This window comes from Martes martes (genome assembly GCF_963455335.1).
Source record: "Martes martes genome assembly, chromosome: 10".
NCBI classification, from domain to species: Eukaryota; Metazoa; Chordata; class Mammalia; order Carnivora; family Mustelidae; genus Martes; species Martes martes.
Genome location: NC_137898.1, coordinates 1639190 through 1706629, shown reverse-complemented (window position 1 = coordinate 1706629; position 67440 = coordinate 1639190). Strand labels below are relative to the sequence as shown.

General features: G+C 64.8%; 3 protein-coding genes across 5 annotated transcripts; all 3 read left to right on the top strand.

The window, feature by feature from the left end:
• Positions 1-12058: 12058 nt before the first annotated feature.
• TH (tyrosine hydroxylase) lies at positions 12059-19237 on the top strand (the record flags this gene model as incomplete). Of its 2 annotated transcripts, none has more annotated exons than XM_080817623.1 (13): positions 12059-12148; positions 13561-13776; positions 14786-14960; positions 15236-15324; positions 15645-15712; positions 15927-15977; positions 16266-16411; positions 16491-16626; positions 16793-16862; positions 17491-17547; positions 17780-17875; positions 18106-18239; positions 19078-19237. In XM_080817623.1, the coding sequence occupies 13 exons, from the start codon at positions 12059-12061 to the stop codon at positions 19235-19237; spliced, it is 1488 nt and encodes a 495-aa protein (XP_080673749.1). The 2 variants fall into 2 exon arrangements, with proteins under 2 accessions (XP_080673749.1, XP_080673748.1); XM_080817622.1 differs by having other exon boundaries at positions 13498-13776.
• Positions 19238-21454: 2217 nt separating this feature from the next.
• On the top strand, positions 21455-22015 carry INS (insulin; the record flags this gene model as incomplete). Its single annotated transcript, XM_080815666.1, has 2 exons — positions 21455-21641; positions 21873-22015. 2 exons carry the CDS (start codon positions 21455-21457, stop codon positions 22013-22015), a joined length of 330 nt encoding a protein of 109 aa, XP_080671792.1.
• Positions 22016-23186: 1171 nt separating this feature from the next.
• IGF2 (insulin like growth factor 2) lies at positions 23187-51013 on the top strand. 2 transcript variants are annotated; one of them, XM_080815665.1, is made up of 6 exons: positions 23187-23433; positions 31361-31580; positions 32956-33210; positions 45234-45396; positions 47280-47431; positions 47591-51013. In XM_080815665.1, the coding sequence occupies exons 4-6, from the start codon at positions 45234-45236 to the stop codon at positions 47828-47830; spliced, it is 555 nt and encodes a 184-aa protein (XP_080671791.1). In that variant the 5' UTR covers positions 23187-23433; positions 31361-31580; positions 32956-33210; the 3' UTR covers positions 47831-51013. The 2 variants fall into 2 exon arrangements, with proteins under 2 accessions (XP_080671791.1, XP_080671790.1); XM_080815664.1 differs by lacking the exons at positions 23187-23433; positions 31361-31580 and having other exon boundaries at positions 33073-33210; positions 45234-45397; positions 47272-47431.
• The last annotated feature ends 16427 nt before the right edge of the window (positions 51014-67440 follow it).

Genomic DNA, 67440 nt, shown 5'->3' with positions numbered 1-67440 from the left:
GTGCAGGTCCCGTGTGAGCCATGGAGCCACCGCCCACCACCGGTCCTCTGCGCGGCAGCAGGGTGAGGGGGGTTAGATCTCTAGGGCCACAGAGACCATCACGGCGACACCAGCGTCCCAGAGCCCTGTGCAGGGCCACGCGGGACACATCACGACCCCATTCGCCTCCTGCCTGGAAGAACAAGAGGTCGGAAGAGCTGAGTCCCTCCCGGGCACAGCGACCGCCCTGAGCTGGGGTCTCACGCCGGGAAGGGTTTCCTACCGCGGCCGCACACGGGGGAGTCCGTACAGGGCGCCCCAGTGTGCCTGGGCTCCTGGAGGGGCCTGCTTTCTGTTTTAGGGGCACTGGAGGGGTGACCTGTCCTTTTCTCCTCCCTGTACTTCTGCATCTGTGCGGTTTTCCAAATGAGCATGGATTACTCTGATAATCAATTAAAACTGGTTCTTCGGTAACAAACATAAAGCCACAAACATCCCATCGGCCCGACTCCCGAAGGGTTCCCAGTGCCCAGAGAAAATCTCGGCAACCGAGGGACCTGGTGGGAAATTCAGTTTCTTTCTGCTGTGCCCCCCCCCCAGCCCCCAGGGCGCCTTTCCGGGGCCAGCCTGGTGTCCAGTAGCTGGGAGTCTGGAGGCCACCGTGCAGACGCCTGGGGCAGGCACCTGCTTCTCTCCCCTGCCAGCCGAGCCCCGCCCCCGTTACGCGTCCCCCCAACAAGGCCCGTCAGATGAGCGCAGCCTCGGGGGCCTCTAGATTTCCATGTCCCCGCAATTACTCTCCGGTGTGCGTGCGAGGAGTCAGTGTGCTGTGCCACCCGCCGCCCCAGGCTCGATGGTGGACAGATAAGAGAAGCAGTGACGTTCTCCTCTGCTATTACAGGGATCTGTTTCCGCAGATACGGGCTGGGCTGGGGGCGCGTTCCCAAAGGCTTCCAGGGCCGCTCTGGGATGTCAGCAGTGCACCTCCGCTCGACCACACCCCGGGCCACGCTCCCTCGCCCCCCGGCCACCCCGCACCCTTTAAAGCAGGGCTGGCACGGGCAGACCCTGTGGCCTACCGATTCGGGGAGGGGGAGAGCTGGAGGGAACAGTTGCAGAGGAGGGGAGGAGCGGCCAGAGATGCTCGGAGACGCCCCGGTGCGGGGAGCGCGGAAGGGCGGGCGCCCGCGCCCCGTGCCCTTCACCCCTCGCTGCTTGCTTTCTCTTGTTCTATTCACTCTGCCGTGTAACAGCCATTATCGCAAAATCAATACACGGTCTCGACGCTCTCCGTGCAGAGGAAATGAAACGGAGCCTGGCCATCTGGAGGGACGGGGCTTTCTGCCTCCCCCGTGGGGCCCCCAGGCTGTGCCCGTCCTGGCCTGGGTTTGAAGTCCGTAATCCGATCAGAAGGCACCGCCGGTTCCCGGAGGCCGGGCGGCCACCTCTGCCCTCTGTGCCGGGCAGGAGCACCCCTGGGCTGACGGGGAAGGACTCTTCTTCCCTCTCTGCCTCCATCTGAGACCAGGGCGGAGAGGATCTCTGCCACTTTGTCCCTGGGCTGGGCTGGGCAGTGTGACTGGCGCCCTCCGCCCCAGGCGTCTCCCCACTGTCTGGGAGGGAGGGTCTAGGCTGGGAGACAAGGTTCCCTGGGGACGGGCCTCTTGGCTTGGCACCCTTGGGGACCACAGCGATCGGCCCACAGGGATGGAGGGAGGGCCCCAGGGCGTGTGTCTCTGTGTGCCCAGTGCCCACCTGGCTCCTGGAGAGGGGCTGCTGGCTCTGCCGAGGTGGCCAAGAGGGACAGCCCTGACCCCAGCTCAGCCCTCCCCTGCCTCCGGGGGACGCTGGCCAGACGGGACAGAGGAGCGTGAAGTGGAAGGCAGCCCCTCCCTCTGTGCCGGGGCACCCTTTCCGCTCCGAGCCGTGCGTGTCCACGCACACGCTCACGAGAGCCGGAACCAGGCCCCCGGTGGAGGGACCTCCCCGGCAGCCTGTGCGGAGGACTCCCAGGCGCGTGCATGTGTGTGCACACGTGCGTGTGCGTGCATGAACATCGTCGACGCTGACCTGTTTGAGGAGCTGATCCCGGAGAGCGGTGCCCGCCGAGCCTGGCCCCGGGGCGGTCTCCAGCGGCACCGGCTGCAGCAGGCTCTCCGCGGAGCCCCTCCAGCGCGACCCCCTCTGCGGGCAGCCCCCCGGGGCACTCAGGCAGGTTCAGTCTTTTGCCCTCCGGCTCCCTCTGCAGTGGTTGTTCCTGGGGGACGCGTGCAGGTGGCACTGATGGGCGGTTTGTAATTTGGAGAAGGACTGCCAGGGTGCTCGTGGGCTCGGGGCACCCACAGACACCCCTAGCAGCGGCGTCGGGCGCCCCTTAGAGAACTAGCTCCCCTGGGGGATCGGAACGGGGGTGGAGGTCATTGTCCGTTCTAACTGACGTCCAAAAAGATCAGGGGATCTGTTCATGGGGTCCAGGGAGGCCCTTCCTCTGGGATTGCAGGATGCAGGGGTGGAGGCAGAGGGAACGGGGAGCTCCAGAGACAGGGGCAGGGCATCAGTCTGGGGTTGCATGCCAACGAGGTCACGCTGTCGCTGCCTACAGGTCCCGGGAGCCCCAGGTGGCACTTGAGTGAGAGTGTGACGGGGCAGTGAACTTGGTGGGATCCCTGGGGTACCAGTGTCAGAGGACGTTGGCAGGGAGAAGGGGGGGAGGGGCTGGCAGGAGGGAAGAGGCCTCCAGATGCATCTCGGGGTTCCTGGCCCACCTAGTGCGTCTCAGGGTTCGGGGGTATAAGCCATGTAGACCGCAGCATCCCAAATGCCTGTGGGGCTGTGGAGGAGAATGACGGCCAGGCCAAGGGGCCAATGCGGGCCCGGGGAGAAGGAGGCTGATCAGGCGGGGCGCACGAGGCCCAGCCACAGGGATCCCCACCTGGGTATGGGTGAGGCCAGGGAAGGGGGGCCAGGATGCTGGGCGCAGAAGAAGGGCAGACCCAGGTTGTGGGGAGCCGGACCCCCAGGACCCAGGTGATAGTGGGGCAGGCCTGGAAGGGGTCCTCCCTCCAGAGGAGGTCATCCGGGGTTCCCGGGTCCCCTCAGCTCGAACCCGTGAGATCCGATCCCACAGGCCCGCCAGCTCTGGTCCTAATCCCTGGCTTCCGCGGGCGTCTGCGAAGGTGGATCGAGTTTCTGCAGCCCCTTCTCTGGAACAAAGGCCTTGGGCTCTGATGTCCTCGGAAAGGTAATTGCTGGGCCTGGAGGCTGGCCCCCCAGACCGAGCCCCCAGACAGTCTGAGCTCTGGGAGTCCCGGGCGCAGCCCCAGGCAGTCTGGACAGAGTCAAGCCTCTCACGTTACCGAGGGGACGGGAATGGCTGCCCCCCCCCCCCCCCGCAGAGAGAGGGACATGAGGCTCCGTCCGCTGCGTCTTGGGGGACGCGTCTGGTCTATCTCAACGCTTGTCACCCTGATGGAGTTTCTCTGCCTTTCGTAACCCCTGACCCTCTTGATAAACATCAAAACCTCGGCATCCGCCCCAGGAGGTCGTGCCCCCCGTGACGTGCCCCGCCGCGTCCATGGGGACTCGGGACTGCTCTCCCAAATCCGGAAGATCCTGCCAAGGCTCCGGCCTGCAGCCGCTGGCTGTGGTGGCGGCGTTCTCGTCCGAGCGCAAAATCACGGGGTGATGGTGATTCGGGAACACGGGGTCCCCAGAGCTGCCACGGGGAGGGGGGCAGGCTGCATTTCCCTTGAGGGGGGCGCTTCTCCCTTTGGGCCGGGTCTCCTAGACACGGCCCAGGCGGCCAAGACTGCGGCGAGAAGGGCTGACAGCCTGACCACAAAGAAGCCGACGGGCCGGGCGCGGGGAAGCGTTCTGGCAGGACAGGGAGGGTGTCCCGGTCAGACGCGGAGGTCCTCCGTCTCCCCATCTCGGCACGGAAGGCACGAGCACCCACTGGGATGAGAGAGATGGAGGAAGCGGTCTTGCAACAGGTGGACGTGACCAGGGAGCTCGAGAAGGATGGCCCGGCATGTCCCCCCGCACGCCCATGACTTGAGCGAGACACCAAGTCGTTCACGTGGGCTGCCGGGCAGGACGTGGCCCTCAGGCCCTCCTGGCGACGATGGTGTGCGGGGCGGACGCCAGGCAGGTTTCCGGGCTCCTAGGAAAGCCTGAGGTCCATCCCGCCCTGCACGCTCGGGCACTAGGAGGTCCGTGCCCAGGGGACCCTGGGTTTCCGTGTGTGTGTGTGTGTGTGTGCGCGCACACACACACACACACTTGTGTGGATGAGCCCAAAGGACAGTCTGTTATTGCTTCTGTAACTGAAACACAATAATGCAGACGTACTGAAACTAAAACCCTCCTGCACCACGGGCCCCCGAGGTAAAACACGGAGGTTCCGTGTGTCCCGCCACCGAGGCTGCCCCAGAGCACGGGAAGCAGGGACGCGTGTGGACGCTCGCACACCCGTGTTCACAGCGGCTGACACACGGGAGCAGCCCCCGCGTCCATCGACGGACGCACGGATACACGTGGTCCATTCACACCGCAGACTGTCCCTCGGCCGGAACGCGGAGGGACACGCTGACGCCTGCCACGGTTGGATGGAGCTGGGGGAGTGACGCGGAGTGAAACAGGCCAGACACAGAGGGACAAATACTGCAGGATCCCACCCAGATGGGGTCCCTAGAGTCTCCAGATTCGCAGGGACAGAGAGTGGACGGTGGGCACCGGGGCCAAGGGAGGGATGTGGGTCGGTGTCTCAGGGGGACGGAGAGTGGACAGTGGGCCCCGGGGCCAGGAGAGGGATGGGGGCCGGTGTCTCAGGAGGACAGAGTGTCTATCTGGAACTTGGGTAGTTCCGGGGATGAACAGTGGAGACAGCTGCACCACAGTGTGAACGTGCCTAGTGCCCGGGGCTGTGGGCTTAGAGATGGTTAAATGGTCGTTTTTATGCTACATGTATTTTACCATGATTTAAAAAAATAAATAATTATTTTTTCAAAACCAATATTTGGAAGAGCATTTGGGCTGGAGAACAGCTGCGGGGTGGGGGGCGGGCAGGAAGCCACACCGGGCCTCCCGCGGGGCCTCTGGGCACCCTGCCTGGCGCAGACTGCGAGGGTGGTGCGCCTGGGGCATGGGGAGGGAGAACGGCTGGCAGGTGTGAGGGCAGTCCCCGGGGCAGCCTCCAGGTGATGCCCTGGAGGGGTCAGGAGTGAGGGCCCAGCAGTCTCCCCAGCCACCGGGACACCAGCACCCCGCCTCGCCACCAGCTGCCCTGCTGTCCCCTGAACCTCTCTCTTCGGTCATGTAACAGACACCTGGGGCCCACTGTGTCGGGGCCGGGACATGGGACGGCGGTGCCCACAAGGACACACGAAGAGACAGAGTGCTGGAGGCTCGCTCCGACGGCGAAACCTGCAAGGCAGGGCCCTGCTGTTTTCAAAGAGCACCCACACAAGGGCTGCAGGGTGACCCACAGCCCCTGCTCCCCGCGGCGCCCTTTCCCGGAGCCAGGCCTCGGCTCTGCTGGCTCTGCGGTCCCCGCGCTGGGGTGGGAGCCGGGGTCCCGCGTGGCCCCCACAGGAAAGCTGTTGCAAGCTCTTGGTCTGGGGCGGGGGCCGCACCGGGTGGCCGGAGGGAGCCGGCTCCGCCAGGACGAGTTTATTGGAAACCGGAGATCGAGGCGGCCACGGCTGCCGGCGGAGCTCATCCTGGGCCCCAGAGTCATCACGAATAAGAAAGCGCAGATAAGCCGTGTCTAAATATCACGGCAAGCGGGGTCAGCGGCGCGCAGCCTGCAAATGTCAGTTGTGGGGGGGGAGATCGCGCACCCCGGATTAGCGGGAGGCACGGACTGGTTGAGCCACGCCTGCTGCCCGAGGGAGCCCGGAGCGCTGAGGGTTACTGCGGCCAGCGATGGGGGTGGGGAGGGGCTCTGTTTCAGCTCTGCTGCCCCTGCCCCCCAGGGAGAGGGTGCCTGCTGCCGGGGAAGCCGGGGGAGGAAGCTGAGCTTGGCCCAGGAGGGGGACACATCCGGGTCCCGACCCGGAGTGGGAGCCGGAGCCGGGCTGCCCACGGAAGACCCCGGCCGGGGGAGGTGGTGGGGTTTAGGGAAGCCGCAGGACGTCTGGTGGCCTCTGACGGGGCTCCTCTCCCTGCATTATGGTGGCCGCCAGGCCCGCTGAGCCTGCTTCCTATGGGGGGGGGGACAGCCAGTGCAGGCCACTCTCTCTGTGCCTCACATGTAGCTGGCGCTCTGGTCCCCCGTTCTGCACTTCCAGAACCAGAGGGAGGACAACAGGTCTCCTGCGGGCAGACAGGGAGGGCAGATGTGTGCCTCGGGCGCCGCGCTCCTGAGCCTCCCTCGGGACCAGCGTGCTCCCCAGGGGTGGGGGTGGTCCGCACAGCTCCATCCCCAAAACGTCAGTGCAGGGGGCCAAGACCCCCCTCAGAACAGCTCCCCACGCCTCACTCACCGAAAGAAGACAGAGAGCAGGCAGGGGCAGCAGCCCTCCCCAGCTGGGAAGGCAGGTGGTGAGCCGCGTGGGGCCGCGGGTGGGTGGTGTCAGGAGCCGGTGGAGGGTGCGGGAAGCACGGCAGGGGTGCCTGGGGCCCAGGCGTGCAGGCGCATGGGCCCCTTGGGCGCTTCCAGCCGGTAGGCCGGAAGAGGGCCGAGGAGGCGCTGGGCGCCTTGAGTAAGCGGAGGCGAGCAGAGCCCGGGGACCCCCAGGGACCCTCACCGGCCACCCTGATGTTCAGTGGAGACGTTCAGCGGCTGTGCTCTGGGCACATCAAGCCGAGCACTCTGTCACCTCCCGAGTTTTGGCCCCTCTACCTCTATTAATGCAGCCCGGGCCGGGCAGGCATGTAGCCGGAAGCCGGCTCCCCCCACCAACCCCCGTAGGATGGGTGGGGTCAAGGGAGGAGCAGCCCCTCACCACCCAGAGCAGCAGGCCCCGGACAGGTGACTAGGACCCTAGGGCTGGTGGATGTGCAGCACGCGCATGATGTCAAAACCCAGCTGTGGGCACCCCCCCCACTCCCCCCCGCCGACTAATGAGAACTGCACGTTGCTCTTGTCTCCAGAGGGTGGGCTCTGCTGTCAGCTGACTGGGAACCGGTGGGAGGGGGCAGCGGACCGGCTGAGTCACTGCGGGGGACCAGGCGGAGTCGAAGGGGGGGGACCCCGAGACACCCAGAGCTCCTGGCATGAGGCTGAGGCCCCGACCATGGTGTGGAGCTGGGATCCGCCCCCTGGGTCAGCGGCCGTGGCCGGTCAGGCCTTCTGAGGCCCCGTGGCCTGCCGCATGGACGCACCGGCTCCCGCAGGACCCGAGCGCGGGTGCTCCCGCGGGCACACGCATGCACAGACCGCCGAAGTCACCGGCTGAGCTCCTGGGCATGGGGTCCTGAGCCCAGGAAGGCGTGTGGCCGGGGGCGCTCACGGCCGTGCGGCACCTGCAGGGCACTGAGTGGCGGCTTTGGCCGGAGCCGGGCGTGCGGTCAGCATCCGCCCCTCGAAGGCACCCGGGCAGGGAGGAGTCAGGGTGCTCTGTGGGCTGGCAGTCCCCGAGCCCTCAGACACCTCTCGCTGGCTGGGGCCGCCTGACTCTGGGGCCTCTGGGACCTGCCCCTCGATCCCCACCCCCCTTCCTCCAGCCCTTCCCCACCTCGGTCCTGGGACCTTCCGGGCACCGGATTCCCCTGGCCTGGAAGCCAGCCGGCCCCGCCCCCGGGCCTGGCACGTCCTGCGGTTCCTTCCTCCTTCCTTCATGCGGGGTCTGGGTCTGGCCACACTCGGTCCTGCCCTCCCTTCCATGTCAGCACGGGGGGCGCCCAGCCTGCCTGCCCTGCTCCCGGCCCTGGCTGGAAGGACCCTAGGACAGGCACTCTTAGGGAAGGTGTGGAGCGCTTTTCCAGAGTCCTGAAAGCACTAACCCCAGCGGTCAGTGGGACCTGGTGCCCCTCCTCCCCATGGGGATGGGACGGGGGCAGAGCCAGGTTCCCATTTCCCCCAAATACACCCCCCAAAGGTGTATTGCCAGCCCTGAGCCAGGAGCCCGGCCTTCTGTCAGGCATGGCCTTACCCCAACCCCCCCCCCACCACCCCTGTGCTCAGAGAAGAGGCAGGAGGGAGGTCTGCCTGGAGGAGGGGGCAGCCATTGGGCCCTGGGACCTGGAGGGAGTGTCTGGGATAGGGAGCCAGGAGGGTCACTGCAGGGGGCCGGCATGGTGGGGGAGGGGGCAGGGGAGACAGGGCAGACTCCCCCTCTGTCTCTTCGTGCAGGTCTGACTTCCAAATGCCCAATTATCCTGAGTGCATCAGATCGACCGGTGGGACAGCGGCTCCGGGTTCGACCTGCTGTGCGGCGCCCCCACCCCCCACCCCCGCGCGCCGGCTCGCCCAGCCACTCCGTTCCATCCGATGGCCTCGTTAGAGCTAATTGCTCTGACATTTCAGCTCTGACAGGGCTGGTGTGACAGGCGTCTTGGGTCTTCTTCCAGCTTGGGGGAAAGTGGGCCACTGCTCCCCCGTCTGTCCCCAAACACGAGGCAAGGCCCCAGAGCCCCCCGCGCTGGGCGAGGCTGGAGGTGGGTGGCCCGGGCAGGAAGGATGGGACACAGCCCCCGAGGTCCACGGGGGTCCAGGGGTGGCCCAGTGCAGCATGACGTCCTGAGTGCCCTGCAAGGCCTCAGAGGGGTGTGGTGTGGCCCCTGCAGGCCTGTCTCCCCGTGAGCAGGGACCCCGGTCCCAGGCTCTGGGATCTGGGAGGGGGGCTGCCCTGGGCCACAGGTGTGTACCTCTCCCAGGACACGAACGAGGCCCACTGGCAAAGACCTTCACCCCGCTCACACCGTGGAAGCACCCCTTGGCCCCGGACTGCTGGGGAGCACGGACCTCAGACACTGGGCGGGTGGTTTTTGATGGTGGTGCCCTGCAGAGCTCCAGCGTGAGGACCCCCAGAGAGCTGCCCCCCCTCGGTTCCCCTCTGCAGCTCAGACTCAGCCCTCCTCCTGGGGTGGAGAGGAAGGGTGGGGGTCCGGCTGTGGAGGAGGCAGCGTGCCTGCGGGTGGGGGGAGCAGCCCTGCCTCGCGACAGGCCCCACAACCCCGAAGCCCCGCCCCTGCCCCACGCCCAGTGCCTGGTCGATGCCAGGGAGACGCTCGCTGTCTCACGGGCCGTCACGTCCTCTGGAGGCCCGGGCGCAGAGACCAGTTCAGCACCTGTCCCGAGGGCCCGGCCTGATGGCTCTGATCATTCAGGGTGACGGGGGGGCGGGCGGCTGCACAGGGGCTGGCCCCTCCTCCTGATGAGGCCCCAGAGCACACCTGCACCGCCCTTGGCCCCAACCCCTCCACTCCTCACCCCTTCCGCACCCCGAGACCAGCTCACGGCCCAGGGCTGTCTGGGCTGCAGGGACCCCGGGTCCTCCTCTGGTGCCCGCCTCGTCTGCAGTGGTGTGGGGCAGGGGCCGCTGGTCTCCGTCTGCCCCTTAGGTCCCTCCCCTTGTGGCCCAAGGCCCTGGGTCCCCAGAAGGACCAGGTCTGGGAGCTGGGTGTCCTGGGCTTGAGAGAATGCAGGACCCAGAGAAACCACCCGCCGGGGGCCTCAGTGTCCCGTCTGCAGAATGGGTCTATGGAGGCCTCAGCTATCTGCAGGTAGGCACTGCAGATCTCCCTCTGGGCTTGAGCCCGGGAGACCCTGGCTGCAGGGGGGCCCGCGGACAGGTGAGAGGACGAGATAGTGTCTAGCCGGGAAAGAAGATGCTGGCTGGGGTGACCTGAGGGTGTGGAGGAGGGGTCCGGACGGGGCCCAGTGTGGTCGGACAGCCCTGCAGGGAGGGTGTGTGGGGGAAAGGCTTCCCAGGATGGACCCCTGAGTGCGTGGACAGACAGACACCGGGTGAGGGGAACCCGGAGGCCAGCAGGGGCGGTGTGCCCATCCGGAGGGTGTCCGTGGCTTCTGCCCCCCTGCCCACTGCCACCCGGTCCCAGGGAAGGAAGCTTAGCTCCCACGGAGCTTCCGTGCACGCCCACGCCGGCTCAGGTAGGCAAAGGAATTAAAAAACAATATTCGTGTCAGCAGAAGACATTTGCCGAAAGGTTAAATCCACACTCAGCCGCTCGTCCGTCCTGGGCGGCACTGACCCCCCTGCCCAGAGCCCCCTGGGCAAGCTGGGGGGCCTGCGTCTGCATCCCTAAGGGGTCTCTGGCAGCCCACACTGGAGGGGGCAGAGAAGAGCGTGCTCAGAGTTCTAGGGGGCCTGCGTGCTGGCTGGGGGCCCCAGGGGCTCGGGGGGTGCAGCTGGGGCAGTGGGAGTGAACAGGCCTCTGGGTTAGTACCCTGGGGCAGAGCCTGGCCCTGGCCTGCACCCTGGGGGTCTCGGAGCAAATTCTTCCAGTGCCTTCAGGGTATACAGACGTCCCACGGAAGAGCTGCTGGGGCCTGGTCCCCAGCAGCAGCGGCTGCCGAGACGTACTCTTGAGCCCAGCGCCTAGGTGATGAGTCAGGCCGGCGCCCGTACAAGGCACCGAGAGACACAGGGGGCCCGGCAGCCGGGGTCCTGGCCTCCGGGTGTTTGCAGAGGAGGAGGAATGAGCCAGGGGAGCAGAGGAGGGGGTTAACATCAGCAACAAGAAAGGGTAGACTTCACAGGATGAACGTGGCTGAGCTGGGTTTTGTGGACCCCCAGGCCCTCCTGGAGCAGGAAGCGGGGACAGCCGAGGGTGAGAAGAGCAGTGGGGGAGCTGGGAGGAGGCGCGTCCCCCCCGCCCCCGCACTGACGGAGCTCCCCGGCTGTTTCCAGAGGACCGTGGGGAGCCATAGAGGGTGGGGAAGTAAGAAAGTACCGTGGTCAGACCAGTTTGGGGGAAGGTCCTGGAGGAGAGGGGTGGCCGGCCAGGAGCGGACGTGTGGGGGTGAGGAGCGGGAGTCCGGGAGCTGTCGCCCTGGTCTGCCCGACGGCAGAAGGCACACTTCCAGCGGCAGCCCCGTCAGGCGGGGTGGTGCCCCGGTGAGGGGGGGTCCTCCCCTCTCTCTACACCACACCCTCCAGGTAGGCTCTGGCTAGACTGTCCCTGCTGACCCCACAGTGCCCAGGGCACCAAGGAGATGCGCCTTCAGAGAGCGCCTTTCTCAAGAGGAACTCGTCTCCAAATCGCCTGGGAGCTACCGGAGGTCTCGGCCAAAATGTCCCCGCCCTGCGGCCCACAGCTGTCCCTGGCAGGTTGACGCAGAGGCTCCCCTCCTGGCCCCCCATCTCCGGGACCAGGCCCCTTGGTACTCGGGGATGGGTATGTTCCTGGAATGAGAAATGGTCAGACGGCCTTGGGAGGACCCGGGGGACGGGGGGCCCTGGGTGGGCCATAAGAGCGTGGGCTGCTGGCCAGAGGAGAGGGGACACAGAGACCAGGGGACAGTTGTTACAGACGTCCCTCCCTCTGCTTCCCGGGCTCCTCACACGGGAGGGATGGGCCCTTCTGGAACATTCCAGGTCTCACTGGCTGAGCCTGGGGATCCAGGCCCAGGGAAACGGGACGAGGGACCCGTGACGCTCCTGTGGGTGGCATCTAACGGAAGCAGGCCGGGCGCCTTGCTGGGAAGTCCGGTGAAGAGCCTTCTGGAAAAGCAGACGCGCTCCCAGCATCTGAGGTTCGAGTCGGTTTCTCCTCTCGGGGGTCTCTGGGCCACCTGCCACATGCACTCTCGGGGCACCCAGAGAGCACCTCCCCCGTGGACCCCCTGTCTCCCCACAGGGCGTGGAGCTAAGGGGACCCATCTGTCCCCAGCCCGGCAGAGCCCGTCCTCTGGAGCCGAGATGATTCAGAGCGAGGGCCGCTGCCCCTGCTGGGTGCCTCCGGCGGGGCTGCAATTAGATTTAATGGGACAGAGCCCTTTCTCCAGCTCGTCTTCCCGTCTTCGCTCCCGCCCACCACCTCCCTCAGGCGGCAGGGAGGATGCGGGGAGGTGGGAGGTGGGGGACCCACTGGGGCCTTGACGTCAGCTCAGCCTATAAGAGGCCGCCCGGCAGAGGGCTGTGGAGGCAAGCCCCGGACGGACGCCGGCGCCATGCCCACTCCCAACGCCGCCTCGCCGCAGGTCAAGGGCTTCCGCAGGGCTGTCTCCGAGCTGGACGCCAAGCAGGCTGAAGCCATCATGGTAAGGCGGCCGCCGGGGCCCGATGGCCAGCACGGGCCAAAAGCACGGGGGTGTCCCCCAAAGGCTGGCAGAGGACCCGGACTCGGGGTCCACATGACGCCCCAGACCTGGCCATGGGGTGGGGTCCTGGCCCTGAGCACCTGCTCTGCCCAGGCTGGGAGGCGCCCCCTGACCGCCCCACTGTGGGGTGGTCAAAGCTCTGCGGGGAGCTCCTCCCTGGTGTGTGTGTGACAGTGTCCCGGGCCCTGGCGGCGGCTCCTGGGGGCAGGTGCTGGCCACACAGAGGGTCAGACCCCAATCCCGAGCCCGAGGGTAATCGGGGCTCCTGGGTGATTGCCATCGTCATCCACCTGTCCACCGGCCACCCGTTCATGCCCACCTGTGACCTCCTGTCTTGAACCCCACCTCCCCCACCTAGCCACCCCGGGACCCCTGACCCCCAGGACGGTCCCCAAGGCGTCACCCAGCACTTGGGCACCCCCGAGGGCAGGAGGTCTGTGCCCAGCATCCCCGGCTCCAGGAGACTGGGGGATTGGAGGACACTCGGGCCGGAAGAGCGGTCTTGTGCATCCTCAGGGTTGTGCCGGAAAACTCAGCTCCCACGCATTTCGAACGGGCTTTGTTTCTACGTCTTGAACGCAAACACGGTTTGGGTTCTGCAAACGGGATTTGCCGGCAACTGCTCAGGGACCTGCAGCGCCCCCCCCGCCCCCCCCCCCCCCCGCCCAGCTCCCAGGGCCCACCCAGCCTCGCAGGCACTCCCCGACCTGGAGCCGGAGCCCTGTTCTGCCCACATCCCCGGGGCCAAGCGGGGGCTTGAGGGGTCCCTCCTGCCCCCTCCCCACCGTGTTCTGAGACCGGAGGACGTCAGAACCTTCTTGGAAGTTCAGGTCCAAGGGGCCGGCCCCAGACGTGCAGCTCCATGTTCATGCAGGCCTGGGCGCTCGCGGTCTTGGGTCCATAAGAAGCACCAGATGTGGCCATGTGTCCCTGCGCTGGGCAGAAAGGCCGGGGCTGGGGGGCCTAGAGAGGTCGTTCAATGGAGCTGGTGTGGGGGTCCCTCCCAGGAACCAGGCCCCACGTTCCCTGCCCTCCCCAGTGCTCTGGCCGGTGTCCACCTCAGGGCCCTGAGTCACACCTGCCACCTCATGGTGCCCGGGGACAGAGGCCATGCAGCACGTGGGTGTTGTGGGCACATCCTCCAGCCACACCCGCCCCTGTGCTGTGGCCCCGAATCTTCCTGGCCGTGCCCCCCATCGGGTGGAGACGGGCTCTTAGTTATGCCCCAGCTGGTGAGGCCTGGGCAGCCAGTCCCGCCCGTGGACACAGCAGGTGCTCAGAGACGCCAGGGGTCAGAACCGGGTACGGGGCGGCCGCGTGCAGGGGGAGCTGGGCATGTCCTGTCCCCACAGTCCCCGCGCTTCATCGGGCGGCGACAGAGCCTTATCGAGGACGCCCGCAAGGAGCGAGAGAAGGCCGAGGCTGCGTCGGCTGCTTCCTCAGAGCCCGGGGACCCCCTAGAGGCTGCCGTTTTCAAGGACAAGGACGGGAAGGCCACGCTGAACCTTCTCTTCACCCTTCGTGGCGCCAAGACCGCGTCCCTGTCCCGGGCCGTGAAGGCATTCGAGGTGAGGCTGGCAGTGGTGGTGTGGCCGGTGTGGACATGGTGTCCCCTCCATGGGACTCATACAGAAGCACGGCTGCCCGGGGCCGCTGAGGGCCGTGAGTGGAGAGGGTCCCAGGAGCCCTGGGCCTGGGGCTTTGCACCTCTGAGAGCTCTGGGGGTCCCAAGGTCCTCACAGTCCCCCTCATGGTCTCGGGAAATCCCTGAGTCAAGCCCTGAGCCGAGGCCTGACCCTGTCACCCTCGCCCCCACTGGATCACACACAGGGTAATGCACAGGTGAGAAAGTGTGGCTCCCAGCAGGGCAGCCTGGAAAGTCGAGGTCCCCCTCCCCCGCCTGCCCCTGACGGGCTCCGGCTAATGTGGTGGCTGATGGTACTAGCTGCTGGGTCACACCAGGCCAGGCGAGACGCAGGTTCCTGGCATAGGCGCCCAAATGACATTAGAGCCAGACTCCAGCTCCTGGACGGCCGAGTGGCCCGAGGGCCCATCAAGACCCATGTGCCCTCCTTGCTGGGTGACAGGAGGTGGCAGGAACGCAGCGCTCCTGCCAGGCTGGTGCTGAGCAGGGGCTGGAGCCCCCAGGGCACGGGGGCCACAGCGGGGTCCAGGGCCCACCCCCAGTCCCTGATCAGGCCACCAGGGTGGCGGACCTTCCAGCCAGTGGCTGGGGACTCAGACGGTCTGGGTGTGGGTGAGGAACACGTCACGTCTCCCAGAACAGTGGATTGAGGGGCTGCAGGGATGACCCCCGTCACACGAACTGGACAAAACCCCATCCTCCGGCCGCGAGCCCTCCCCAGGTCGCAGGCTCCGACCGGAGTATGGAGGACGGCCTGGGTGTTCCAGGGAAAGGATGTCCGGGCGAGGCCGCGGGGCGAGGCCGTGGGAGCTGACCCGTGGTGCTTCCTCCTTCCCGTCTCCCCATCTCCCCTCCCTCCCTGGGTCTGTCTCCCTGTCTCTCTCCTTTTCTCTCTCTCTCTCCCTCTTTCTGTCTCTCCCTTGTTCCCTAAGACATTTGAAGCCCAAATCCACCACCTGGAGACCCGGCCCGCGCAGAGGCCACGGGCAGGGGGCCCCCACCTCGAGTACTTTGTGCGCTGCGAGGTGCCCAGCGCCGACCTGCCCGCCCTGCTCAGCTCCGTGCGCCGGGTGGCAGAGGACGTGCGTGGCGCCGGGGAGAACAAGGGTGAGGTTGCTTCCTCTGTCCTTGTGGACAACCCGTGACCTTGAGACGGGGGTGCAGAGGCTCCAGCAGGGGACCCCTGGGGTGACCACATGTGCGGCCTGGGTCTCCCCACCCCCGCCAGCTCAGGCCCTCTGCCTATCTGTGAGCCGGCCGGGGTACCTCTGGGACCTTCCAGCGGTCACGTCCCCCCTCACCCTGCGGAAGACCCAGGGGACGCTGCTTCTGGGTCAGCCTGATGCTCACACAGGCCCCTGTTCCCTCCGCCCTCCGTGAAGTCCTCTGGTTCCCGAGGAAAGTTTCCGAACTGGACAAGTGCCATCATCTGGTCACCAAGTTTGACCCTGACCTGGACTTGGATCACCCGGTGAGCTGGTGCCCCTGGGCCTCCTGTGTCCCTGTTCTCATGGCCAGGGTGGTGAGCGCGGGCCCCGGGCCATGCCTGGATGGCGCATCTCTCTGTCTGCCTGTCTGCCGGCTCCCGGCAGGATCACTGAGGCCGGGCTCAGCCGCAGCCCCCAGGCACCCCGCCAGTGTGGCAGGAAGGGAAGTGGTGGGCAGGGAAGGGGGTGGTGGGCAGGGAAGGGGACATTGGGCATGAAAGGGTGGGTGGGCAGGGAAGAGGGTAGGCGGGCAGGGAAGGGGCACCTGGCAGGCTCCTGAGCACATCGGACACTCTCCCGCCAGGGTTTCTCGGACCAGGCGTACCGCCAGCGCCGGAAGCTGATCGCGGAGATCGCGTTCCAGTACAAGCAGTAAGGCCCTCGGGGACCCCGACCCCACCCCAGAGCTCCACAGTAGCAGGGCGAGGGCCATCTCGGTCACCAGCACCATCCCTGTGGTCACTGGCTCGGGCCCCCAAGTCCCAGCTGAGTAAAGCAGGCAGATGCCGAGGCTCCGAGCCCCTCCTGCCGGCCCCCTGCTCACCCTCCCCGAGGGCTCCCCGCTGACCACACGCCCTGTCCGCAGTGGCGACCCCATTCCCCGTGTGGAGTACACGGCCGAGGAGATTGCCACCTGGTAAGACCCCGGGGACCCTGCTGGGGCGGAGGGGACAGGGAGGGCCGCGTGAGAAGGCCCTGACCGTCCGCCTGGAAGGAGAGGCTTCTGCTGGGTCCGGGCGTCCCCATGGCCCTCTGTCCCTTGGAGCCCCCAGCGGCCGGGGTCTTCAGGGCCAAGCGAGAGGCCGGCAATGGGGGCCCCTGCAGAGCCTCCCAGGGGGCAGAGCAGAGCTCCCACAGGGAGGGCTGCCCGATGTGGGGAGGGGCCGGGCCAGCAGGCCCTGAGGCCTGAGACCCTCGCCCGCAGGAAGGAGGTCTACACCACCCTCAAGGGCCTGTACGTCACCCACGCCTGCCGGGAGCACCTGGAGGCCTTCCAGCTGCTGGAGCGCTTCAGCGGGTACCGGGAGGACAGCATCCCCCAGCTGGAGGACGTGTCCCGCTTCCTGAAGGGTGTGTGTGCTGCCCGGAGGGCCCCGCGGGGGGTGCCCCCCGCCCGCACTGACCCCCGCCCCCGCCGTGGTCCCTGCAGAGCGGACGGGCTTCCAGCTGCGGCCGGTGGCCGGCCTGCTGTCCGCCCGGGACTTCCTGGCCAGCCTGGCCTTCCGAGTGTTCCAGTGCACGCAGTACATCCGACACGGGTCCTCGCCCATGCACTCGCCCGAGCCGTGAGTGCGCCCAGCCCCCGCGCCCTGCCGTGCACCTGCTGCCGGCCTCGAGCCACGGGGCCGGCGGGTGCCCGGCGCCAAGCCCACGGAGCGTGGAGGGAGGGTGCGGGGATGGGCTGCTGGCCCCCCCAGGCCCCCAGTGTCACCCCTCTCCCTGCTCCCACAGGGACTGCTGCCACGAGCTGCTGGGGCACGTGCCCATGCTGGCCGACCGCACCTTTGCTCAGTTCTCCCAGGTGTGTCCTGGAGGCCTCAGGTGGGGGCTGCTGTGGTCCAGGGCTGGGGCCTGGGGACTGTGGGGGCCAGCGATTGGTGCTGCCTGCCCCCCCACCCTGTGCCCCTCCACCCTGGCACCATGCCTGAGCCCGTCCGGGGCTGGATGGTGATGCCTGGGGCCCAGAGGCTTCAGGGGGGCGGCATCATCCGGGAATAGAGGGGCGGGGGGTCCCATTCTGGGAAAACCACGTTATAAAAACGAGGAGCCAGCCCCCACGGTGCAGAGAAGACGGGGAGCAGGGTGGGGGGGTTCAGGAGGGGCTGTTGGCGGAGGTGGGGGTGGGGCGGGGCGGGCGGGCAGCCTTTTGGCCTGTGCTGCCACCTGCTGGCTGCCTGAAAAACCGCGGAGAAGGGTCCTGGCCCCTTGGTTGCTCCTGGAAGGGTCTCTGCATTCCAGGAGCATCTCTGTATCTTGGAAAGATCCCCCATCCTGGGAGGCTCCCCATGTCCTGGGAGGGTCCCCGAATCCCCAGAGGGTCCTTGCGTTCTGGGGAGGGTCCAAGAGGCCCCTGGAGCATCCTTGCCCCACGCGGGCACCCATGCAGGGGTGGGCTGAGCCGCTCCCTTTTCAGCCTTCTGCCTCCACAGGACATCGGGCTGGCCTCCTTGGGGGCTTCTGACGAGGAAATCGAGAAGCTGTCCACGGTGGGTGCCTTCCTGGCAGGGCTGTGGGGGGCGCGCTCAGGATGCCTGGGTTCAGGCGGGGGGGGACCCCTTCTGGGCTGAGGTCCCACTTCCGTCCAGGGAGTGTCACCTTCACGCTGTGACCCCAGGAGCCCGGCCGGGCCCTGCCAGGGGGTGGGGTGCGGCAGGGCTGAGCGTCGGGGGCTGGCGGGGTGGCGGCTGTCTGTGCCAAAGCTCGGTCTGTCCCTACCAGCTGTACTGGTTCACGGTGGAGTTCGGGTTGTGCAAGCAGGACGGCGAGGTGAAGGCCTATGGCGCTGGGCTGCTGTCCTCCTACGGGGAGCTCCTGGTGAGGCCAGCCCCTGCCGCGGCTGCCAGCCGGGAGGGTGTGCACGCTGGGGCTCCCGGGGAGGTGGGAGTCAGGGACCGCCGAGGAAGCTCGTCCTGCCCTGTCCCACCCTCACGATCCCCAGGCCTCGAGAGGACCCCTGGGCGGGAGGGTGTGGGGTCAGGCCGCAGTGCTCCAGTTCCCTCCAGGCCTGGGGTGTGGGGGTCCTGTGACCCGCGGCCTCCCCCCAGCACTCCCTGTCCGAGGAGCCCGAGATCCGGGCCTTTGACCCCGACGCCGCAGCCGTGCAGCCGTACCAGGACCAGACCTACCAGTCCGTGTACTTTGTGTCCGAAAGTTTCAGCGATGCCAAGAGCAAGCTCAGGTGGGCAGGGGCTCCCAGGGCCGAGAACCCCACCCCACCCCCAGACAGGGCCAGACAGGGCCAGCCGGCAAGCAGCTCTGGGTGTGCACACCCCCCCAAAGGAGGACCCCCAAAAGTCCCTGGGGGCAGGAGGGGGGAGCTACCAGACCAGTGGCCAGGTCAAGGCCAGGTTTGAGGAGGCAGAGGGTGACCTTTCTAAGAAGGGTGTGTGGGACCCTTCCCAGCCTCCTGCCTTTAGAACAGCTGGGGCCACCCGGTGGGACAGAGGAGGGGCAGGGGTGGCTGAGGGTGGGTGGGGGAAGCCCAGGGGACCTGGAGGGAGCAAGGAGTCCCCCGAGCCGGGGGCTGAGGGTATGTGACCAGCGGCGTCTGGGAGCGGCACAAAGCCTGACGCCTCCCACTCACTCACCCTCAGAAAGCCCCTTATTTTCCAACCAGGGGAAACTGAGTCCCAGAGGCTGTGTGTTCAGAGTGGACAGGAGGGGAGGGCTGGATCCTACAAGCAAATGTGGGGACAGAAACAGACCTGGGGCTCTCTGGGGCACACAGCCCAGGAGGGCCTCCCGGAGGGGTGGGGGTGGGCTTGGGGTCCAGCAGAGGGAAGGCCTGCACGTCCCCTGCCCCCCACTCAGAGCAGGTCTCGGTCCCCCTTCTTGTCTAATCAGTTGGTCACAAGGAGCTTTTGGGGCCTGGGCATCTCTTGTCCTGCACTGATGAAGGAGGCCCTCTCCTGGGGACCACCTCCCTGCCCCAAGCTGGCCCTGACCCCCCCCACCTCCCCAGTGCCCCCAAGCCCCATCGGCTGACTGAAGCTCCGCACACGCCCCCCCCCCCGCAGGAACTATGCTTCCCGCATCCAGCGCCCCTTCTCTGTGAAGTTCGACCCGTACACGCTGGCCATTGACGTGCTGGACAGTCCCCAGGCGATCCGGCGGTCCCTGGAGGGCCTGCAGGACGAGCTGCACACCCTCACGCATGCACTGGGCGCCCTCGGCTAGGAGCCCGGGAGAGGTCCCGAGGTCTGCCCCCTGCCCGTCCCCGGCCTGCCCCCGGCCGCTGCCCAGGGGAGGGGCGGGGTCCCTGGGCGCCCAAGAGCCCCCAGAGAGCCCCCCTGCTGGAAGGCACCCCGCAGACTCCCACCCGCCGCGTCCAGCCCCGCCTGCGGTGTCCGCGTCCCGCCCTCGCCGCCCGCTCACAGCCTCAATAAAAAGAAGCAGCCCTCCCAGCGCCTCCCTCCGCGTCTGTGCGCCGGCTCCGGCTGTGGCCCCTCACACCCTGCTCCCAGCCTCACCCCCAGGTCTCTCTTCCACCTCCCTCCTCCTCCAAGACCTCACCGGGCCACCCCGGCCAGAGAGAAGACGCCCTGCTCGGCCCAGAGGACTAGCCTGCGCCGAGCCCGCAGCAGCTCGGGGGCGAAGGGGGCCTCATCCCCGTGGTGTGGCAGCATGGGGGCAGGGGGCATAGGGAACCCCACCTGGGGTTCACAGCTCTGGATTTGGGGGATGCAATTCCAAGGCTGGGCTGCAGGCCGGGCCCTCCCACAAGCCGGGTGTCCCCACTGGAGGACAGGGGCACAGGGGCCAGCCCGTAGCAGGTGCAGGGATGAGCCCGGAGGCATCCCACCCGCTGGTTCACAGATGACCTCTCTGGGCCTGAGTCCCAGCAAGGTGGCTGTGGCAGGATTCGGGCTGTGTAAGATGTCCCTCGGCTCACTCGAGGGGTCTGGATATGGCCCTCCAGCTGGAGCCCCCCACATCCTCCAGGGCTGGCCTGGCCAGGGGCCCACTCCTCCCACTTTGCCCCTGTCCTTGGAGAGAGCAGCCTGGGGCTTCCCTCTCCCCTGCTGCGGGGTGGGAAATGTCCACTTGTCTCCCAGGCCCTGCTCACTCCTGGCAGCCATCCCCGCCCCACCCCGCCAGGGGCCTGGCATTAAGCTTTTAGGATGTCAGTCCCGGCCAACTCCTAATCATCCGTCAAGGCCCTCCCAGACAGAGGCTTCTCCCCCAGCCCTCCCTGGCAGTCTGTCTGTCCATCACCTGTGCCTTAAGCACCTCGCCCATGCCCGGGCCTCCAATACCGGCATCTCTTCAGCCCACGAGACACCGTTGGGGCCATCTTTGAGGGCTGTGATCCCCACTGAGACCTGGGGGAGGGCTGAGGGCCGGCCCTGACACTCCCTGGCCCTTGGTCTGAGGCAACAGGAGGAGGCAGGACTCAGCTTGTCACAGACACACCCTGGTGGCAAGAAATGGCTAGAGGTGGCGGGTGCGGGGTCGTGGGTAGGGGGAGGGTCCTGACCTCTCTCCTCCTCCTGTCCAGGGGACAAGGGAGCACCCCAGGGGCCCAAACCATATGACAGCCAAGGGAGTCGCTGGTCTGAAAGGGGTAGCTTGGGGAGCTGGACAGGCCCGCCAGAAACAGGGGTAGCACGGAGAGGGAGTGTGGGCAGGGCTATGTGCTGCCCCCGCAGCAGAGAGGAGGCCTAGCCCGAGTGTCCACACTGTGGCTGGTCCCCACACTCGGCCCTCAGGGCAGTGCCCTGGGCGCTGAGGGTCTCAGCAAGGCTGCTGTGCTGGGGTGGGGGTGGGGGTGGGGCTGTGAGCAGGGACGGGGTGCTCCCCCACACCCCCCACGGCCTTGCACCATCCGAAGGGCCCGGGGGGGACAGACCAAGGACTGTGAGGGGTCCACGGGCCAGGCAGGAGAAGCCCCCTCCTCTTGGCCCCAACTCCCCTGGACTAATGTGGAAAATGTGGCTCAGGCAAGGCCGCGGGGGGTGGAGACATTTGCCGTCAGCTGCGAGTGGCCATCAGGCCCCTCGTTAGGACTCTAATGACCCAGCAGCCCGGAGGAGCTGACGGCTGGGAGTGGCTCCCGCAGCCCCAGCACAGGGGAAATGATCCAGAAATCGCCATCTCAGCCCCCCGCCATCTGCCACCCTGACTGGGGGCCCTAATGGGCCAGGAGCTGGGGTCAGGGACTATAAAGCCAGGAGGGCCCCGTGGCCGCCAACCCCCAGGGACCAGCTGCACCCTGACCCGGACAGCTAGCAGGTCTGTCCCCGTGGGCTCCTTGTGTGGGGTGTCTGGGCCCCAGAAGCACGAGAGTTCCTGCCTCAGAGCGTTTGGGGGGTGAGCACAGGGTGGGGTTCCTGGCTGGGGCACATGCCCCTTCGGCCTCAACCGTGTCTATCCCCCAGGTCCCCGTCCCCCGCCATGGCCCTCTGGATGCGCATCCTGCCCCTGCTGGCCTTGCTGGCCCTCTGGGCGCCGGCCCCGACCCCAGCCTTCGTGAACCAGCACCTGTGTGGGTCCCACCTGGTGGAGGCCCTGTACCTGGTGTGCGGGGAGCGCGGCTTCTTCTACACGCCCAAGGCCCGCAGGGAGGCAGAGGATCTGCAGGGTGAGGCCCGCCCCTGGCCCCCGGGGGATGTCAGGTGGGAGTGTTAGAAAGAACGACATTCCCTCTGTCACGTCCTGCAAGACCGGCGACCTGGTCAGTGTGGGGCAGCGAGGACGCGTGCGGGCTCTGGCCTCGGCGGCGCCCCGGGGGGCCTGGGGTCCAGTGGCCTGGGACGGGGGCGGGCAGGGGAGCGCGCTCCCTCCCTGACCGCTGCCCGCCTTGCTCCCGCAGCGAGGGACGCGGAGCTGGGCGGGGCGCCGGGAGCGGGAGGCCTGGCCCTGGGTCTGGAGGGGGCCCTGCAGAAGCGCGGCATCGTGGAACAGTGCTGCACGAGCATCTGCTCCCTCTACCAGCTGGAGAACTACTGCAACTAGAACGCGTCCCAGGCCCCGGCGGCCCCGGGACCTTCGGCGCCCTGCACCCCAAGCGAGTCAATAAACCCTTGAATGAGCCTGGCTGGCGTTGTCTGTGTGGCGTGGGGACGGAGGTGTCGGCTGGGGGGTGCTTTCCAGAGACCCCGTCCTGCTCTCTGCGCCGGGCCCTCCAAGCTCAGCCCCGGCTCACTGGGCGCCGGTGGGTGAGCCCCCCCCCCGGTGCTGGGAGGCCCCCACGGCCCCTGGTTGCCCAGGACAGAACAGAGAAGGGCTCTGGGGGCTCTAGGAGGCCTGGGGGCACTGGCTGGGAGCACATTCTCTTAGCGCCAAAGCCTTGAGTTCTCAGGGCCCCCAGCGAGCTTTCCGAGGGAAGAGAAGGAGAACGTTAGGGCAACTTCACACAGGTGGCCCGGCGGGCGTCTGCTGTGGGAGCTGTTTCTGATGGAGGCTGAGTGGAGGACGGGCTCTTGCAGGGACAGGGGACAGAGAAGGGCCTAAGAGGTTGCCCGGGGCCTCTCTAGTGCCCGTCGGCCACCCCTGTTCTGGACAGGCCCGGGGCCGCCCCAGCCCAGCCCAGCCCAGCCAGAGGAACCCACGCGTGTCCTGGAGGAATCAGGAGCCACCAAATGGCAGGCTTGGGCTGCAGGATGGCCTTGGACCCTGTGGGCACTGGGCAGGGACCTTGGGCTTAGCATTCAAGGGTGTCTCGGCTGTGTCTCCCCAAGGACTGCAGCCCACAGCACCCGGGTCGGGCGTCTCTGCTGCCCTGCGGCCCTCTCCTCCCGCTCAGCAGCCCAGACGTGGTGGTCAGTCCCAGAAGGGCCCTTGGGCCTAAGGACGAGGTCACTTGGCATTCAGGTCTTTAGGGTTCCTGCCGTGTGGGTCCACTGGGCACCCCGCCTAGGCCATCACCTGGTGTGCCAAAGAGCCTGGGGGCTGTCTGGACTGGCTGTGGCCTGGGAGGTCAGCGGGTCACCCTGGCTGCACACCAGCCCGGCCAGCTGGCCGTCCAGGCCAAACCAATCTGCGCTTCTCCTGAAGGCTCCGCCCGGGCTCGGGGCTGGGGATGGCTGGGCCTGGGACCAGGCGCCCGGGACCCCTGAGTCTGCAGACCACTCAGGGGCAGCCTCGCGGCCAGAAGTAGATCCCCCTCCTGGGAGGGCCTGGCTGCCTTGGCAGCCTCCCTGCAGCCCTCTGGTTCCCTCCCCGCGACATGACCCCCCCCACGACAACACCCCCCCCCCCGGCCGCCCAGACGTGGCTGGTCCCCACCTAGCTCCGCCCCGGAGCTGACGGCCGGACACGGGACCTGGAAGAGAAGGGAGGAGGCGGCTGGCATCAGCAGCGAGTCGTCCATGGGCACACCCGGGCGGCCCCATCCTTGGGGTTAGAGACAGGGGCGTCCCGCGGGAGTTGAGGTACGTAAGCGCCCACAGCCGGCCTGGGCGCAGCTGGGACGGGGAAGCAGGCCGCCGGGGCCAGGGTGCCCTCGAAGCAGCGGTTAGCCAAGCCCATGTCCTGGCTGGCCAGCTCGTGGGCAAGACCCTGAAGGATGACCCCGGGGGCCCCCTCCCCCTCAGGTGCCAGCAAATCCCGTGGAGTGGGGAGCAGGAGTGTACGGGCCCTCTCAGCTGGTGGGACTCCCAGGGCAGCTGCTCGTGGGTGCCGCCGGGGGCTCGGGGGTGTTCCGTTGTGGGGGAGGCTCAGGAGAGGGCTCATGTCCACTGGGGGGGTTGCCCACCCAAGAGACCTGGTCATGGTGTGCGGCCACCCATGGGGCCCCTGCCTGGGGCCTGTCTCCCGTTTCCCTCCTGAAACTTACCGCGGCCAGACCCAGACCCTCCTGCCGAGCCTCTCCCACCAGCCCCTTGGCCCCCCATGGCTGTGTTCTTGACAAGGCGGGCGGGGACTCGCCGTACCCCCCTCCCACACGTGGATCCCAGAAACAGGGGGACGTGGACATCCACAGTCGCCAGGGTCCCCGGGGGCAGAGGTGGAGTCAGACCCAGTCTCCTGCTGGGCACCCCCCTGAGCCCTGAACCCCAGGTGCCCCGGTTTCGCAGAGCCCCCAGGTCACCCCATGGAAGCCAGGCCCACAGACCTTGGCTCTGCCACCCCCTCCGGGCCCAGGTTCCGCCCCTTCTGGGAATTGGGAGGACAGTCGTCCCATGGCCTCAGACCCTGCCTGCCCTTGGAACCTGGGCTTCCCTCGCCCGCGGGCCTGGCGGGGGCACTGCCGTCAGCGGCATTCTGTCCAAATGCCCCTTAGCCATGGACAGCGGGATGTGGAGGAGCAGCCCCCTGACCATGCTGGGTCCCCCAGCCCCTCACTGGAGGGCCGGGGTCTCCCAGGGGATGCTGCAGCCTCACCCCTGCCCACACACTTGCTCTCACGTCTGTCCCGTGTTCTACCGTCACAAGTACCAATGCGGTGGGGAGACCGAGGCTGGAGCCGGGATGTGTGTCCTCTGGTGCCCGCGCACGGAGGACACGCTGCCGGCCGTGCCGTCTCCAGGCCGGCCCCCCAGATTGCACCTGCTCCTGGCACCGACAAACTGGCCCTTCCTCCTGGCCCTGGGGGCAGTATTTGCCCTGTCCTGTCAGTAAATATTTACCGTCCTCACCGTTTTCCAGGCCTGAGCAGACCCTGAGAGGCAAGGGAGGCAGAGGCAGGGATGCCGGAGAGTTGCTCCGCCCCCCACCCACCCTTGGAGGCCTGGTGCCGGGCAGGGGGCTGGCCCAGGAGAGGGAGCGAGACCAGGGACCAGTGGGCTGAGCTCCCGGAAAGGCCCCCTGGCAGAGCCCCGGCTGAGCCCCGGCTGAGCCCCAGCCAGGTTCTGCGTCCCGCTCAGCTGGGAGGGGAGACCCCTGTGTCGCTCCCTTAGGGAGCCCGTCCTCGGATCCAGGCGGGACAGGCCCCCAACGCAGGTGGCTTCCCGGAGCAGGCACCTGTCCACGCCAGCGAGGGGGCCGGGGCGGCCATTCACAGACATGACCAGCAGAGGGCACCAAAGCCCCACTTTTGATGCGGTCCCTGGGTGCTGTCCAGGCCAATGGTCCGCTCTGAAGGGGTCGGCGCCTCCGAGTTCCTGCCAGGGGACACTCACCGGGGCTGGGGGAACGCTGGCTTTAGGGGCCTTGGGGTTTAGGAAGGGGACAGTCTCAGCCCCCAGCCTCTGGGGACCGGGCCTCCCCACCGGAGCGGCTGGACAAAAGCACCAGGTCCCGAGCATTCAGGGAGTCTCCAGTGAGACCCTGAGCCCCGGCCCCCAGAGCGGCGGGGACCTGGGGCCTGGGGTGGGACGTTCCGGGAGCGGCTTCCTCCAGCAGCCCCTAACCCACACGTGGCTGAGCGCGTCGCGGCTCCGTGTACAGTGGGACCCTCTGCTGACGGGTCTGCGGGGCTCTGAGGAATTGGGGGCTGGGGGCTGGGGGCTGGGAGCTGGGGGGCCGCTGCTTGCTGTCAGGCCAGCCGGCCCCTTGAGCCGGGAGGCTTCGGTGAGGCAGGGACTCTGGGACCCGGAGGCCTTGGGCGGGGGCCTGCTGGGGCAGGGGTATTTCTTTCCTTTTCCAGCCCCACCCCCACGCAGTGCCGAGAGGAGAGAGGTCAGTTCCAGAAAGAACATTTTGGGGTCGGAGGTGGACAGGGGTCTGGAAAGCTCAGAGATACACAGGGTGGTGGGGGCCGGGCCTCCCCCCGCCCTCCTTCCAGCACTATTGTTTCTGGCCTCGGCACAGGGACAGCGAGGCAGATTCCTTCGAAAGTGGACGCTGATGGGGGGGCCTCCCCATTGTCTCACCGCCGCGTGGTCAGGCCGCACTGGCGCCAAGTCCCGCCAGCGCACCGTCCCCACACACACCCCTGGGGCCCGCATCTCCCAGGTCCCTGTCGGCCTCATCCTTCCCCCTGTCCATCTGCAGCCGGGGGACGACAGGTCCCAATGGGCTCCAGGGCTCCCTGGAGGGGTCCCTGAGGCTGCCCCTTCTAGGGCAGCGGACTCAGGTCACCCCACAGTCCCTACCCCCCCCAAGGCACTGGGCTGAGACCTGGCGTCCTGGGGGCACTGCTAGAATCCGTGAGACGGGGGCGGACGTGGGCGCTGTTTCCTGGCTCTCCTCACCCAGAGAGGCTCCCATTGTCCAGACCCGGGAGGCTGAGCCCCCAACTGACATTGCAAGGTCACCGGGGGCTGAGCCCGAGCCCCTCAGCCACACTCGGGGTCCCCATCTGTGAACCCGGGAGAGCCGGGCCACTCCAGCCTAAGGTCTCCGGCCTGCGGGTCGGAAGCCCCCTGAGCCTCTGGGCTGGCTCCGCCCCCTCCAGCCCCATGTGGACTCGCTGCTGAGCCATCAGAACCTGGGGGGGAGGGGCCCGCGTTCCCGGCCTCACTCTGACCCCCTTCCCGGCCCATCTGTGTTTTTGGAAAACAGAGCCAGTGTCCAAGCAACCCTGCCAGCTTGGGGCCTTTCCCGCCGGGACCCCGAGCCCGCTCCTTTGTTCTTCAAAGGCCGTCCTCCCTTCGGAACCTGGCCCAGCTCCAGCCCAGCTCCCACGGGGCCACCTTGCCTGCCCCCCCAAACGCCCCAGGCCCAGTTGCTGAGGGACCTTGGAGATTCTCTTCCCTCCCTAGACCTCTGGTTCTGAACTGCGGCTCAGTCCTGCGTGGGTGCTCAGTGGGCCACAAGGACGGGGCTGGGAGGAGGTGAATTTGGGAGGCCTGGGATGAAGCTGAGGCTCTGGCCTGGGGCTTTGGCCCTCCCTGACCCTCCCCGACCCTCCCTGACCTTCCCCCACCCTCCCTGACCCTCCCTGACCCTCCCTGGCCCTTCTTGACCTCCACCCCCATGGCCATCCCTGACGCTCTTTAGCCCTCCGTGGCCCTCCGTGGCCCTCCGTGGCCCTCCGTGGTGCTCTCATGAGGTCTGACACGCTCAACCTGTCAAGGAGATCCTTAAGGGGCAGGGATGGGAAAAGGGCAGAAAGACCCTCTCCAGGCCTAGAGGATGATTGGGTCCTTGGTTGCCCATGGAGGTGCTTTCTGGACCCTGGCCCAGCTTTGGGGAAAGGAAGTGGCAGAGAGGCTGACTCTGGAAGAAGGAAGAGTTGGCTGAGAGACACCTCAGTTCTAGCCACACACGGTCAGAGTCGGAAGAGAAAGCAGGCTGGGAGGCTTCCTGGAGGAGGCGTCTTTTGCCCCTACACAGGCATCTCAACCTCGAGGACAGGCCCAGGTCAGGCTGTTGCTGCTGCTGGGACAAACCTAGCCCAGGGATGGCCGTGGGTCGGGTGCAGGTGCAGCCCGTGCTACCCTCCCCGGAGCCGCAGTGGCAGCTGTATTCACACAGATGCCCCCCACGGCCCTCCCCGTGGTTGGACACGGGCTGGTCCTGCCCAAAAAGAAGGGACAGCCTGAGGTCTGAAGGACATGATGGGCAGAGCCCTGCGAGCACCTCCCCTCCCTCAGGCCTCAGCATACAGGGCCCGCCTGAGTGCCCACCCAGGCCAGTGTCACGCTGAAGCGGGGGGCCGGGAGGCCAGGCGGGCGAGGGCGGAAGTCCTCCCTCTGCTCTGGGAAAGCTACTGACACTCTCTGGGGCTCAGTTTCCTCATCTCTCGGAGGGACACCAGAGGAGACCGTCCCCACCTTGGCAGCTGAGAAGGCCCAGCGTGGTGTGCCGTGTGCCACTGTCACCCCAGGAAGCCCCGTCCCCGGTGGGCCAGGCATGTGGGTGAGGGGTCTCAGAAGGCCAAGGCCGGGCTTCAGGCTCCGTGACCGCTCCTGACTCTGCTGCTCGCTTCCCGTGTCCGACAAGCCGCTTCCCTCTCTGGGGCTTGGTGGCACAGGGACAGCCCCCCTGGGTCTCGTAGCCCGCCCAGGACTGTGGGCAAGAGGAAGTGGATGCAGTCCCCACCGTGTGGCCCACGGGCGTGTTGGGGGAGCCTTGCCAGGAGGACCCAGCTCCCCAAGGGAGGAGCCTCAGGGCTGGGGTCCTGGAGGGCCCCACAGAAAGGAGGCCAGGAACGGGGCAGAGACCAGGACCAGCCAGGGCCCGAGGCTGTGCTACTGGCAACGTAGGCTGCCCTGCGTTACGGCCCCAAGAAAAAATGTTCTAGTGCCATCGGCCAGGGGAGTCAGGGGCAGACGCACACCTCACATCAGGAGAGTATAATAGTGAGTGTTTGTCACCGTTCACTCTGTGCCACACTGATTCCAGGCTTCCGTGTCCTGGCACGAGGGACTCATGAGATCAGGGGAGGTAGACGCCCGGGGGCAACCTCCACGGGCAGAAGCAGATCGCGAGCCAGGCCAGCCTCCAGGCCCCCTCCCGCCCACCCCTCCCCTGCCCTCCGTCACGCCCGGCTCCCCCGGGCCCTGATGATGCTGCCTGGAGGCCCTCCAGGACGTGCAGCCCCAGCAGCCGCCCCAGGAGGTCGGACGACCTGCCGCACAGAGGCGGGGAGTCGAGGGCATCTGATGGTGCCAGCCTTCTGAGACAAAGCCTAGCTCGTTCAGGACGGGGTTCTCTCCAGTCCTGGGCTTGGGCAAGTGACCCCGTTTTTACCCAGGCATCACTATTAGGGATTGAAGGGAAACGAGGCTTTCTGAGGCTGTGGCTGCACTTCCACAAGTGGCCACAAGGTGTCGGGCTCGGGTCAGATTTGGAAAACCCTGCTCAGCCAGTGGGCTTGGAGAACAAAATTCCGCCCATCCTGGGTAAGGGGTGGACCCCTAGTCCAGCCTTGGGGAGGGGTCCTAACGTTAACATTCTTCCAGGAGACTCCCAGTGATAGATCTGATTTTATTCAGATACAAATATAATACAGACTCCTCTAATTTTCAGAACACACAACAGTGCTTCTGGAAGGTGTCCCAGGTTGTACCTATGGTTTTGGGCATCTGCCACGCCACATCTGCTGGTGTCGGGGAGTCTCCCAAGGGAGGAATTCCCTTAGGCCTCCCTCCACCACCTGTTCTATAATGCCAAGATGGAGGCAGATAAAAGCCTCTGATCTGAGCACACGAAGGTGCAGAGCCCACCTGTACGCTGATGCTGTAGGGGGGCCCCGTTCTGTAGAGACAAGCATCCTTTTGCCCCCTCAGCTCTCTCCCCAGAGTGCCCCAAGTTGTACTAAGACCCCTGGACTCTTCCTCTGTAATTCTAGAAGTGACCACCAGGTGTCAGCATGAGGCCATGCAAGCCACCAAGCCGTGGAAACTCTGCACTTGGGATTTCTGCCGGTTCCCAGAAGTCTCCTGAATAAATGAGGTTCTGGCCAGAACCCCAAGACGGGATGATCCTCTTCCAGGCAGTGGGGCAAAGAGGTTTTAGTTATGAGGTGTCCCTGAAAGCTTGGGGGGGCGGCTTAAATTCCCAGTGAGAGTTAGTTCAATCAGCCTCTCCAAATTTGTCCCTTTTGTGTTCCTTCCCACTTCCTGTATCCCTTATTGGCCATGTGCTTTCCCTCCACCATGGAAAAGAAATGGAATGCAGGGATGTGGGTCCCAGCCCTCACACCCACCTCCCTGACCCAGTGCCTCTAGTCCAGCCTCAGTGATGCCATGGCTTAGCTAGTCTTCTGGGGGTCCTCCCTGCCCTGACCTTTATCCTTTGCTCTCCTCCCCTTGCTTAAGCACTCTGGGTTCAAAGATTCTGGTGGATTAAAATCGTCCTGCTTGATTCCCTTTGGGGCCAGGCCTGAGATGGGAATCCAGATTAGGGCAGAACTCAGGTCCAAGACACTCTTTGGGGTCTGGAAGCTTCCATATTTCCAGGAAGTAATCTGTGGGTTTGAAAGGCTACTTCCTTTTCAGCCCCTTATCTGCCCACCTTCTCAGTTTGGTGGGCCTCCAGTGGTAGCCTCATGTCTGGTCTGGGGTCAGCCCTTACACTCTCCCTAGCTCCACCCGTGGCTCGGCAAGTCCCAGCTAAGTCTCCCCATAAGGACCTGGCAGTAGCTCCTTTGAAAATCTGGGTATCTTGCAGCAGACACTAGGGGACAACACAGGACACAAAGCCTTCAAGCCACTGACCCCACAGCAGAGTAAGAACCAGCGTGATCAGGTGACTGCTATTCCCCAAGAACTGTGAACTGCTTCACCCTGACTCCCTTCTATGTGTCCCAGACCTGGCTCAGGGCTCTTTAGCATCGCTGCATCCCTCCCCATCCAAGAACCCAGGAAGGAGTCCCACCTGCCTTCTTCCAGTAGGCTGGTGTGGCTGTGGATCATCTGCATCCTTTGGGACACACCTGCCAGATCTGAGTCCCCCCTCAAGTCTCTCCTCCCACCACAAGTCCTGTCCTCCCTATCGGATGCCCCATCCCTCCAGCTGAGGAAAGGAGTTCAGGTGAGAGCTTGAGAGAGAAAAGGACAGTGAGAGTCAAACACTAGCACGTGCCAGTTAGCTGGGTAAACTGGGGTGCAGGGTGCTGGGGGGGTGTGGGACTGGTGGCCTTCTCAGAAGTGCACATGTCTTTGCTTCTCAGTGAGTCTTTGCTCTGCTGCCTGCTCTCCCTGCAAGCTTGGAGAAGGGGTTTAAATTCCCAGTGAGATTTAGTCCAGTCAGGCAGCACATCTGCCTGGGGCCTCCCCTGGCTGCTGATGGCTCTGAGGCTGTGCCTTGATTGAAGTTTCATCCAGGCTCAAAGGCTGTGGACCCAACATCCCACCCTCAGTATCTATGAGCAGGACTGGTGCTCAGAGCTGCCACCTGCCACCACAGTTGTGGTGCGGGGGCCCTATCAGGAGCGATTGGTGAAGGGAGGAAACTCCTAGGTGAGGCCCCTAACCCTGAAGGAAGAAATTACGTGAAGGCGCTGCACTGCAGCTGCCTGGGAAGCACCTAAAAAGAGTTTTTTCTGATTAATCTCGAACCCTGCTTCTTTCTGCATATGGCCCGTCGCCATTTTACCCGTGCCACGCCCACCGGCATACCAGGGTGTCAAGTGACTGCGAAGTGTCAATCTCAGGAGGCCCCACCCCCTCCCCACCCTTCTACATAGTCCCACCTCCTGGGGGAGTGCTTCCGGTCTGTGTCCCCGCCCACACACGCCTCTCCGTGGGGTCAAGGGGCGGGCCAAGTCCCCACCCCCTTGTGCGCTGTGCCCTGGCGTGAGAAGGTGCCCCAGCCAGCTGCCCATTGGCCCCAGCACCACCGAGTTGGCGCAAGGCTACCCAATTTGGAGGGGCTTGAGGAAAGCCGTGGAGGGGACGAGGAGGTGAGGGGCAAAACTTATTTCAGTTGGCATTTGAGCAGGTGCTGTGCTCAGCGGAGGAGAGCCTCTCCCGCTTCTAGGGGCTATTATAATGCACACTCTAAAAGTGCCCTTCATCGTCTCTCCAGCCTCAGCCTCGTCCCCCTCCTCCTCCACGTCAACCCGGCTGGAGGGTCTGGGCACCACAGCCAGAGCACCCCCTACTTTGGCGGCGACTGCTAATATTGGCCCGACCAGCGGATCACCGGCCGGGCAGCTTCAGCAGAGAGGCCTGGGCACCAGTGACTCCCCGGTCCTCTTTATCCACCGCCCGGGGACTTCGGGGACTACGCAGCGACTAGAGTACAGGTGACCGGACTTCCCTCCCTCTTGCTGCAGCCTCTGTGTGAGAAAACACTGCATGCTGTGTTGAGGCGTGCATGGGCTGGGGGCTTGGGGCAGCTAACAGGATCCCCGCTTCTGCACGAGGGACGAACCGCTGCTGTCAGAGGGAAGGCCCGGGCCAGCTACTCTAAGAGTGGCCTCAACTTCGGAGGAGACAGGAAAGATGAGTGGAGAGGGGGGTCTTCTACAGGGCTGCACAGAGCCACAGAGGCTTTTGTAGGGAAAATAGGTTTTCCTTCACTAATCTGCCAGACCGAGTGGGAGGGGCAGGGGAGGAGGGCAGGGCTGCTCTGCTCAGCAGGAGTGAACAGCTGTTTTTGCAAATGTAAAAGGCAGGGGTTTTTTTGTGTGTGAGAAGTTTGCTGTTGCTGTGCGGCCACCCCCAACCCCATCCCAACCAGAGACAAACAGGAGACTGGCGCACAGGGCCCAGGGGCCCGAGATTTTGGAGCAGACTTTTTTTTTATACTATTTTAAAAGTCAAGCTTCCCCCTCTCCCCACTCCCTACACCTCCCAACCATAACCAAAGAATCCCTCTAAGTAATTGGAAAGGAGAGGGAAGAGGAGGACAATGAAGGGCCATAAGCCTTGGTACCCCCACAGCAGGACTGAAAGGGTGAAGTTCCCCTCTCCCTGAAGGCCTGCCCGGTTCTCCTGGGGCCCCTCCAGCCCCCTCAACTGAGTGCTGGGGCGAGTTTCTGGAAACCCCAGTTTCCCAGGGGTGTGCTTAATTCTGCACATGAAGCTTCTCTCCCCTCCACCCGGGGGTCCCGGACTTCTCCATACAGCCTCCATGGTGTTTGTGGGGACAGGTTCCACTTCCCCAGGGAAGCCCAGTGTCCCACCCCACTGCCCCCAACCATCCAGCTGACTTCTTCATACAGAAGAAGTCTGGCCCCCTCCTTGCTTCCACCCAAAGGGGGGGATGTTGGAGTGTGGGGGTGTCCTGGCGTGTGCTGTGATCCCCCAAGGCAGGCCCTTCGTGTGCGGCCCCCACCCCATGCCCAGGCAGGAGTCCACACCAGCAGGGCAGGGGCAGCCCAGCCAACAGAAGGGTCTCCTGTCTCTTCATGGACAGGCCCCTTGGCTGGCTTGGCTGCCGGGAAGCCCAGCTCTAGGCCAACTGTGGCCCCCTTTCCCCCTTCCCCAGTCCCTTGAAAAAGGGGAGCCAGGCGGCCAGAGGGACAAGAAGGGGAGCTGCCACCCAAACCCCCGGCAAGGTGACCCGAGGCCTCCCCACCGAACAGCCAGGGGACAGGGAAGAAGGGGCTGGTGCTCCGGCTTGGGGGGGGGTGTTTTAAAGGTGCTAGGCTCAGGAACGCCTGTGTGTTTCCCCAGGGGCCGAAGAGTCACTGCGGAACTCCCAGAGGAAGAGGCGGCCCCCCAGCCGCAAGACCCCACATCTCATCCAGCAGAGCCCCCTGCCCAGCCTGCCCCCCAGCCGGAGCCGGAGCCGCAGCCCCCGCAGCCGGAGCCGCAGGCGGCCAGAGCCACCAGAGAGCCCAGCCCGGAGCTGAGCTGTTGCGGCCTGTGGCCCAGGCGGTCCCCGCGCGCTCAGAACTGAGGCGGGCGGCCGGCCCCAGCCCCGCAGAGGTGAGTGTCTTCGGATTCCCAGCGCAGGGCTGAGGTGGCCACCGGCTTAGCTCTCCGAGTGTCAGCTCCCCGCAGAGGCCTCCTGTCCTCAGGTTCACGGAGCGACCCCCCCCCCCCAAGGCCCAGGGAAGCTGGGTTTTATTCCGAGTCACACCGCGGGCATCTGTGATTCAGGGCTCTGCTTCGCTGTGGGTGTCTGTCCCTCGGTCGCTCAGGTGTGCGCACAGCTGCTCCTGGGAGTCCGGCTCCTCTGGGGTCCTTGGAGGGGAGCTCCTGGCCGAGGAAGGGCACGGGAAGGGGAGGGAGCAGCCATGGGAGAAGTGGGGGGGGGCGTGAGGACAAGGTGAGGACAGAATCGGAGGAAGGAGAAACAAAGCAGGCGGGAGGGGGGAGAACTCATCAGTGGGGGGAGCAGGAGACCCCAGGCAAGCTGGCTTCGGCGGCGGCGCCCAAGACCCTTGTCCTCCCTGCCCTGGGCTGCCAGGCTGTGGGGCCTCACACCGGTGGCTTGACCTCTCTGTCCCCATCTGTCAAAGTGGGTGGCAGTTGCAGACCTCCTGGCTATTCAGTAGGGAAGAGAAAGGGAGGTTGTGCCCCGAGGGCGGGCGGCAGAAGCGCTCGGGAGTGCGGCGGCCACAGGAGCACGGAGCCCCCCGGTGTCACGACTCCGTGGTGCTCCGCGGAGCGGCTTGCTGTGTGTGTGAGTTGGGGGTGGGGGGACAACTAGAAAGGCCCTGGGGCCGGAGAGACTGGGACACTTCTGGAGCAAACTCGGTGCTGGTGGTCTCGGCGGTTCACAGACAAGGTACCGGGTGGGGGCACAGGCTGAGCTGCCCTGGAGGGCGGCTCTGCTCCAGGGTCTTGGGGAGCTTTGGAAGTGGGGGCGGGGTGGGTCTGTGTCCTTGCGCCGGACCCAAAAGTGACCGGGGCCACCCTTCGGAGCCGCCAGGGAGGGACCCAACAGGTAGCCCCCTCCTAGGCCGGTTGGCCCGCCTGAGAGAGAGGCCAAGAAGGCTCTGGTAAAGGTTCTGGTAAAGGTGCCTTTACTCCCGACACTACAGAAAATAGCACAACGGTGGCCTTGCCTGGGTCCTTCCCCAGCACGCCTGCCCAGCCCCCTCCCCTGCAGCCCCCACCAGACCCCTACCTATGGATCAGGGGCTTGTGGCGCCTTGTGCCTTGGGTGGCTTGTGCCGTCGTCGGGTCCTGGTGGTTCCGGCTGGGTCTCTGGGTCCCTCACTTCCACCTGGGGCTGACGCTGAGCCGGAGTCCCTCCTGGAGCCCAGTGTGCGGTCTGCACCTCAGTGGCCGGTGCCCTGCCGTGGGCTAGGGAGGGGCGCTCAGGGACCCTTGGAGAACGGAGCAGAGTTTGCAAAATGCTGGGCTTGGTCCCAGGGAGCGGGGAGCGGCCAGCCCGGAGCCAGAGCTGTGGGAGGAAACCGTGGAGGAGAAAGGCCGCCTGCTGGGAGCAGGGGAGCGAGGGAGCCGGGAGGCGGGCTGGAGAGCAGCCGCAGGCCTGGGGCGTAGGGGCCAGGCTCTTAGGGTGAGTCCGAATTTGGGGGGGACGGTTATTCTCGGTCGAGCATGGGTTTGCGGTCTGCGGGGGAGGCTGGTGGTGCCGCCGGGGCTGGAGCAGGATGGGGGGGGGAGGCTGGCGCTCGGGCTGGAAGTTCCGCCAGCCAGGCTCTGGCCAGGAGAGACCCCAGTCCCACAATACCCGGGCAACTGAAGTTCCCTTCCTACTGTGGAGGGCCGGAAGTCGGGGAGAGCCTGACGCCGGTCCTGGCTGGGGGCAGCCAGTGCCTTTTTTGAGCCCTACAGTGACCCGGATCTGCCCTTGCCAAGCCTGCCCCTTTAGCCACACTTTTGACTAAATAAGGCGAGGGTTCAGCAGGCAGCCCCGCGGGGGAGGGGGAGGGAGCGCATGCATGTGCCCCCCCCTCGCCCCAGCGGCTCAGCCTGGCACCCCAGGGTGGCCTTAGCCTTCTTACCTCCTCCGAGCTCTGGGCAGAGGCTGGAAGGGCTCATCTCCAAGCACCGGCCAGGGGCTTCTCCAGGACAGGCGCCTGTATGGTCAGAAAGCAGGGGAGGGACCCGTTGAGAGACCGCTGGTGCTGGTGTCCACCCCCCCCCCCGCCCCAGTGCACCCCTAACCAAGGGGAAAGCCCATGCTTTGAAGAGGGGCTCTTACCTCAGCATCCCCCCTCCCCAGTCCCAGGCTGGGAAGCAGGCCTGGAGGAAAGGTGGGGAGCCCAAAGCAGAGCCCCAGGGAGCCCTGTGCTTGTCCAGAAGCAGAGGCCCTCCTGAGGCTTTGGAAGCTGCTCTGGGCTCCCAGGGACCCAGTTCCTCACCCCCAAATTCACAGGTCTCCATGCAGTGGGGAGCGACTTCAGGGCACTCAGGGCTTCTCTGCTGGAGGCCCTGTCCTCACCCCCCCTCCGTCCCCAGGCACACCCGCACAGGCCTGAGAGCCAGGGACACAGGGAGGCTACGGAGCTGGTGGAGAGGGGAGGGGGCGGCGATGGGTGGGGGGAGACAGGCCAGATGTTCTTGGAATGGGACACGGGGGTGATTGATGCGGACTGGAATTTGAAGGGGGAACATTCTCCACGTGCCTGGGGCTCTGGGTGGAAAATGGGCTGTTTTTCATGGTGGGGGGGGGGGTCTCCCTGTCTTGCCAAAATAATGTGAAGGGCTGCCTCAGCCCTGACTGGGTCCCCACACCTGTCCAATGGCATTAACCCCTGCCTTCCCAGAATGTCGGGCTTTGAGCAGTCCCCTTCTAACTGGGGTCCTTCTGTGGGGTGACAGTGGGGACAGGCGATGCCCGCTGTAGTGGCCCGGGGATCCCCACCATTCCTCTGTCCCCCAGCAATGCCTTCTTCCTGGTAGCTCCGTACCCCTCAGAGGGCCCCCCTCCAGGGTCGCTGCCCCCCACCTCAAGAGTGCTCGAGTCGGAGGCGGTGGCCGTGTTCCTGCCCAGAAGCGCCTTGCGCCTGCGTCGGCTTCAGCGCCGGCTTGCGAGCAACTGGGCTTTCGCGGCGGGACAGTGAGGCTTCGCGTGCACATTCTCTTTGAGAAAACGAAAGGAGACCCCGGGCGCCCCGGCCGCCGCGCAGGGCGTCCCCAGTCCTCCCCCATCTCTCTCCTCCTCTTCCCCATTCCCTCCCCTCCTTCGTGTTACCCAAGCAAAACTGGTTTCGCCCCTGCGTGGGGGACCGGTTAAGGCCCGAAGGGCGCTCGCGGAGCGTCCGGGCGCGCGGGGGTGGCCGTCTGGGGTGCTCCCCGGCCCCCAAGCCGAGCCGGGGACGAGCCTGCCCGCGGCGGCCGCCCGGCCGCGGCTTCGCCTAGGCTCGCAGCGCGGGAGCGCGTGGGGCGCGGCGGCGGCGGGGAGCGCGGGGCCGTCCTCGGGGGCGGCCGAGCGGGGAGCCGGGAGCCCCGGGAGCGCCGGGGCGCCGCGCCCAAGTCTCTCCCTCGCGGCTCCCGGGTTCCTCCCTCCCTCCCCACGCCCGCTCAGCCCCGGCTGCCGCCGCACGCGCGCTCACGGCGGCCAGAAGGCCAGGGAAAGAGCGGCGACATTCCTTCCGGGGCGCGCGCCCAGGGAGCCCGGCGCTACCTGCCCGCGCCCCGAGTCCCCCGGGGAGGGCGCCACTGCTCCGCGCGCGAGCCCCCAGACGCGGGGGAGCGGCGGCGGCGGCGCGTCCCCAGCCCCGGGAGCGCCGCCGCTCCGGCAGCCCTCGGCCTCCGGGGGTCCCAGCCCAGCGAGCGACCTCCCTGCTCCCACCCAACGCGGGCGGTATTTCCCGGGGATCCTCCAAACTGCAGGCTCCAGGTCCTCCAAACACATCCAGCATTTCCCCAGCCGCAAGAATTTTCTTGGACATCCGTTTCCGGGGACCTCGAGAAACGCAAGCCCCTGCTGGTTTCCCCAGATTCACCTAGTGGCCCGGGTCCCCAGACTCACTGGGCATTTTCTCCCAGGCTCTCAGCCGCCGCACGTACCCCGGACTTGCACGCCGCCCACCCGGCGTCCCCTACAGCTGCAGCGTTAAGCCCGGGTCCTGTGGTCACGCTGACCGATCTGCCCGGCTCCCCAGAAGGCGGACGGGGTTTCCCTGGCACTTGGGCTCCCAAAGCAAGTGGGGCTTTTCCCCTGAGCCTCCGAGATTTTGAGCAGGAACTGCGGAGTCTCCCAGGCAAGACTCCTTGTCCCTGTTCTGCTCCCCGGCGCGGAAGCCCTGTTCTCCTGGCCCACCACAGCTTAGGACACTGTCTGCCGGGGCTCCACAAATTACCCACACCAGCCCGCCGGGTCCCTAAATTTTACGCAAAGACTCCCAGTGCCCCCAGCACAGGAAGCAATTTTCCCAAAACCCTCAGAGTCTGAACGTGGCTTCATATTCCTTCACTGAAATTGAGGTATTGCGCCCAGCGCACACCAGGCCCTTTTCTGAACCCTAAATGGCCTGAGCTCTGGTGTCCTGACTTCCACAAAGCTGAGAGGATGAATTCTGAACCCCAGATTTCATTAAGCAATATTTGTGTGTGTGGGGGGAGCCATGAACATTCGGGCGCTCTCCTTTACAGGACTCTCCAAGCTTCCCGCCACCAGTCAGGTCCCAGACGGTTAGACATTGTCACCGAGCCCCGGAAAGCACACGGGGCAGTCATGGAGATGCGCTGCCTTGCGGCCCCATGGGTTGGGCAGATTCTCCCGGGTCCCACCACGCAGGAAACAAACCCTTGCACAAAGCCTACGTAGGTCTCCCTGTACCAGGCTCTGTTGGGTGTCCCCAGTAACCCAATATTCGGAACATGTTCTCTTTACCATAACATTTTGAGTGTTAAAACGTTCCCTGTGTCTCACTGGCTTACTGACAAAAATCCGGATTTTCTGAAATTCAGGCAGTGATCTCAAACCCCAGGATGACAGTGGACCCTTTTCCTGATCCCTTCTATTTGAACATGCTGAGCTCTCTCCAGTACCGTGCGTTGCCCTCCAAGCCCGAAAACACGGTCAGTACTACACTCGGGTCACAGAAAGGCACTGATCTCTTGGACTCCAGACCGTCCTGCACACCCGCAGAGTCACCCAAAATGTAAGCAACATTTCTGGGTCTCTCACAGGCTACAAGCTCCCTGCAGGTCACCAAGACCCTGATTCTCCAGGCCTCTCGACCTACAAACTCTTAATCCTTTTCCCCTAAAACTCAGAGACTGACCCCCAATTTTCCTGAGGACTCTGAACAACTTCCCTGGACCCCCAGATTAAAAAATTAGTTTCCTGGGACCTCCAAATTGAGACATGTCTCCCAGTCCTCCAAATAAATTGGGACTTCTCCCACTGCCACAAAACAACTTTTTTTGAACATAAATTTTTGGACCCCCTGATTTTGTGACCCTTGCTCCCCAAGTCCTCTTAAATTTAGGTAACTTTGCATACCCCCCCCCCATATGAAAATGTCCAGGGATCAAAACATATCCTAGAAACCCTAGGCCTTATAGGCCTGTGTCCTATAAGCTTCCTGGCTATTACCCCAGGTTCCTGAGCTTTCGACGTCTGCCTCCATTGGATGATTCCCATGGATCCCCAAAACTGGGGACATGCTTTGCTAGGGTTTCCCAAATGCAGACAGTGACCAAGCAGACAGGATATTTTTTCCTGCTCACCAAAAACAAACCAATTGAAACCAGTTAAAAATTAAAGTATAAGCAGACACAGATTTTTCTGCATTTCCCAAATGTGCTGATCACACCCCAGGTTCTCCCCCAAGTTTAGACAGTGTTTCTTGAGTTTCTAAAGGACACTGGGAATTGGCCCCAGAGCCATAAGTAAGGAGGTTACTCCCTTGCCTACACAGCTTTCAGGTCACTGGTTTTGTATTTCTAAATTGTGGAAGTCAGTCCTTACTTCCCTCAACCATACTGAAATTTCACCTAGATCCCCAGAATGGGTTCAGTGTTTCTCTTCTCCCAATTTCAGATAGACGGTCCCCCCTCCACTTCTCATGCTGAGAATTTTCCTGAGTCACCCCAAACCTATCTCCCACAAATTGGTCTGGGGTTCTCCCTAAGCTTGGTGACCGAGAGGCTGGGTCCCCCCTATTTCAGAATTGGATTTCTTGTTCCCTCCCCCACACCCTTTGCACTGAGCAATGTCCCCTGGTCCTCCAAAGTTGGACCCTGGATCCTGAGTCTCAAATATAGTCACTGATTACAGTTCCCCACACCGACGGGGCCTCCCTCGGGTCTCCTGCGTCGGGACACTTGTGCTTTGAGCCGCAAACCAGACAGAGCTCTGACTTGCGTCCCCCATATCTGGGCATTGTTCCCGGCCGGCCGGCAGCTCTCTGCACTTTTTCCAACCCGGCCAGCGGAGGGTACTGATTTCAGGCTCTCTTCCTCTCCTGCGAAGGCCCCCCAAACTCCTCGGATTTGGGGAATTTTTCTCTGTATTCCCCAGCACACTTGGCCCGACAACGTGTCCTCCAGGACGTTGGGCAGTGCTGCTCCCGCGTCCAGGAAAACGACTGGGCATTGCCCCCAGTTTCCCCCAAATTTGGGCATTGTCCCCGGGTCTTCCAACGGACTGGGCGTTGCCCCCGGACACTGGGGACTGCCCCCGGGGTCCCGCTCACCTCCAGCAGCGTCCACTGCCGCCGCCCAGCTTCTCGCTCGCTGCCTCGGCTCCTCGCGCGCCCGCGAACGCAGCTTTCCGCCTCCAGCCTCCAGCTTTGCGGTGAGCTCCCCGCCGCGTCCGCGGCCCCGGCCAGCTTCCCCGTCCGCCCCGCCACAGTCCCGCCGGGGCTGGCGCTCGCCTCCGGCAGCCGCCGGGGCCACCAGGACAGGGCGCAGAAGCCTGCTGAGGGCTTGCGGCTCAGCGGCCGCGCTTGCCCGGACCCGGCGCCCCGAAACCCGCGCCGCTTTCGTTTGCTCTTTCAAAGATCACAGTCGTGGGGAAGGCGCCCCGGTGGCCCCGAAGCGGGGAGGGCCGGGCGCTGGGTCGGAGGGACGCCGAGGAGAGGCGCACCCCGTTCGGGCGGCGCAGCGCCTCCAAGCCCGCGGGTCGGGGGACTCGGGGAGGCGCGCGCCGAGCGCGGGCGCAGTGATTGATGGCGGAGAGAGGGGGCGAGCCGGCACGGGCTTCCGCCGGCGGCGGCCCCTTCCCCTCGGAGAGGCGCGGGTGGCCAGGGCGCCGAGGGCCGGGCGGGGCGCCGGGGCTTGTGCGTGGTTTTGACTTGGTAAAAATCACGACTTCTTACGCCGTCCAAACTCTCCAGGAGATGGTTTCCCCAGACCCCCACATTACCGTGGTGGCCCCCGGGGCTGAACCCGCCTCTACGCGAGTCCGACGCCCTGAGGACGGGGGAATCATTATCCGGATATGTTGGGTGGGTCCCAAAGGCGAGCTGCTCACGCGAACCCCGGTGAGTTTGGCCACGCAGGTAGGATTTGAGCGCTGTTTCCCGCCCCGCTCTTCTCTCCCGGGCCAGGCGCAGCCTCGGCAGGCCCCACGGCTGGCCCCCCGCTCGGGCCTGGCCGGGCCGGCCCTCCCCGGGAACCGCACCTGGCGGCCGCCGCGGCTACACCGGGGGGCGCTCGGGCTCCGGCTGCCGCGACTTCAGGCGCCGCGCCTGCTCGGGCAGGTGGCGGCTGCGCGCCCTGCCCGCGCCCGGGAATTCCTCCTTCCCCTGCAGCCCCCCGCGGGACTCGGGGACCCCGGACCCGGCGCCGAACCACCTGCGCCCTCACTCTTCATCGGGCGCCCCCGCCGCGGAGTCTCCGGCCGGCGCTAGGGCCCGGGACACCGCCCACCTTTCTCGCTTCGCGCCCCTGGCGCGCGCAAGCCTAGAAACCCCCGGTTCCCGGGAACCCGAAGGGGGGGCCCAGCACTTCAGAACGGAGACTCGGGATTCCTCGCGCGTTCGGCCGCTCCCCGCCCCCCACCCGATCTTGCCGCGAGCACCCCACAGCCCCCCCCGCCGTCGCCCCCGGACCCGGGGCCCCCCAGCCCCTGGCCCCCTCCCTGCTCGAGCTGCGGGGGCGGTCCGGAGGGCGGGGCCAGCGCCCGGAGGGCGCCCATTGGCGCGGGCGCGGGGCCAGCGGGGCCCGAGCGGGCGCCGCGCCGCGGGGTAGCGCGGCTATAAGAGCCGGGCGTTGGCGCCCGCAGTTCGCCTGCTCTCCGGCGGAGCTGCGTGAGGCCAGGCCGGCCCCCGGCCCCCCCCTTCCGGCCGCCCCCGCCTCCTGGCCCACGCCCGCCCGCGCTCGGCCCGCCAGCGCCTCCACCCGGCCGGCGGCCCCGCGTCGTCGCCGCCCGCCGCCACGCTGCTGACTCCCGCCTTGGGCGCCGTCGGCGGGGCCGCGCTCCGCCGGGCCTGCGGATCCCCGCCGCCTCCTCTTCCATCTACCTCAGCGCCCTCCCCGCTTCGCCCGAGGAGGCGGTCCCCCCCGCAGGCAGTCCGGCTCGCAGGCCGCCGGCGTTGTCATCCCCCGCGCTGTCCCCAGCCCTCCCCGGCGCGCGGCCCTCCGCTCCCCTCCTCGCCGCGTCCCGAGCGGCCCGGCGCCGCCACCGCCACGCCGCCCCCTCCCAGGGCCCGGGCTCGCGACGGCAGAGGGCTCCGTCGGCCCAATCCGAGCTGGGCGCCCGCGGCCCGGGACGCCCTCCACTCCGCCCCCCTCAGCACCTTCCCCGGCCCTCGACGTTGCGCGCTGCCCTCGCTTCTCTGTGCTCCCCCGTCCCCTCTGCGGCCTCTGGTCCCGGCGCCCGCGCTCTCTTCTCCCGCAGCCTGCCCTTCGCTCCCTCCCGCCCCCCCCAGCTCCTCGCCTCCAGCTCCCTCCCCCTCCACGCCCGCCCTCTCGCCTCGCCGTCCCGAAGTGGATTAATTATACGCTTTCTGTTTCTCTGTGCGCTGTTCTCCCCCGCTGCGAGCCTGCCCGCCTCTCTCTGTCCTCTCTCCCTCTCGCCCTCTCTTTGGCCCCCCCCTTTCACGTTCTCTCTGTGTCTCCCACTATCTCTGCCCCCCTCTATCCTTGATACAACAGCTGACCTCATTTCCCGATACCCTTTCCCCCCCTAAAAGTACAACATCTGGCCCGCCCCAGCCCGCAGACTGCCCGCCCTCCCCAAACAATCAGACGAGTCCCCCCCCCAAAAAAGCCATCCCCCCGTTCTGCCCCGTCGCACATTCGGCCCCCGCGACCCGGCCAGAGCGGCGCTGGCAGAGGAGTGTCCGGCAGGAGGGCCAACGCCCGCTGTTCGGTTTGCGATACGCAGCAGGGAGGTGGGCGGCAGCTGCGCCGGCTTCCAGGTAAGCGGCGCGCGGGCCGGCCGGGTGGGGAGAGGGGCCCGCGCAGGCCCGGGGTGGGAAGCCGTGGGTCCCGCTCCCCGGGGCCCAGCCCGCGCTCTCCTCTGCGCCGCCGAAGTGGAGGGTGGGGGGGGGTGGGTAGGGGCTTCGGGAAGTGCAGGGGAGGTGTGAGCTGTCTGCAAAGGCGACTTCCTGGTCGGTTTGTGGGTGCAGGGGGGTGTTGCGGAGAGTCTGCGGTCCGTTGCCGTGTGGGGGAGGGCCCTGCCCCCCAGAGTGTTGGGTAATGAGGAGGGGCGCAAGGCTCAGAAACCCACCCTGGTATGTTGACTCCGTGCCAGCAAGACCGAAGGAGGAAAGCGGGGTGGGCGGGGCCAGGATGGAAGAGGGGGCGAGCTGGCGAAAGGCTCAGGCGAGGCGCCACATTTGCAGCTGGCCCCCCCACCCGCGCTTCCCCTTTCCCTGTCCCCAGCATTTCCACCCAGGAATCTGGGGAGAGGGGCTGGTTGGAAGCTCAGAAGGGCAGGAGTGCGCAGCCCCCAGAGAGTATGTGCCCCGGCCCAGTGGGCAGATGGAACTTTCCATACAAGGAGGTGTAAAGCAGCCCCCCTCCCTAACCTCCCCGCCCCCCCCCCGACATTGCCTTGTGCCTAGATGGGCTGGGGGAGCAGGATGAGCCCCCACCCCCACCCCAGGGCACTTCGCAGAGGGATGGTCCAGGGCTAGCTGTTGGGGGTGCAGCAGTGAAGGGACTGGCTGGGAGGACCGAGGGGGCGGGAGCAAAGGGGGCGGGGGGAGTGGTCAGCAGGGAGAGGGGTGGGGGGTAGGGTGGAGCCCCGGCGGGGAGGAGCCGGCTCAGACATAAAAGCCGGAGCACTGACCAGCCTGCAAACTGGACATTGGCTTCTCCTGTGAGGCAGCCTTCCAGCTTCCTCCTCCTCCTCCTCCTCCTCCACCAGTCCCAGCAAGCCTCCTGTCCAGCTGCAGGTAACCAGGGCTGTTGAGCCGAGGACCCCTCTGCCCTCCGGCTCCGGCCTGCCGGCCTGCTGATGGCCCCCCCGGCCTCAGCCCCTCCACCCCTCCTCCCTGCTTCTACTCTCCTCACCCCTACCCTGCCTCCTCCAGGGCTTACTTACCTGGCCCATAGCTCTGCCTGCCTCGTGCCTCTCGTGCCTCTCCCGTGGTTGGGCCTGGGCTCTCCGTGGGTGCTCTGGACCGACCCCGCACTGGAGTGGCCAGGCTTGCGGAAGGACGCAGCTGCTGCTCGGCCGGGGCCCAGTCGCTAGCTGGCCAAATTGTTCTTAGAATTTGGAAGGGGGCGGCAGTGGGGGCAGCCTGGGAGCCTGGCTGGGGCCTGGCCAGGGCAGGGGGAGGTGAGCAGGCTGGCACTCCAGGTCCTAATGGGGATCTGGCCACTGGTCTTCCCGAGTTTCAGCGGGATCGCGCCCCCTTCTTGTCCCCCTCCTCTCCCGCACGATTCAAGGCATCAGAAACTCCCTGGGCCTAGCATGCCACAGCTGGGTACCGGGCTGGGAAAGGCCACGCTGCCGGGACCCCTGTGCTCACTGGGTGTGGAGCCTGGGAAGGGCCCCTGTAGGCAGGCTGCCTGGCCCTGGGCTTGGGTAGCATCAGGTGCCGGTGGGCTCAGAGGCTCTGGGCCGCGAATCTCGCCCCAGAAGGGGTTTGTCCCTGGGCCAGTGGAGGGCAGGCTAGGGCTGCCTGCCTGCTTCCACTTTCCGGAGGGAGCAGGGGCCGCTCACTGTGTCTCCGAGAGAGCCTGAGGTCCTTCCTGAGCCCCCAACCCTGAAGGGACCTGATTAACCCTTGCCCAGGTCCTGCAGCCGCACAGCCCGGGGCAGGGGGTGTGTCCCTCCAGATTGGGCCCCGAGGACCTGGTGTCCAGCCTCCAGGTGGCCTGACCTGTTCCCTCTGGCTCCTAGGGTGGGGTTTGGTACCCCAGTGGGGAGAGGGTCTGGTGATCCCCAGGGACCTCGAGGCCCTGGGTGGTGTGATGCCAGCCCTGCACCGGGGGCTTTTAGCCTTTGTGTTTTGGGGTGCCCAGGGCAGCCTTGAGGGGAGACTGAGCCATTCAGGAGAACAAGGCTCCTGGGAGTGTGGTTGGCACCACAGGGTAACCAGGCATCCTTGACCTGAGGTTTGCTCAGCCACAGACTGGGAGGGTGGGGGAGGGGGAGGGGTGGGACTGCACTCCCCCCACCCCCGCAGGACCCCCTGCTGCTTGGGGGGGCGGCCCTCTGGGATGCACATGCTCTGTGGTGGGGTGGGGCTGTCTGCCATCTTGGCTGATGCTGGGAGGTCCAAGGAGTGGCCACTGCCCTGTGCTGGCCCCGCCCCCATGACTTCATAGGACAGAGGCCAGGTTCAGTGTCCAGCACTGGCCCCTGCAGCTCTGGGTGTGGCCGAGCCCCTGCAGTGGTGACATGGGGAGGATCACCCCCACGTGAAATTGCTGGCCAGCACTTGGTGCCGATCAGAGATGGGCTTCACACGCATCCACTGGACCTTAGGGCTGCTGCGCACCCCGCCTTGGGCAGGGAGAGCACGTGTGATTTCTGTAATTAAAGCGGTCATGTTTAGGACCTAAACCGAGCTAAACAGAACTGGGAATTATGAGATGGCTAGGCTGGTGTCTCCATCGGGGGGCAGGAGGCAAGGGCAGGCAGGGCGGGTGGGCTCAAGGCCTCTTCTCTCCGCCCCCAGATGCCGATGGGGGTCCCGATGGGGAAGTCGATGCTGGTGCTGCTGACCTTCTTGGCCTTGGCCTCGTGCTGCTTTGCTGCTTACCGCCCCAGTGAGACCCTGTGCGGCGGGGAGCTGGTGGACACCCTCCAGTTTGTCTGTGGGGACCGCGGCTTTTACTTCAGTAAGTAGCTCAGCGTGCGGTGGGGCAACGGGGAGGGCACATGCAGCAGGTGCTCCATAAACGCTGGAGTCCTCCACACCATTTCCTAGATGCCCATGGACACCCTCCAGGATGCCTGGTGTAGGGGAGACCAGGCAGAGGGAAGCCACTGCTGAGGGTCGACCCCAGGCTCTCTTGCTGAGACTTCATGAGCCCAACTGCGTCCACATTTATTGGGCACCTGCTGTGTGCCTTGGTAGCGCTCACGCCCCCTGATTTTCCCGCAGCGTGACTCAAAGTAGAACACTCTCCTCCCAGGAAGGGTGGTATCTGCGCGGGGGCCAGAGCCTGACAGGGTGGATGGGGGTGCAGAGTGGGCTGGGTGGGGTGGGGCGGGGGTTAGGTCCCAGTAGGGAGGAAGGCTTGGGGGCAGTGCTGTGGGCACTGAAGCCCCCCCCCCCGCCGCGACCTTTCTACGGTGCCTGACATTTGGACAGTGGGACTCTCTGATTTAAAGTTAGATAAGATGGGTTGGAGACCGGTGAACGCAGAAGCGTGTGCGGCACGTCCCACATGCTGGGGGAGCTCAGCTCCCCCTGGGCGCAAGGGGGAGGAGAGGAGAGCCTGCCCACGCAGTGGCACTGGGGGAGGGGACGTGTACCTGAGGTCTGGGCCACCATGTGTGGAGCCCGCCTGCCGGCCCAGGGGCTCTCGGGCTGGTCCTCCTGCTTCTCTCTTGATTTTCAACACCACCCCCCCGCCCCCCCCCCCACAGGCTTTCCCTGACACCTCTGCTTCTCCTTGCCCATTTCTCTGGGGGACCCCCAGTTGGAGGTGACCCCTCCCTCAGGGGTGTGGGTCCTTGCCCTCACTTGCCAGAAAGCTGGGCCTCAGTTTCTCATCCATAGGATGGGACCAGGGGAGGGCTCATCCGGATAATGGGACAACGTGGGGAACAGGCCCAGGCCGACCCTGAAGGTGGGGTGGGGGCGGGGGATGTGACTGGCGTGAGTTGGTCAGACCCAGCCCTCCCCACGGGGCCTCTCCCCCCCGGAGTATCTACTCACCCACAGATGCCAGCCTGGGGATCTCAACGCTTCTCTCTGCAAAGTTCTCCTGCTCTCCCCTTGCTTCTGAAGTCCTGCCCGCCCTGGCCTCGGCTGTGCCCTCTCTCGCGCCTGCCTTGTTTGGGGGCAGGAGGGTCTGGTGCCCAGGGAGTGGGTCCCCTGCCGGGAGGGCCGGGCCTAGCCGCCACCCGTGGGACCTCCTCCCCAGGGCGCCTGCCCCCGGACTCTTCCTCGCAGCTGACCTTGGAGCCTGAGCAGCGGAGGGGCGGGGAGGACGGGAGGAAAGGAGGACGTGGTTTCATGCAGGTCCTCACTCCTCCCCTCCCGTCTTCCTCTTCTTCTCCCAAGCCTGCGGCGTCTCGGCGTCTCGAGGGCTGCGGGCCGCCCAGGCTCCTGCTCTGTTGGGGGGCGGCACTTGCGTCCCAGCCTGGCCTCCAAGACGGGACCCTGTGCCCCCCGGCATGGGGGCTGGACCCCTTGTGGGCAGCCCCCCGAGCCGGGCTCACGCTGGCACATTTTCCCCACCTCCCTGGGCAGCGGGACCAGGAGGCTGTGTCCACCTTCCACGCGAGCAGGGAGGCAGCAAGAGGCCAGGGGCTGGTCCTGGAGCACACGCACCCGCACTTCCACTCCTGTCCTTCCTGGGCACCCCACCTGCCCGCTCTCTCCCCCTTCCTCCACGAGGCCGGCTACTGCTGCAGGGAACCCCGCCGGCTGGTTCTCCTCTCCTCCTGCCCCCTCTCCGGGCTGGCCACAGGCCAGAGGCCAGCTCCGGGCGTGGGGACCGCGCGGGCCGGTGCTCAAGTGCGGCTCTCCTTCCCCCTGTGGGACTTCCAGGCAGGCCGGCAAGCCGTGTGAGCCGCCGCAGCAGCCGTGGCATCGTGGAAGAATGCTGTTTCCGCAGTTGTGACCTGGCCCTTCTGGAGACCTACTGTGCCACCCCCGCCAAGTCCGAGAGGGACGTGTCGACCCCTCCGACCGTGCTTCCGGTAAGAGGGGCCCCGGCCTCGGGGTGCGGGGCGTCTCCTCGGCGCCGGGGGACCAGGGCCCGCAGCGCGGCCGGTGGACACCCACCGGAGGGTGAGCGTTGAGCCCCGTGGGGCCTCCCACGAGCTGGGCGCCCCCTGACTGGCCCCTTTCCCCTTCAGGACAACTTCCCCAGATACCCCGTGGGCAAGTTCTTCCAATATGACACCTGGAAGCAGTCCGCCCAACGACTGCGCAGGGGCCTGCCTGCCCTCCTGCGCGCCCGCCGGGGTCGCATGCTCGCCAAGGAGCTCGAGGCGTTCAGAGAGGCCAAGCGTCATCGTCCGCTGATCGCCCTGCCCACCCGCGACCCCGCGGCCCACGGGGGCGCCTCTCCGGAGGCCTCCGGCAATCAGAAGTGAGCCAAAATGTCGCGTAATTCTGCAAGATGGCACTGTCCACCTAGTGCCCTCCTCCTGGCCAGGGGCCGTTCCACCAGGCCCCGCCTCTGACCCCTCTCGGGATCGCATTCCCTCTGCGGGCTCCCCCAGCCCCGGCCCCCGCGCCCCAACCTCCCCATGTCAGGCTCTTCTCTCCTTGGCCCTCTCCATCGGGCTGAGGAGACTCTAGCAACATCTCTAGAAATGTGCGAACTCAATTGGCTTTAAACATCCCCCCAAATTACCCCCAAATTATCCCCAAATTGTGTAACCGAAAAACCGAAACTACGAACCCCTTACTCTCCCTCCCTCGCACACACACATTAGTCCCCTTAAAACGAATTGGCTTTTTAGAAACACCAGGAACGTTAATTAGCTTTAAAAAAAAAAAAAAACTAAAATTATCAATTGGCTAAAAAAAAAAAAAAAATACCAGAACGGAATTGGCTTAGAAACAATCGTGAAAGAATTAGCGCCCCCCCCCTTCTCTTCCCAGGGACCTCGAGTCAGATTGGCCGTGGCTCAGGCATCCTCTCCAGGAGAAAGGAAGGGACCCCAGATCTGCAGGTGGGCACGTCCGGGTCCGCAGCCGGCTCCTGCCTCCTCAGGCCGAACTCCGGTCCCGCCGTGGGGAGAATTGGGCGTCCTCAAACCAGCAAAGCCCCAGACTCGTTCCTCGCTCTGCTTCCCATCCCCAAAGTCACCGGAGCTAGAGGGGGCTCCCAGGGAGACCGAAGGAGGGGAGAACAGAACATGAATGCCGAAATTTGTGAAAATCAACTTTATTGGCACAGATCCCCAGACACCCTAAAATCCATCCTCCCAAATCCACACGTCCTCAAATTCTACACCTCAATTTCCACCCTAAAAAACCCACACGCCCACAGGCACCCCTACAGACACCCCTACGCGCATGCACACACACGCTCGCGCGCACACACACCTCACACACGCTCGCGCACTCTCACGCACACACGCTTCCACACATTTGCACACGCACGCACGCACACACGCACGCACGCACGCAGACGGGTGAGCCCAGCACCATGCAGTCTGTGCTCTGTCACAGACCTTTCCCTGACTTGCTCATTGGTGAGGTTTTCATGTCCTGTGCTCCCCTCCTGATTCCTGGGATACGCTCCTTGGGTGGGAGGGGGATGGTCCATCGTAGGTGCAGGAGGTGGCGTTCCCCACGGTCCCCGTGGGGTGAGCCGGTGCCCCCAGGCCCCACTAGCATCTGTGCCCCCTACCATCGTGCAGAGCGAGGACCGGGTTTGGCCTGGCTGGAGGCGGCTGTAGCCGAGTGAAGACCAAGACGTGCCCTCCCCCGGAGCCTGACCCCCTAGGTGTGCTCTTTTGAGGAACATCTGGGACCCCCAGCACACCTAGGGACCATCCTTGCCGGCCTTCTGGGGGCCTCTCAGAAGTGGGGGGCCCCCCAGGAGGCCGGCAACAATGGTGGGGAGTGTGGGAAGTCTGGCGGTTGGAGGGGCGGGTGGGGGGCAGTGGGGGCTGGGTGGGGGGATGCTCGGCAGGAGGAAGTGGTCCCGCGGGGTTTGGAGGACGATAGTCAGGAGTCACAGCGCAGAATTACAGACCCAATGAGGAACCCAAATTTACGCCAATTGATCTATTCCCCCCTTTAATTGGTATCTCCTGGGGCTTTTTTCCTTTTTTTTTTTTTTTTTGGATCCCTCCTTAGCTTTTTACGCGCTCACATACCAAATTAAACATACTCCCATCCCACGTAACAGGGGAGCAGAGACAAAGCAGTGCCACACAAGCCACCACCACCACGGCCGCCGCGGCCAAGCCGCACGTCCTGCTCTCCGCCATTTATCGTCCTGATTCGGTTTTTGTTTTTATCTGTCCCTGTCGCTTGGGTTGAGTTGAGAGTGGGGCCTCCGTGGGGTGCTGGCCACTGGGCCCCACGGAGAAGCCCGAGGGAAAGGAGCGGGCCGCTGCCCGGCCTGGCCTTCGGGGACAGTGGCTGGTCCCTGGAGGTCCTGAGGGGTGGAGGAGGGGGTGGGGAGGCGTCTCCTTGGTGTCCGGAAGGTGCTCGGAGGCCATCGGGAAGGGGCCCCCGGCCGGCTCAGGCTGGCCGGGGGGGAAGGGGCCGCAGGTGTGTAAGTTGGGCTCCATCGGGCTGGAGCAGGTGGCCGCCTTCCGTGCACTTGGGGGGCCCTCCCCTCGCCCCTCGGTGACAGCTCGCCCACCTGCTCAGCACCCTGTCTTGTCCCCAGGAGGCTCAGAGCTCTGCGGGGCGTCCGGGGGTCCGGGCAGGGTGAGGTCGGGGAGTCGGGGAGGTCAGGAGGGCGCAGGCCCCGCAGAGCGGGAGAGCCGCGACGGCGGTCTGTCGACTGGGGTTGCTCGGGCCCCGAGGCCCACGGGTCTGGCGGTACCGAACCAGCCACCATCTCGGCGCCTAGGGCTGTGGCAGGGATCCGGGCGGCTGGGAGGTTTACCTCACCCCCGCTTTTGCCCCCAGCTCAGCCCCCCTGCACGACAGCCTGACTACCATTCTAGGGGCCCAAGGCTTCTGGGCCCCAGTAGCGGGGCTGGCACGACCCTGGGGGCGGTACGTGTCAGCCCACCAGCGGCTCAGAGGAGCCTTCGGCAGGCGTCCCGGGAATGGGCCGTTCGGAACATTGGGCAGAGCTGAAAAGAGCCAAATTATTGTAATTGGGACGCAGACAGATTGGCCTGAGATCCAAAAAGACTCGGAGGCACCCCAAATTTCCTGCTCATCCTGTCGGACGCCCATCCCACCCAGTGTTACCTTCTGCCTCTCGTGGGGTGGGCGCTCCAGGGCCATCTGCCGACGCTCCTCTGGGTCCCCCAGCGAGCAGCTCCCGCCGGGTCCCCAGCCATCCCGACCCGGGCCCCCATCTGACTTCCCGAGCCCCGGCTGTGGCTGTCCATCTTCTCTCCCCCCTCCACTGTCTTCAGCGGGACCTCCTCTTGGGTCCCCCCCACCATCGCCTGAAGACCCCCCACGTGCCTTGCACCGAATGTCACCTCACCCACTGTCGCGGTCCATCTGGCAGTGGCCGTGCGGGCCTCCACTTGACCCCTTTAACATGCTGATATTTCTGGCAAAATTCATTGCTTGGGTTTTGTCTTTAACATTTATCGCTCGCAATCCCAATAAAGCATTCAAATTTACCTGGTTCCGAGTCCTCTGCTCTTTCACGCGCCTGTGGGGTCAGGTCGGGGGGATGGGGGTGCCTGGGGTTGCGGGCTCTGCTGCCTCAGGGGACACGTGGCCAGGGAGGACAGCCCGAGGGCCTGCACCCTCTCAGCAGTGACCACGGCCACCTGCTGGGGACCAGCGGCTCTGGGACAATCTCAGGCACCAGGTCCTCAAGCACTGGGGTGCCCTATGGCAGGAGGGGCCCCTGGGGCATGGTTTCCAGGAGAAGTGAAGCGCCACCACTGCCAATCCCAGGGACGGGGTGGGTGCTGTGGGCCCACCAGGTTCGGGGAGGTTCTGGAAACTAGCTATGGCTAGAGATGGGGATTCGTGTCACCTGCCTGTCTGGTTGCACACACTCAGCCTCCCCAGATGGAGGCTACGGCAGAAAGCCCCTCCGGTCCTCGGCCCTGCACCCCCCCCCACTGCTCTGCCCTCTGAGCTGAAGTTTAGGGTCCCCAGGCTGGCCTCTGTGAGGCTTCAGGCTTGAGCTGACCGCTTCCCCGCCCTGCCCCCCAGGCCCCGGGTCTGCGGGGGCACTGTGGTGGGTAGAGGGGTGGTGGGCCGGGCGGCCTTCTGTGGCAGGCCCAGAGCTCTCTGGGTTGGAGGAAGGCCTCCCAACCTGAACCCCATCTTTCTTTCTATTTCTAGTATTTTCTGTTTCCTGGCCTGGTGCTGGCCACAACAGGCTCGAAGCCAGGCCTCTGAGAGCCTGGGTGGTGTTGTCTCGGGTCCTGGCCACGTTGCCCACGCTCGCTGCACTGAAAATTCCAAGCAGGGTGACTGGGGGTGCTGCCTGGAGGAGGCAGGGTCAGCGTCCGAGGGTGAGGGAAAGAGCCAGCTGAATAGGGACATCATGACCATCTTTGGGCACACTGAGGCCAACAGCGGTGAGGCTGGGGGCTCAGGGAGGGGGCCCCAGCAGTATGGCACAGCCCGCAATGGACCCCCCCGCACCCAGGTCTCCCCACCCTGGAGACCAGGTCTGGGCCTTTCTCTCCCCAGCCTCGTGCACGCTCTGCCCCCAAAGGTCCACAGAGCCCTGCCTGGCTCCCTTCCTGGGGTCCTTGGGTGCTGGACTCAGGGTCCCCTTTCCTCCCAGCTCTGGGCAAGCCATGCTCTCCCCAGCTGCCCCCACCTGCCACACCCGGCGCTGTCCCTCACAGCCTCCTCTCCCTCACTGCAGTGCAGCCCACCCGCACCCCTGCCTGCCTTTCCCCAGGACCCTCCCCCTGCCGCCCCGCCTGAGCTCCTGACAGCTCCGCCGGTTAGCTTCCCACCCCTGCTGCACCCCCAGGGCGGGCGCTGCCCTCGCCCCACTCTGCCTGGGCGGCCCAGCTGGGCTCGGTCCCCTCTCTCTGCTCTGTAAACCCCCAGCTCACTCCTGAGGGCTCCTTCCTTCCTTCACCCGCGCAGGCAAGCACCCCTATTTTGAGGGCACCCGGGTTCCGTGTCATGGAGGGAACGTTGGAGCGCTCTTTGAAGCAGACGGGTCTCATGGAGAAAGTCATTTTGGAGTGCAGGCCTGAAGGCGGTGGGAGGCGTGGGGTTCTCCTGGAGGGAGGGGTGGAGAGGGGCCTCCCTCTGGGGAGAGGCGTTCAGGGCAGGAGTGAGGGCAGTATAGGCTATTGTCACTCATGCAACAAACATTTGCTGATTCCTATGGGACCGGGCTGAATGGTGCCCCCCCAAATACCACAGGTCCAGGTCCGCATCCCAGCCCTGGAGGCTGTGAACGCGGCCTTGTCTGGGAGAAGGGTCTCTGTGGGGGTCAGGGAGGGACGAGCTCACCCGGATTAGGGTGGGCCTCGGCCCAAACACAGGTGTCCCTGGGACAGGAGAGAAGGGGCGGGCCCGTGGGGGAGGGGCGGGGGAGGCAGGAGGGAGCCCCCGGAGGCTGGCAGGGGGTTTGGCCCTGGGACCCCTGCATTTCAGTCCGGAGAGCTGCCTTTGGACTCTGGCCTCCAGAATAGGGACAGAACGGATCCCGTCCTTCGAGCGGCCCAGTTTGTGGTCACTTAGGGAAATTACATGAGGAGACCCCTGCTCTGCCCTAGATCCTGTTTCTGGTGCTGAGGCCACCATGGAGGTGGCCACTGGGGAGAAAAGCAGGTGCTGCGCCCATCCCGGAGGACCCTCGGGTCTGCGGTCCCACCAGCCCAGGCTGCACCCAGTTCCTCCCTCCGATGGTTCTCGCCAGTCTCCGCTGGTGACCACATGGACCCTGGGTGGTCTTTGAAACCGCCAGAGTGGGCCCACTTCTGCCAAGTCCCCACGGGGACCCCCAGGTCTGGGCGGACTCCCAAGCGTGTTTCTGCCTCGGGACCGTGGCACGGGCTGCCCCTGCCTGTGCCACTTTCCCGAGACCGTCGGTCTCCTTACTGTGAACTCTGTGGACTTGGACTCCCCTTGGGGAAGCCCGTACCCAACACCCTCTCACCAGGGCGATCAGGCTTGCGTGTCCCCCCGCTATGTGCTTGGTGCAGCGGGTGACACTGAAGGCTGACTGTGAGTGGTGGGCAGGAGAGGGGCTGTTTGCTGAGCTGGAGACACAGACTCACTTTCTGGGCTCCTGAACCCACTTGGGTCTCCGCTGGGCGTTCTCACGGAGCTGCGAAGTGGCCTCTGCCGTGGCCTACCCTGCTCCCTCGGTGTCCAGCAGACCCTCACCCGCTCCAGGGTCCCCTGCCCTGCCCCCCTAACAATTCAGTCCGTGGACAAATCCCACAGGTCTACCAGCCCCTGGACCCTGCCGCCGTCTAGCTCTAGTCTTCCATACGCTCTGCCAGCCGGAAGGAGGCCACTCTCGCCTTAGGACCCTCCATGGCTCCCACGGGCCACAGGGCAGGGTGCCAACCGCAGACCAGGCTTTCTCTGGGCCTTCAGCCCCTGCCCCCTACAGTGCTTCTGTCCTTCGGCGACCGCCCCCCCCACCCTATTCCACAGGCCCCTCCTCCTTCACACGCGCCAGCTGCTCTGGCCTGGGCCCCTGGGCGTCTGCGCTGACCCTGGTGAGCACCCCCGCCAGCACACTCCAACCGCACAGCAACCTCCACCTGCCGCCGGGCGAGCTGGGCCGACACAGGTGCGCTGTCACGGCCGCCCGCGGCTGGGTGCTCCCCCGCCCTGTCACAGCGCGGAGCTGGCCAGGAAGGCCCCGGAGAGTGCCGCGAAGGTCTCCGTCACACCCGCCTTTGGGGGCCCCTCAGCGGGCTGCAAGCCCTCTCCTTCCTAGAGGCCTCCTTGCCTGGGCCCGCCCGCCTGGCTCTGGCCCCTGGGCCTCATCCCCAGCAACCTGCGTCCGCCCGCCCCGCTGGCCGCAGCTCCCGGGGTCCCCGCTCCTCCCTGCCTGGGCCTGGCACTCGGCTGGTGCTCCCTCCCAGGTGTAGCCAGATCAGGGTCCCCAGGACAGGCCGTCCGGGGGACGGTGGGGGGGACCCGGCCTCTACCTGCCCAGCCCCTCCGGCCCGGGTAGGCGGTGGCCTCGGGCCTCTTAGCGCAGCCCTCAGCCTCTCTCCCTGCCCCCAGCCCCAGCCAGCCCAGGCCTCCGCCGGCCAGAAACCGAAGAGAAAATGCCTGTTTATGCCAGTTACGCCGAAAGCAAAACAGTTTGTGGTTTGTGACCCAAATTTTTTGCCTTTTTTTTCAGAACATAACACAGCTGAAGACAACTCCCTCCCCCCGCCCCCCCCGCCCCCCCCAGGCAGACAGAAACGATCTGTTTACACTGGCCGCAAACATTCCTGCCCGCCAGCCGGCCCTCTCCCCTAGGCCGTGCCCGCAGCGCTGAGCCCTGGAAGGGGCGCCGGTCCTGGTGAGGGGGAGACCGGAGGGGGCCACAGGCCAGGTCGGGGTGCTGCTGACCGGACCGTCCTGGGGCCGGGAGGATCGGGGTCTCTGTGTGTCTGGTTGGAGGGGCTTCCCGCGGCCCTGGGTGGGGAGGTGCCTGGATGCCTCCCGCATGTTTCCTCCGATGCTCCCCCCCCACTGCGCCCGCGTCTGCCCCCAGCCCCGGGCTCCCACCCCGTCTCACAGACACCGGGTCCCTGGGCTGTCACCCCCCTCCCCGCCTTCCTCCCTGCTCTTTCCTGTCCTGATGCCCAATGCCCATATCCCCTGGCCCAGCTCGGCCGTGGAGCCCAGGCGGAGTGGGACGGGTGCACCCGTCCCCTGCCCCGGGAGCTGGCACCCTCAAGCTGGGTAGGTGGGGTGACAGGTGTAGAGCCCGTGACTGCAGCCCAGACAGGAGGGAAGCAGGGCGGGGCTCCTTCTCCCAGGACTCGGCTGGGCCAGGCGCACACTGGGAGCCCAGTGGTGGGGCCAGGCAGGCCTGTGAGGTCCCTGGCCAGGAGAAGGGACTAGACCCTTGTCCCATTCAGACCATCCTCAGGCCTGTCGTATTCCTCTGGGGACCGCTGAGTGCCCCGCAGCCTCACCAGTCCCGTCCTCCTGCATTCTCCCTGCTCTTTCCCTCACGTCTCCTTTCTGTCTTGGCTCTTTCCTATACGCTTGCTCTGGCCAGTGCCCCAGGTTGGGTACTGTGGAACCAGAGCCCAAGAAGAGGGAGTCTTGGGGGCACGGACTCCAGTGTCACGGGGGCGCATCCCCAGAGTCACTAGTGGGGATGGGGCAAAGGTGTCCCAGCAGCGCCCACCGCTGAGGAAGGCAGCCAGACCGCCTCTGGACGGCACGCAGGGGCTAGCCGGATGCGGAGGGCTGGAAGGGTATCGTAGGCGGAGGGAGCAGTGCGGCAGCGTCGACATGACCCGTGGGTCTGCACGAGCAGGCCCAGATCTGGGGGCGCGGAGAAGGACACTAAAGGCACACAGCGGCCACGGATCCGCGGGCCCTGCGTGCCAGGCCGAGAGGCGGAACTTGACTGTGGGAGAGCTCCGGGCAGCAGGGAAGGGTCTTTGAGGGGAGAGGGAGCCACTCCAATGTGCATTCCAGAAAGATGGTCCAAGCCTGCCTGGGTCAGCTGAAGCCGGAGGGTTAGCAGAAGTCCCCGCACGTGTGCCCTGGTGTGTGGGGGGGGTGCTGCGTCTCACCCCTCCCCCAGCCCCAGAAGGCAGGTCCCAGTGCCCCAGTGTGGGGGTGGGGGTGGGCAGAGCAGCCCATCCTGCTACAGGTCCTGGACGGAACCCCGTGCTGCTCCTGGGAGGCTGGCAACCCCCACCCCCTCGCCCGGCCAGAGCATCACTTTGGCAGTTCTGGCCTGTACCTCTGCTTCCCTCTCCCCTCCTTGTCATCCCTGGCCTCCCCTCGATCAAGAACAGATGTGCTTCTGGAGCAGGAATTCTAGCTATTTGGTTAACCAGTCACTCAAGGGACTTTCTGATAAGGCGATTTGGTTCTCAGCAGAGCCAGGGAGGGGGAGGACTGAGGACAGGGACTCCCACCCCCACCTTCCTTGCCCCCGGGGCTCTGGGACGCTCCCAGCCAGGGTCTCCCCGCCCGCTGGCAGCTCTGAGGAAGACAGGTTTTCCAGGCCTCCGGTGGTGCTGAGGTGTCCCAGCAGGTGGGGGGTGGGCCGAGGCTGCCGGCCGTCCCCCACTCCTTGGACCTGGATGCGGCCAAGCTCTACCCGCCACAGCACCAGCACGAGAGCTCGCTGCCTGCCGTCCGTCCATCCGTCCTTCATCCTTCACCCAGCCGGCGAGGCTGGGGAGCCGCAGAGATGAGAAAGACCCCGTTGGGGCCATCAGGGCGATCAGATTGTCACTGTGAAGAGGGAGGCCGCTGTGTCAGCTCAAAGACACACCATGAGACACAGAGACTACATTTTCCAAATCTTTCCCAGCACGAGTGGGGGCGCGACCTCATGGGGCTCCTCTCCCCGGGCCCGGTGTCCTCTTCCCCTCCAGGCCGCCCCAACAAACCACAGCTGACTCCCTGCTTAGGCAGGCCCGATGGTGGACCAGCCCTGCTTGAGCCTTGGAAATGGCAGCCCCGGGAACTAGTCCCTCAGATCTGCCACTTTGGGTCCCTAGTTTCCCAGAACCCAGTACAGCATCTGGTCTCATTCTATTCCATTCGCAGCTGCAGAAGGTTGGGACTGCCCTGACGCTTTCTTTGGTTTTCCAGAACTTAAGCCCTTGGCTCATATCTCCCAGGCATGGACCACAATACCCACCCCAGTACCTGGGACAGAGTAGAGACTCAGGGTGGGCTTCATGAACAGACAGATGGATGGAAGGTGGTTGGATAGATGTACATATGTGTATGGGCACTTACACATGTGTATGTGTGTACAGACAGGTGGATATGTGCAGGGGTAGACGGAGGGGTAGGCAGAGGTGGGGATGGACACATGGATGGATGGCTATGTAGACGGGTACATGGCAACTGCAGGGAAACAGATACCTACCCGTGTGGTTGCTCAAGATTGTCCTGGTGGGAAATGAGGAAGGAGAGACTGAAATGTATTGAATGTCCATCCTCATAGAAATTCTATTTGCTGATTGTAATACATCCTGCTTTTAGAGAATGGAGCATAACATTGGTTGAAAGATATTTGTGGATTAAATGAAAGATTTATGGATTTGTGGATTAAATTAAAGATTAAATTAAAGACGATTGTGGATTGGAAGTCCCAGGTTATGGACTAAAAATCCTAAAATCCTACCCTAGAAAAAGGCACAGGGCCCAGAGAGTTTTATAGGCAAGGCTTTTTGGTTTTGTTTCTTTTTTTTTCTTTTTTTTTTTTAATGCTCGAGACCATTCTTCTGCAAAATATTTCAAGCATAGGATACGGACACGATTCTGATTCATTTTCTGTATCCGTATAACCCTGATCCCAAGGCCTGATCATGATAGCGCAGAACGAGAAAAAACCACAGACCAAGTTCACATGTGAAGATGGAAGCACAAATTATAAAGAGAAGAATTAGCAAATTAAATCCAGCCGTGTATTGAGTTAAAGTAATAATATACCATGACCAAGCAGAGTTTACTTCCAAGAATGCAAGGATGACTCAACATGAAGAAATCCGTTAATATCATTGTGTTTGTAGGCCAAAAGAAGAAAAACCATATGATGATACTGATAGGTGCCAAAAACATATTTAATAAAGTCTAACATGCACTCCCAGTTATAAAATGTGTTTCACAGGCTCAGAATAAAAAGAAACTTCCTTAACATGAGAGAATATCATTGGCTTGTCCTGCCATCCTCTGTCCGAACCTGCTTCCCATCACCCTCTGAGAGGACCCTCTTCATTGACCAAGAGCGTTCCTGGAGTGGTCATCAATAGACACTTTTTTCTTTTTTGGATGTGACCCCTCAGGAGCTTCTGCTGCTGCTGACCCCACCCTCACCCCCATCCTGAAACTCCTCTGGGTTCCAAGCATGGAGAATGTTTCCTGGATGAAGTGTTTCCGAAAAATCAGCGTTCCTGCCGACAACAACCTTAAACCCTGGACAACGAAGGAACAAACAACTCCCCAAAGGCTCTAGAGAGTTGGCAAAGTAGGGTAGTCACAGAACGGTGCAGACATCTGAAATCCCCAGAGAAATCCTGCCGGAAGTGCCAGGAGGGGTGTGGGGCAATTGAGGTCACTGGAGACTAAGATGGGAATCTCCAAGAGAAGCAGAGACGGGGGCATCCCAAATTGTCTGCGTACACTCAGCTCAAGTTGCTGGTGTGGGGCAGATGGAAGGCAGTCTGGATGGAGATCTGAGTCACCTGTTGGCCCACATGGGGCAGAGTCCGCGGTCGGAGTGTGATCGAGCTAACAGCTCAAACAAACACATCGGCACTCTGCAGAGAAATGCTGCACACCCATGGTCCATGCCATGGAATGTTTGCCGCGTCTGGGGTGCAGCACAAAATTACACGGCATAGGTGAGGGCCAGGAACAGGTGTTCTCCCCTCCCCAAGGGAAAAGACCATTAATCAAGGCCAACTCTGAGGGATGGGATGTTGGAGTTATCAGACAGAGTCTTTGAAGGAGATACGCTAGCCCCTGCCACCCATGGAGATAAAGGAAAACATAGTCACAATGAATGAAAAGACAGGATTCTGGCAGACAGAACGAAAGGTTAAAAATGTTCCGGTGGACAATTCGAACTGAAGAGTACAATCTCTGAGATAAACAAAATTTACTGGACGAGATGAGTGTCAGAACAGGGATGGAACAGTGTGTGAACTCGGGGATCAGTCAAAAGGAGCTACTCGGTGTGAGGAAGAGGGAGACGCTCGAACGCAGAGTGGAGTCACGGTCACGTGGGGGCCGGCAGGGGGATAGTAGTCTCGGAGGGGAGGAGTGGGGGCAGCAAAACACTCAAGAAGTAGGGACTAGAAATCTCCCAAATGGATGAAAAAGGTAACGGATTCAGGAAATTCAGTGCAAGCCAAGCAGGCTCAGTGCAGAGCACGACAAGCTGATGAAAACGAACGTTAAAAAGGAAAATCCAAAGAGGAGAAAACAGAACTTCGTGAGGCGGGAACCAAGGCGCCTCACCCGGAGCCGTGGGGGCCAGTGGATAGCGGGACCATGTTCTTTCGGAACATGTTTTCCTCGCCCTCCTGTGGCCGCTGGGTCCACTCTCCCTGTCTTCTTGGTGGTGTGCTGTCTGTTCTGTTCTGGTTTTCTCACTCCCCTTGGTGGGGTGTTGCCGAGCCTTGTTGCGACCCGGCGCCCCCTCTCCTCCCATCCCTGGACTTCTCCCCACGTGGAGGACCGCCATACCACAGCACTAGCCATCCCACTCAGCATCCCGGACAGCCCCAGTCGTGGACCTCGGGCTCCCCTCGCCTGCGGTCAGGGGCATGGATTCCACGTCCCCTCCATTCCAAACCTGAGTTGCCTCCAGGGTTCTCCGTCTCAACGAGTGACTCTCCTGGCCATGTTGTTGCCCCGGCCAGAACCCCTGGGACAGGGAAAGCCCCACTGCTCTTCCCTCACGTCCCTGGAGGTCTGTTGTCTGGTCTGTCTCCCTCCGCGGTGGCCTTTAGGCGGCAGTTTCCAGGCGCTGGGTGCCGCTCCGGGCTACCTGCGTGCCGGCACCTACTCCTCGGACGTGGGACCTGTATCCCCATTTCGCAGATGGCCCACCGAGGAAGGCGGGGACTCCACAATGGCCATCGGTGGCTCTCAAGTGCCCCTCATCAGGCCTGGGCTGGGCACGGAGGGGCCGCCTGGCAGGCTGCCTGCCCCGGGAGCTCATCGTCTGGAGGGAAAGCCTGACAGCTAACGAGGCGTTTAATGAGCCGATTACATAATGACGGGCTGCAGAGAATAACAGGGCTCACGGGCAGGCTGCGTCCACCCTCCCCACGACCCTGAAGGCCCAGGGGTGGGTTCGGTTCTCCTGCTCCCCTGGGCCCAGACGAGACCTGTTTGCGGGCCCAGCTCTTTGGGCTGTCCCAGATTCGGCTCCCGGACATCTGCCGTCCGGCCTCAGGGAGCAGGTGCGACGGGACAGCTCCCCTCTCTTCCTGTGCTGGGCCGGACGGCCTCAGAGACACGCAGCCAGTCAGCCGTGTGCTGAGCTGAGGCCAAGGAGAGCTCTTTCCAGCCTGGAGCCTTCGGGTGTCAGCTCTGCACCCCCATACCTGGGGTCACCCCATGACCCCAGGGCAGCCCTGCGGGCCTTTGTTGTGGGGGGTCGAGGTCAGCTCTCCGGCCCCGACCCGTGTCCCCAGCTCCGGGCCCACCCTCCTGCGTGTTCCCCACCACCTGGGACCCGGATGAGATCTCCAGCCCCGTGGTCAAGGTGAGACCTTGAGCAGCCCAGAGCAGGAGAGCAGGGAAGCTCGAGGTCGCTCCGGGGGCCGGGCTGGGAGACCCGCTGGCCCCTCCTGCCCCTGGGGAAACCGCCAGCAGCTCAGAGGTGAGTGTGCATGCAGAGGGAGGGAGGTGCGTGCCCCTGCGTCCAGGCTCCCTTCTCCTCTGTGTCACGGGGCAGGCGGGGTGGAAGGAGTCGTGACAGTGGTGCCCGCCCGGAAGGCCCGCCCGTGCCCGGTGTGGGCCGGGCCAGGGCCCCGTCTGTGCTCTCGGCTGGACGGAGGCCCTCCCGCCACAGCCAGACCCCGTCCAGTTGCATCACTCAGGTCCTGGCCAGCGTGCCCGGGAGATGCCCTGCGGCTCAGTGATGAGGGGCGGGTACTCTGCGTGTTCCCGTCCGGCAGCGACCAGGCGAGAGTGGGGGTGTTGGCCGGCGCCGCCTGCCAGAGCCACTCCCAGGCCCAGCCGGATGCCAGCCCCCAACGAGAAGGGGGCGGCTTCGGGGCGGCTCTGGCGGGCAGCCTTCGACCCCTTTCCGGCCGGGGGGCTCCCAGGAGAGGAAAGCCCTGGGACTCAGGGTCCTTAATCCTGGCCAGGCCTGCCCACTGTGAGTTCCATGGAAACCCTTACACCGGCCTGGGCTTTCAGGGCTAATTCCCAGTGACATTCGAGGAAGTTCGTTAGGGAGTGCTGGGCACGGGCGGGCGGGAGCTTGGGGCAAGGCCCGTCACGGCGCGGAGCCGCACCCCCACCGCGCTCTGCGTGTGACCAGCGGACTGGTGAAGGTTTGGCTCTAGGTGGTTCACCAGGGGGTCGGGAGAATTCCCGGAACCGAAGGAATCCCGCTGCTGCCCCATCTGAGGTAAAGGGGCTTATGGGGCGGCAACGGGGCTGTGAGACAGACTTCGGGGGGTACTCGCAGCCCGGGCCTCAAAGGGCTGTCCAACACAAGACTGTCCTGGGGGAAAGGGGGTCCGGGGGACAGTCACACCCTGGGCGGGCGTAGCTGGGAGTATTCAGGGTGCTGAAGGGGCTCTGGGAGGCAAGTTCCTCTAGGCCAGGCTGGTCAGGGAGGGCTCCCTGGAAGAGGAAAGACTTGGAGAAGGAGAAGTGAACTGGGAGGAGGGCGTGGTAGAGAAGAGGTTGGGCCCACGGGGGAGGAGGTGGGGCGGAGGGCCTGAGGTGGCTCTTCCAGCAGGACTCCTTACACGGGTAGGGGAGCTTGGCTGGCTCAGGGCCGTGGTGGGGCTGTAGCCGGGTGCCCCAGCTTGGGGATTGTGCCCCATTCGGGAGCCGCAGAGCTGGGACCCAGCCCAGCAGCCCGTTGCACTTAAGAATGCCCTTGATGGGGGCACCTGGGTGGCTCAGTGGGTGAAGCCTCTGCCTTCGGCTCAGGTCATGATCCCAGGGTCCTGGGATCGAGCCCCACATCGGGCTCTCTGTTCACGGGGAGCCTGCTTCCTCCTGCCTCTCTGCCTACTTGTGATCTCTGTCTGTCAAATAAATAAATAAAATCTTAAAAAAAAAAAAAGAATGCCCTTGATGAGGGGCGCCTGGGGGGCATGGTTGGTTAAGCACCCGACTCTTGATTTTGGCTCAGGTCCTGGTGTCAGGGGCATGAGATCCAGCCTTGCGCTGGGCGTGGAGCCCCCTTGAGATCCTCTCTCTCCCTCCGTCCCTCTCCCCTGCATCCGCATGTGTGCAGGTGCGCGCTCAGTCTCTTGGTCTCTAAGAAGAAAGATCTCCCTCGGTGAAGCTGAGATTTTTGTCTGTTCCAAGAGCTCAGGGGCTGGCGGGACCTCTTCAGCGTCCCGCGTGAGGGGCGGTCCCGCTGGGGTGGAGCGCGGTGTCAGCAGCGGGAGAGGCTCGCAGTGGCCGCAGCGGAGAGGTACTCACCGCCCCATGCTTGCAGAAGGAAGTGTCCCCTCCCCTCTAGGAAAAGCAGCCGGGGCGGGGGGGGGGGTGGTGGGGGGCCGCTCTCCGATCTCCTTGGAGCTTCCAAGCGAAAAGCAGAACTTTGGGAAACTGGCGCCTGGGATGAGAAGCCGGACCCGTGGGACCGCACCTATAATAACGCTTTCCTTTTGTAGACTTTCAGATCTGCGGACAAATCGCAAAGGCGGCGGTGGAGCTCTCAAAAACCCCCTCCCGCGAGCACCTCCGCCTCCGGAAGCATTTGCGACCCCTCCTGGGGCCGGGGAGGGTCTCTGCCGTAGATTCCATGACGGGTCCGTTCTAGTCCTCTTTCCGCTCTGGTCCCCAGCCTCATACTGCTCTCCTCGCCCCGTCTCCTGCTCTCCTGCACCGGTGGGCTTCCCTGGGACAGGGACCCAAGGGGTCATCATTGTGGCCTCAGGCCCCAGATTGCATCTCGCTTTAAAGAAACCACCACTCGTTGGGTTTTGGCGTGGTATCCGAAAGAAAATCCCCGTGCATCCGGAAGGCTGCGGGAACACGCCAACCCCCTCAGCCATGTGCTCCTACTCTTGGTGCCCGGGAACCGAGGGACACGTCGCCCATGCCCGCACGGGAACCCTTGTCTCCCGCTTGCCGTGGGGCTTTGTGGGGTGTAGAGCCCTGCCTGCCATTCTCTCTGCACTGGTTTTGTTTTGAAAACTACAGTTATTTTTTATGAAAAATAATTTATGTTCATACGTAGTATCTGATTATTTTTGTGACTTTTAATTTATTTAAACCTGTTTTTAATTTCTGAAATGTAAATGTAAAAAAAGTTAATGTCTTCATTTTAACTTGTGTGTGCAAATCCTCGTAACTGCAAACCCACGTCCCCACGAGTTCTTCAGGCCCTCAGTAACGGCGAGGGCTGGAATGGGATCCCAGGGCGGGAAGGACGGAGAACGGAGGTCACGCAGGCTCGGCGAGGGTGCAGCCAGCGTTGGGTCCAGCCCCATTCGAAGCCGTCTGCCAAGGTAAAACCAGCTCAGCTTTACGGGAAAATTGTAGGGGACTGTGCGGGGAATTCCCTTATACTCCCCCACCACGCACACACACGTGAGTGCACACGCACATACCTGCGTTTGCACACGCACGCGTGCACACACATTTCCTACTGACGTTGAGCAATATTCCACCGTCTGGATGTCCCTGTTTATCCATCCGCCCACCGAAGGGCGTGTCGGCGGCGTCCCCGATCCGGCACTCTGGAGCAAAGCCGCCAGAAACATCCGTATATGTGTTTCCGTGTGGAGATAGGTCTTCTCCCTAAATTCCTATTTCAAATTACGGATGAGTTATCCCAGAATGATTTTTAAGGCAATTCCTCTCTGTCCCTTTGTTGGAAGGGCTTTTTGGGTCATAGGCTGTTGTTTTAAATTCATAATGTTCTCTTCTCTGAAGTCTTGATGCTGTTTGTACAAATAGTTGGGTCTGTTACAAGACTTCGTTTGCCCCCCGGAGCTAGAGCTCCTCTCCGCAGGGCTTCATTAGGGCGTCCCTGCGTGCGACAGTCGACCGGCCTGGCCGAACCCCTCTGTGGGCTCCTGTTGGAGATCACCGCTGTGGGTTAACCCTTGTCTCCCGGACCCGGCTGACAGAGACCCTTCCTCCCCAGGTATCCGTGGAGAGAAGTCAGGGCTCCCGTCCAGAGAGACCTCGGCACCCCCCCCCCCACCACTATGACCCTGAGATGTGAGACAGGGGTCGGGCCGCTGCAGGCACCTGCATCGAGCCAGCGGCCGGGGGGCTTTGGTGGCCCGGCGGGGGCGCAGGAGCTGTCGCGGCTCTCGGCCGGTCCAGAGATCCAGAAGCCCTCTGCCTGGCTCAGGGCCTCCTGGAGCCACGGGCAGGTGCTTTCGCCACAGAAGAGCCCAGACGCCTCTCTGGCTTCGCCTGGGCCTGGAGGGGGGGTACCCTGGTTCCCAGGCACCCGCAGGCCTTGCCCCCGAGACGGGGGGATCTCGGAGCGGCCTCTTGGGTCTGCTACTTTGCAGCTGGAGTGCAGCAGATGTCCGGAAGCACGCCTGCCTCCGTGCCCAGACTCGTGCCCACCCCGAGTGCATCCGTCCCGCGGTCCCCACTCAGCGCCCCACAGAACCGCCCGGGCCTCCCTTTCTGAGCACCAGCCGCGTGCTGAGCACTGAGCGCTGAGCCTGGGGGCTCCAGCCCCACCGTCTAGCTTGCCGTGCCCACCACGGGGGACCCCAGCCCGTGTCTCCTTGGGGCTTTGAGGGGGGCTGTGGGGGACAGGCCTCTGTGTATGAACCTTTCCTTGTGCTCTCCCATTGACAGGGAGCTCACTGCTGCTCGAAGCTGACTGCTGCCCGCCAGCCCCTGAACCGGGCTGTCCTCCTGGGCCCCCACCTGCCCCCTCCTCAAACCAGACAGGGGTCCCCCTGGGGCTGGGCCGAGCCTGCCTGCTCCCAGCTGAGCACACGTCCGAGCCGAGTCCCCTGTGAAGTCCCCCCTTGGCCTGTCGCAACATTCTCCCCTGCAGCGCTCTAGGAAGGGGCCCGACGAGACAGCTTTGACCCGGCCGGGACCCCAGGGCCACGGAGTGCAGAAGGCACGTCTTCCTTGCCCACAACTGAACCTGCCCATGGAGGACAGGCAGGTTGGTGGACTCTCGGGAGCAGTCAGCCTCGTGGACCCCAGCCGGCTCTGCGGACCCTGGGTCCCCCCGGGCTTGTGTGGGGCCTACCCTGGACCTGCCAAGCATCCCACCACGCCTTGCCCACCCCTCTCCCGCCCCCACAAGGAGCCCCTGCTTCAACTCAGGTGCTCTGAGGCGGGGCACGGCAGGCCACGCGGGGCGACCGAACCCCCACAGTAGTGAGTGGGCCACGTGCCAGGATCCCATCTTCTTCGGTCACACCCCAGTCTCCTCCCGCCAGGCTCGAGCCCAGGGGCCCCGCCTGACGGGCTCCTCAAGGACCTGAGCAGCCCACCCAGCTGAGCGCCTGGCTGTCTCTACGGGCCCCGGCCCTGGGGACCCCAGCCCAACCCTCGTGCTTGGGGAAAACCAGCTGCTTCCTGTTTGCGTCTGTGATTCGCTTGTTTTCCTGCCCAGCGGTCGAGGGTCGAGGGTCTGAGCGCCCAGCGAGCCCGGCGCTCCCCCTCGTTGTGGGGCCTGCTGTTCCGAGGAGAAACTTAATCACTTTGTTTTCTTGGTTTAGATTTTGCTTTTTAATAAAAAAATGACCCCGCTCAGCGCCAGCCCCACGGCCCTAAAAGGCGTCACTTTCAAACGGCTCCGCAGGCCAGCCGGGAGCTCCTGGGGGAGGGCGGTGGGGCCAAGGCAGTCGGCGCTCTGGGGCCCGGGGCCGGCGTGGTCCGGGGAAGCTGGAGGGTGAGGCCGGGGGCAGCTGCCCTCTCTGTCCTCCTGCGTAGCCGGCAGGACCCCAGCCACAGGTCAGCACTGGGAGCAGGGCCCTCGGATGCCAGGTGGGCCCAGGGAGGGGAAGAGCCCGAGGGCCTTCAGCTGGGGTGGGGGGGAGGGGTGCTGCGGATCTGAAGGACTTCCAGGCCAGCCCCTCGCGCCCTCCCTTCCTCCCCCCTCTCTCCTTCCCTCTCTCTCCCAGGGGGTTGAGTCCAGGAAAGGTAGGGGACAGCGCCTGGCACCCCCCGATGTCCCCTAGCACTCATCCCTTAGAGGTCTCAGCCTCTGGGCCTGGGGTCCTGTGATCTCCATTGCGGGTCTCCTCCTGGGTGGGGTGGAGTGGAGCGGCTACACAGGGAGCCCCCGGATGCCTTCCTCTGCCTCCTACCGCGGCTGGGACTTGCCCCTCCCTGGGACGGGTGGATCTGCGGAGCGGAGCCATGGGACTGGGGGAGGAGGGACAGCAGTCGCAGACGCTTGTCCACGAGGCACTGCAGTCAGGCCCCAGCGGCCGCCCCAGCACCCTCGAAGCCTTCCTCCCAGAGTCCCCGGCATGTCCCGCTCCCAGCATGCGGGGCCCGGGCTGGCCGCAGGGTCGGGGAGAGGTGAGCCCGTCTCTGGGACAGAGGCAGAGTGGGGGACGTCTGTGGAGGGCGCTCAGGAGGGAACCAGACGATGGGGGTCGGCAGGGGCGGGCTTAGACAGGGGAGCAAGGAGGGAGGGACGAGGAGTCTCGGAGCCCTGGTCATGCGCCGGACAAGCCGCCCGGGGCTCAGGAACGGGGCTGGCGGACCTGGCTGCGGGACGGACGGCTCATCTCATCAGGGGCTCGTCCTGTGTGGACCCCGTGCGGACCCCAACCTCTCTCAACGCTGGACACTCAGTCAGGCGAGAGCCCCAGGACGCCCGGCAGCTTGTGGTGGAGCCTGGCGGGGAGGTGACACCAAGAGGCCAGAGAAGAGGCAACCGGACCCCGTCGCCGCCAGGGCACTGTTGGCCACTTACCGGAGCCGGAGCAGGGCTGCCCAGGGCTCCTTGGGCTGGGGCCTGTCAGGCAAGAGCCTCTGGGAAGCCCGCGGTGCGGCCCGGAGGGTGAAGGGCCCGTGAGTGCGGGGGTGGAGATCCTGTTTCCACGGAGGTCTGGGTGCTCGGCCCGGAGGCAGACTGTGGAGGGCAAGGGCTGGGTGCGGCCTGAACAGAAGGGTGCTGGAGAGGAGGGAAGTGGGAGGTCAGGGTCAAGAGGCTAGAGCAGGGCATGTCCGTGCACCCATCTTTCTATCCTTCTGTGACTCTGTCCGTCTATCGCTCCCTCCATCCCTCCACCCCCCCTCCCTC

Bases quoted from the DNA above. Each gene is read 5' to 3' on its own strand.
- IGF2 (XM_080815664.1), top strand. From the start codon at position 45,234: ATGCCGATGGGGGTCCCGATGGGGAAGTCGATGCTGGTGCTGCTGACC. The intron at 45,398-47,271 runs TAAGTAGCTCAG...TCCCCCTGTGGG, and splicing joins GACCGCGGCTTTTACTTCAG to ACTTCCAGGCAGGCCGGCAA. The intron at 47,432-47,590 runs GTAAGAGGGGCC...TTTCCCCTTCAG, and splicing joins CCCCTCCGACCGTGCTTCCG to GACAACTTCCCCAGATACCC.